This window comes from Rhea pennata, chromosome 28 (assembly GCF_028389875.1).
Source record: "Rhea pennata isolate bPtePen1 chromosome 28, bPtePen1.pri, whole genome shotgun sequence".
Classification (NCBI taxonomy): domain Eukaryota; kingdom Metazoa; phylum Chordata; class Aves; order Rheiformes; family Rheidae; genus Rhea; species Rhea pennata.
The window spans coordinates 3,122,552-3,194,640 of record NC_084690.1 but is presented as its reverse complement, the minus strand read 5'-3'; the positions used below and the strand labels follow the sequence as shown (position 1 = coordinate 3,194,640).

Sequence of the window (72,089 nt, the reverse complement as noted above, 5' to 3'; positions counted from 1 at the left end):
CCCAGCTCTGTTTCTGCATGTGCCCTGTGTATCCAGATACACAACTGCAAGGGAGATCTCAGCACAACAGCTGTAAGTCTGGTTATATTCAGACCATTCATATTATGCTTTTTCAGTAATTCCAGATCTACTTGGTTTAGTTTGCAAATCAGATAGCAAATTTCATCACATCCTCCCTGTCAGAGCAAACATTGCCCAAGCAGAACAATCTTCTTTCCATCTCTATTATTATTAAACGAGAGCGTTTGATGATCAAACTTTGCTGGTGCTGTTTCTTGGAGAGGCACGAACTGGCACAGCCTTGAGGGAGTTCTCGCTCACATGAAGCTGGCTTTGCAGAGCTGGTGGGAGTGAAAGCTGCTGCTGAGAAGCAAGGCCTTGACCTTGCAAACACAAAAGCATGCAAGTAGCTCCTCTCTGAGGGCCAGCCAGCAAGCTGTTGGGCCGCCACCACTGTCCAGGAGACCTAACACAGGTACACAATCGTTTCTTTGTGTTTCTCTGTCTGCATGTAGCTTTCTGCCACCCACAGCCCTTGTGGCTAAACCCTCTGGCATGGAGGCCATCACCCTGATTTATGCTTGTACAGCGTATAGCACAGTGAAATTTTGCTCTGTGACAAGGCTTTAATAGTAGCCACTGTAAGAAGTAAATAGTGATGCAGTGGACACCCTATTGAATCCCACAGCTCTGCTCACCTAAGCTCCTAATGTGCTCTGAGTATCTGAGAGGGAGCACAGAAAACATAACAGTGCAGTGTAAAGTAACCAACATACAGCAGGGGAGGTGTCATGACAGAACGATATTTTTGTGTCATTCCTGCTCAAAACACTTTATGGAAGGCCTTTTCTGTTAGAGAGTCCTGCCTACTGTTCATTACCTTTGCAAAGTCAATGGTCCAGCTCATTTTGTTTCTTTTCAGAGCTAGAAAGTAGGCTTTTAGCTGCTCAAATGCCACTGAGAAGTAAATACTTGTCTATTCAGAGGAGATAACATAACATTTGGGGAAGATGTAGACATCAACAACCAAAGACTTGCAAAGTTTTGCCAACCCTCAAGTCTACAGACAGCTCCAAACTCAAAGAAGAAATGCTTTCACTGATTGTCTCTGTTATTCTGGAATAGCTCTTTCTGCAGCTTCAGAAAAGGTGCAGGAACACCTAAAGCTGGGCTGCCAGTCTTCTGATTGAACTGTCTAGAAACAGTATCCACGTTTGCTCCATCTTTTGGTAAGGTAGTAACCAACAGCTTTGGGAGTTCTGCTGATGAGTAGTGTCATGATGAGTTCTGATGCATTCTAAATGTTTTAGTTCAGGTAAAAATCAGTAGAACAGTATAAATTCCATACACTGAACTCTGGTGAAACAAAGGTGCTGCTAGCTCATCAGGAAACAATATTATTCTAGAAGTGGAGGGAAAAAAAGAGATTTCTTTTTTAACAAAGTCAATACATCTATCTCATACTCAGTTCTGATACTGCAAGAGCTACACTGCTTTGAATTAATCCTAGTAAATAGAATGCACAATTCACTTAGCAAAGTCAAGCACATGCATAAACATCCCCAGTTCTGCAGGATGCCAAGTCTTCCCTCCATAAGCAACTAAAAGATGCAAGAACGTGCTGAAGTGCATGAATGAAGCTTATGCAGCCACTTAAAATCTGATCCCCAAGCGCATTACTCTATGCTTACAACCCTTTGCAGACAGAGCCCAAGGTACCGTGGCAAGGATGGAGGATCTCAGAATGGCAGAAAGGTATTTGCCACGAAAGGAGCTTTCAGACCTATAATGTTATCAAAGTGCTGTGTTAGGAGTCAATCAGCTGCTTGGGATAATGCCTCCTGGAATTGCAAGAGGCATGTTCTCTTTTGGTTATCATTATTTTTAGCCTCTGGGGCTTTTTTTACACTTGAATTAAATATCATTAGATAATTACCTAACAGATAAAGTTGGTGATTGGGGTCTATAAATGGGAAAAACAAATGTTGAATCTTGAATGGATGGAAACCTTTTTCCTTGGCAAATACTTTTGGGGGGCTTTTTTTTAAGCCTAGGGTTATTTTTTTACTTTTACTATGGCACTAGAGCTTTGAAAATATTAATTTTATGATATATCTGCTCTGCTCCTCATTCCATACTCAGAAGGAAGAAAAGCACATTTGCAAGTGTATGTAAAAGTGATCACGATAGCTCTACACTAAAACTTTTTTTTAACCTTAAGTAAATGTTTAAAAAGTTCCAGAGCTGAACAACTTGAAAATCAAATTTACAACTTCCCTTCCTCAAAGCCAAAGGAAGTGGGGAATTCTTTAAAAGCTCTGTTTGACAGAGTAGAATATTTCAGTTTGTCTGAGGGCATATTCCAGGAGGCCATTTCGACTGCAGATGATTTAAACTCACATTTCATGTCACAGTTCCATGTTTAAATGGTTTGAAAAAGGTTCATAAAAGAAGGTGAGCCCATTAAAGATAGCTATACACATCACATGTTAAGAACACATCCCTACTCGTTGTTATTAATGGTCATAAACACATTGCCGTAAGTATTACCAGTGGGTAAAAGTAATTAATGTTCTACACGATTAAGTCTTTAAAAGTCACTGACCAATTGTTAACATTCCTTTACCTCTTTATAAACCTTGCGTAAGTGGAACGTTAATACTCGGTGTTACCAAGCTCTGGATAAAGAACATCCACTTGTGAACTGAGCCTGCAGAGGCTTACTAAGTCAGAACATGAATTGTTGCATTTTCGTAACTCACAACAGTGTAGCTGTGATAGCAATGTTAAAGACTGGGTTTGGATGAGAAGGCGATGTGGCATGGAGCACCTGTTAACAGGGAATGCATTCAAGTTGTCACGAGCTACCTTGAAGTAACACATGTGAATCAGGGTTTGTAGACATATAATCCATCAAAAACATGAAGTATGAAAGCCAGGATTTAAACTTAGTTCCCCCCTGGAACCAGTACATTATTTTCCTTTTTTTTTCTTTTCAGTAGCAAACAGAATCAATTCCTAGCAGGCAAAACATAAAGCGCTCACGCACACACACACACACACACACACACACACACACACACACACACACACACAAAAGCAGAAATAACTTTTGAAACAAAACAATCTCCTAAGCCTGCTGGAAAACGTGGGATCGGATGTTTGGCTGGCTCTGGCAAGGATTTCTTCTCCTATGGTCATAGCTTTGGTAAAACTTGTACCATCCCTCGATTGCTTTCAGACCTCTCCTAGGTTCTCAGCCTTCTTCTCAGGCCTCAGGCTTTTTAAACTATGGCTTTAGCGAAGTCTTCAATGGTCTTTCATTTGATCTGAGATGATGGAGTAGAGCAGGAACAGCTGCAATGGATCATCGAACTCTTGCAAAGCCGAACAAACTCTGTCTTTAAAAATATCGTCTCTCCCTGCAAAGCCTTCCTGGAAAAGCTTAATATCTTCCTTTGAAAATCTAGGACTTGGGAACCTGGCACTGAGTGGTCAGACACTAGCTGGGTTTCACGACCTGCATGCAAGAGGCTCTGTCCCTAACCATACGGCTTTCTGCGCTTGTTCAAAGGACACAGTATAAGCTCCCAGTGTAAAGCTGGACTCTGACAGCTCCCTGGTAACTGCACAACAGGATTCCTCAAAAGTTGGCATCTTCAATAAGAAACATGTACATTTAAGAATAGCACTGAAAGCTGGAGATCAGCTGTGTGACTGAGGTCTTACTGTGACCATAAATCATTGTCAAAGCTTTACAAGTGTCACTGATCAGTCAAACCAGATGGAGGATGCAAAACTAGCAGACCCCGGGATCAATTAAGAAGGAAGGACAACCCCTTGGTCTCCAAAGGAGGTCAGTCAGTGCTGGAGAGGAGTTCAGTATGGGGATTTTTTAGTCTGCAGTGCATTAGTTATTAAGAAATTGATTCACAAATTTACACATGGTCCCATTACAGTGGAAAAAATTTAAATACTCAGATCTTTTTGCAAGTGTGTGTAAAAATATTTTACCGCCTACAGTGAAGAAAGCTAAGACTGGAGTAGATTTAAAACAAACAAGACACAGCAAGAGAACATCTCACAGACCTTGTTCCAAATAAATGTCTGTATCTGAAATACCCAGTGTTATTAGCCAAAGCTTTTGCATGCAAATAAAACGGAAGCTTTACAGCCACACTAATAAACAAACAAATTCTACTGTCTTTTGGTTTTGTGATAAATTATTGTGGCTAAAGCCCAGGTCTAGGGATGGCAACTGTCAGGTTTCTCAGATATATAATAACTTACCCAGCGGTAAGAACAGTTCAGAAAGATTTGCACTGTCAGCAATTTTGCACACATTGGGTCTGAAGACACCTAATATGTCTAAATCATTCACAACTATTAAAAACTGTTGCATTCATTAATGCACTCCAGAGGTTTAGTCAAACTCAAGTAGAAGGAGATAAGAGGGACTGATCCTCAGCTAGTAAATCAGCTACAGCAAAAGCCGTAGAAGCAGCTATAGCTAAACATGGTGCTTGCTGCAGGATGCATATGGCTCCAATTAATGAACAGGGAGAGCTACAGCTACTTCTACCCAAGAGGCAGGTTAGCAGATGTTCTTCCAGCACAGCTCAGCTGCTCACATAGTTTATAAGCATGCAGAGAAAGGTGGGAGAACTAGCACTGCTCTAGTGCATCCTATGCCAAGCAGTAAACTGTGGTTGTTCAGTAGCAGCTCCAGGGGGAGCTGACTCATCCACGAAGTGAAGCACTAATCTAACAGACACGGAGATGGAGGGAAGGACCCACACCACTGTCCCAAGATATGTCATTGTTGCTCGTAAGTTAATGTACCTAATCTTCACTTGGAGCAAGCAGAACTCCTCCTGGATCTCAAGCCATGTGAAGTTCTTTTAATATAAGATATTTAAGTCAAGAACACAGTACACATCAACCAAGCTTTAGTCTGTTCAACCCTAAGGAGTCAGCATTTGTTGAGAGATTGGTTTTCTCCCCTGAATATACTGCTGCTCCCAGGGAAATTAATACTATGAATGTCTGGAGAGCAGAACATGCACAGCGTCAAGGGAATATTGTTTAATTTAAGCTAATGTGTTGGCCTGGTGTTTTTTGTTTTGCTTTGTTTTTTTTTTTTTTTTTTTTTTTTTTTCTAATGTAGCATTAAATGGTTAGGTAATGCAAACTGGCTGCCTACAATACATGTCATAGAGTATTGAGATCCCATATGGATCCTTCTTCACTTTATGTTTTATATCATCCTTGGGTTCAAAAATAACCTTAATATTTCCAATATTAGGACCCTTTGAAAGGGTAAACCGATCACTATCCATAGACTTTGGCCTACTGGGCTAAAAGGCCTTTGGAGGGGAATCTAATTTCATAACTGAAACCTGCTCTAATAATGATATAGGACAACACATTGTATCACTTTCCTTTAAATCTCTGTATCTTGCAAGGAGAGTAAGTGCTTCCCAACACAGTCTGCCATCTCTCCTGTGTCCAGCCCCGTGAACACACCAGCTTAACTTCCAGAACACTAAATTTGTGCTTTCACTAAAAAAAAAAAAAAAAAAAAAAAAAAAAAAAGAGGAAACAAAGGCATACTTCTTAAACTGCATTAGCTGACTCAAGTCCACAAGCAGAGATAAAATCCTTCAAATGCAGGGCAGTTTTAGAAGCATTAGCTAACTGATTTCAAAGCTATAGGAGATTCAGGGGTATGCTGCTCTTTTCTCTAGAATACCTCCAACCATGATGGTACAAATTTCAAAACATCCTTGGCTATGGGAGAAAGGAAACAATTTCCACATATCTTCATTACTCGTGAAAGAAGGTGGATTCATACAGATATTAATAGCAGCTACCACTTGGCAATCAGAAACAACTTCAGATTATGTTAAAAAATATATTAATCTAATTCTTCAAATGTCTGACTGTAGCAATTTCCTGGCAGCATATGCAGCAATCATTACATACACATTTACAGTAAATCTGTGCCTGCTCTAGTCCTAATCTAAAACTGATGGGCAGAATTATTTTTAGTTTAACCTTGGTATTTTGCTAAAAGGAATGCAAATGTCATTGCTAAAGGAGAAAAAAAAGAGAGAGAGACAGAAATAACAGCTTGGTGGAAAATTAAAGCACAGTGTTGAATATGACCCCAGCAATTAGACATACACAGGTAATTGATCTTTAGTTGCCTGAGTTCTAATGTCAGAAAAGTGACGTTTTTGACTCTTATATAATGAAGCCTGAATGCGGGTAATGTTCCAGCAGCTCAGATAGGAATCACCAGGACAGACATCTAAAGCAAACTGCATTTCGTTTATCTAGACTTCTAATCTACTACTAGAGTACTATTATTTTATTTATTTCCTGCCTCTCTTCCACTCAGACACTTTACTTGCTATATGGCAAGTATTTGTTTCCAGCTCCAAAACAGCAGTGACTGAGTTCATTCTGCTTCCACTAGAGAAGCTTGCGGCATCAAATCTGTATCAGAGATCTTTACGCAAACCAGGGCTGCCTGCAATATCAGGCCGGGATGTACACATATTCGTAATCTCATGGGTTCTTTAGTCTTTTTTCCTAATGACTTGGGGGGGGCGGCTGTCTTGCTCTTTATGGGGCTGAGGGACTAGATCACCCCATTCCTTCTGGCCTTCTGAGCTCATTTATACTAGCATACTTACATTCAAATGAACTTTCCTCATATTTGTTTTGGGATGATGCGTGGGTTAACAATAAGGTGAAAGGCAATAAAGAGTCAATCCTGTTTACAAGTGTACCACAAAGCACAGACAACAGCCTCATATCTCTAGTTTATATAATCAGGCTTGAAAATTCCCTTCTGCTTTTGCTTTCTTACATATCTATAAATAGTCACTGGAGCATCCTGCTATTTAATATGGATTTACACAGATAAATCAGGACATTAACTTGACTCTAGTGGCTTCAACATCAGTTAAAGCAGTATCACAAGTCAAACCAACCACAACTGAAAACACAGCAAATTCAAAGTCTGAACCTTTACCATGATCTAACTTCTGAGCTAGTCATTCTTTATGCAGGATGGTGGACTAAAGACTATCTCCTCAGGTCCCTTCCAAGCTGAATTATTCCTATGACTCTCAGACGAGGATGTTCTAGGGTACTTGAAAATCCTAGAATTTGAAAACAAAGGTTTCGCCTTTCATTAACATTCCTTCCCTCAACCCCCAATTTCACCAAAAAAAAAAAAAAACTAAAACAAACATATTTTCCCTTAATTTATAATGTCTCCTTTTTCCAAGGGAAATTTAATAAAAAACATGCTTCACGGACTAAACAGAGAACTCTGGTGTGTAAACAATAGATTCTTGTGTGAAAGTCAATTTTGTATGGCTTCTAGGAATTCCACAGTGATAAAATTAGAAAGACCTATATGCAGCCTAGAACTTGTACTTGCTAGGATGAATGCTCAAGTCAAGTCAGCTTCAGTAACAAGAGTCACACACTAGGAACCTCAGCAATTCCTGGCCCAATTCTTCCTCTAGAGCTCAGAGGCCTGACCACTCAAAAACTCACTCGTAAATGACACTACGGACCATCTGCTCTGGAAGATCAAGTTGGAACAATTTACATGAGTATAAATCCTCACCTGAATCCTAACCGTAGCCACGATCCACTAACTGACCATCCATGTCTGGGTGCGTAATTCACTTCTAGTACAAGAATACTTATGAATGCGCAGATGTATCCCAGATGAAAATAAAATGAATCTTCCTCTTCTTCACTGTTCCTAATTTTGATTTACACACTCACTGTGTAAATGGAAGGTGGGCTCACCTGTTTTCTGAGGAGTTCTTCTGCACTACAGTGCTTTGGGTTTTTTTACGGCACTAACTCCACTGAACTATGCGGCAATGCTTGCTTAGGGTGTCGCAGCTGAGCAGAGCCTCAACACTTTGCAGCAATGGTTCTGCTCTAAGCATCCCTCACTTTTCATTTCACCCTTCTATTTCAGTTTCTGTCCATTTGTTCCCGTTTCACTTACTATCCTCTGCTCTCCTCCCTTCCCATTTTCCCCTCTGCCATTTCCTAACTAGTCTCCAGCATTTTTTAAGACTGTTAGCTCAGATGAGACTATATGGTCTGTTTTTCAGCTGGCTTAAATCCGGATGGCTTTGCTGGCTTCACTGAAGCAATGCTGATTTTCATAGGCTGATGATCTGGCTGTATATATTAAGGGTACATCAATCCAGCAAATTTGTCCATGACGCTTTCAACTGTCCATTCCTTATTAATTCAAACCCAGCTGACTCTTTCAAGCGGGGAGTGTGCCAGTCTGCCTTCTGTACTGCCTCTCTCGTAAGAGAGCCAGTTGGAAAGCACACCATTCCCTGTGCATGAGATTACATCCCAAGGTTATATATTACTGCATGATGGGCGAGCTACTGAAGGCTTCAGAGCGCAGGATCAGACAAGCCAAAAAACAAATATCTCAGAAGCCTGGTTGCTTAAGCTCAGCAAGAATATCAGCACTGTAAGAGAAATGCTGGACAGAGACATAGAAATAAGCTTTCACAGTGCTTTGAGCCCTACATATATGGGAAGGGATGAGATAGCCCTATGCAGAGGTTTCTAATTAATGTTTCTGATCTCCAGACTACAGCTGTAGTCTTTAGTGAAGAATTTTTCCTAAATTTAGGTATAATGCTTTTGACAATTTCTTCCACAAGTAGGAAAAGGCCCCTGGCCGAGACAAGGGACCTATGCTTCCTTAAGCCATAAACTCTTTTTTATCCTATTAGTCCACCTCCTCTATCCACATGCAGGAAGTCAGCTGAAAACAGGAGGTCAAATGAAAAACCACAAAGGGACCCAAGAAAACGGCCATGATCATTGCAGCCTCACCCGTTTTGATGGTGTAAAGGTGCCCACTCCCATTCTTAGTGAGACATCTTCTCAGCCAGTGGAAACTGGAGAAGCCTCTTAACTTCTGTTTGAGCTATGCAGATTTATGTCAGCTGAGAAATTGCCCCTCTGAGTCCTGACGCTGAGTCTTTTTCTATTCCCACTCCATTCCAGCTCCTTCATATTTAATTGAGGTGGATACCACACTGTCCACTGCAGTTCCACAGGTACTCCTTCTCACGTACTGTGCCTGGCAATTAGCTAAGTAAGCTACATTGGATCTACATCTAAACTTTGTTTTCCTAATGAAGAAGTCTAGATCGCTTCCCCAGCTCATTTCATAATTTTGAATCCTAATTTATCCCCATCCTCTGGGAGGAATGCATTTTTTTGCAATACCTATGTTGTAACTTTCTAGCACACATGCTTCTAATTTGAGCATTATTTTCCAAAGCTCCTAGCACTTAACCACAAAAGTTCTTCATTTATTTTCCTTCTTATTCTCCATTTAATCCATCCTCTCTTATTTTGTGCTTTGGATCATCTTTATATCTTACATTATGGACTCTAACATTAAAGTTTTTTGTTTTAACTAATTATTTACAAGCCTCAGGGAAGTACAAAAATTATGTGCGGGGAATTAGAACTACTCTTCCTTTTCCTCATGCATTTCCCAGTTTTCACCCCCCTAATCCCAAATCCTAAAGCAGAAGAAAAACTTCTAAATTGCCTTACCAGATTTAAATCAGTATTTGAATGGACAAAAATGTACCAGAATCTAGTCTCTGCCACTAATTTCCTGTGTGACTTTGGCCAAGTCATCTTCCCTGCACTTCAAAGCCCTTTAGAAATGGAAATACTTTGTCCTTGTCAGTCTAAATATTCCAGGCTGAGTGGTAAAGATCATTACCCTAAAGATTTTTTTATTCCTCGAAGTTATGAGGCCCTACTATTAGCAAGTGTAGATTACGAGCTGCTAGAGTGGGTAATGAGGCATGACTTAGGGGGCACTTCTTGCCTGATCAGGGTAAACTATAGCAAATCTTGAGACACGAGGCTCCAGATACCTTGCATCATGAACACCACACTAGCTACGTCATCTCTTCAGCACAGGAAGCAGAGCAGGGTCCCGATGCAGATGCACAGGGGGAAGGGGAAAGGCCAGGGGATCTTAAGCCTCCAGTAGGGTTTCCCTCTCTCTTCTGCCTTTGCTCACATCATTGCAAATGCCTAAGCTTGCCAAGACCTGGCCTGACCTCTTCAACACACAAATGGATACCCCATGGCTGCAAGCACGGAGATGAACAGCAGCTCTAAGATCCAGCTAAGAACTTTCCCTGTGTAACTAGGAACTGTATCTCTTCTTCAGCTCTGACTAGTTTCTGTGGCCAGTTCTGGAGCTATTGAAGACTACAGGTTTATTGCCATCAACCAAAATTTGGCTTCAATATTCTTTACCATCCACACTACTTACACCAGAGACACAAAGAAAATAATTAGCAGTTCACTTGAAAGCTGGACCAGGTGCTCACTCGACAGGTACATTTGTTTAAAGGGGGTGGGACACCTTCAGGAACTGCAAGTAGAGACTTTTACCCCAGAAGTCAATTAAGATTGACTTCTACCTGTGCTAAGTTACGGAATAATTTATACTCCCTTCAGCCAAGGGTTTGCGATTAGAGACAAAGCAGGGAAGAACTCCTGGTTTGTAGATACTGTTTCAAGTGGCTGTATGTAGCACCCAAGAAACAGAGAACAACTATATTAGAGTGCATGATAGCCACTTTTTTTTTTTTTTTCATTTACTCTGCTGTCCTAGACCAGGCCTACAGTCATTACACTGGGAAAGTATCTAGAAAATCCCAAAGCACTGAGAGATGCCTCAGTTTACCTGATAGGATTGAGCCCTTTTTCTTGCTCTAGCAGATGAAAGACTGAATGGCTTCAGCACTGTAGTGAACTAAGTAGAGTTATTTTAGGCTGGCTTGGAGACATCTTGTTAATCCACAAGCTATGAGAAAAACCTAGGTCAAGCCTTTGTGGAAGCAGTGAGGCTACCCCACTGCACAGGTCCGGTGGGACAGCAGCACTACAGAGCTAGGACACACTCCGTCTTGCTCGCATTTGTGCCTGCAAGGGACAGGGCGTTCACATTTCCATATGGAACAGTGCAAGTGTTTGCTTTTGTTTTTTCTTTTTAAAAAAAGCAAACAAAAAAATGTAACAATACAGCAAATGAATTACAGTGTACTTTAATCGACTTCAAATAACAAACATGACCCCATTTGTATGAATACATTTCCATCTCCAAGTCTATGAGTATTTCCCTGGTATGTAAATCATAACAAGATGGAGACTCCTGGATCTCCAGGTTTATGACGAGCTCTGCATTCAGCTACTCTGCAGTTTAAGAAGTGATTTCAGCAGGGGCAATTGTATTGGCTCTAGCTTTCAGCTAGAGTATGCCTAACTAGCCTTTTAAGAAACCTGGGCCAGAAGGTAACATTTCCCTGAAACTTTCCAATACAAAACAATTGTTTGGAAAAATCAATCAACAGCCTGGCCAAAAGGCTCACAAATTCCTCCTCCTCTTACACAAGCTCTTTCAAGACTTGTCATTTTATCTGTTGTCATAGTAAAGACCTAAAGTTATAAGCTCTGAGTCAGACTGCTTACTAATAACAAGCAAAGGACTGTACAGCACAGATTTCATCGGCAAACGTCACTTAGCAAACAGAGTAAGACCCCAGGGTCCGAGAGGGCTTATTCAGACCATGCTGAAGAATACAGTGTCGATACCTCCACTGTCACCCCAGAGCAGCTCAGATCAAACCAGTGTAATGTCCCAGCTGGAGCACAGGGACACAGGTAAAAACATTACACTGGTGTAGATATACCTTGACCAAACCTGAGCTTAAGCTGGAAATTATCTGACAGCCAACCCTAAGTGGAACTATTGTGGTATCAACCACAGCATGGAAGATCTTAGAATAGGAAGATGCTGCCTGAAACAAAAACCCTGTGCATACTAAAGCTAAAAAAAAGTATTTTCCAATTAAAGCATGTACAAGTCTGAAAATATCTTCTCCTTCACAGACAGGGAAGAGGATAAAAACTAATTTTTTTAATTGAATTTTTGATTACCAGTGGACACCTGAAAAAAAATCAGTAATCAGTATTCAGTATAAACAGGCCTGCAAAGGTGCCAACCTGTTGGGATAGAGCTAAGCAAGGGTCAGACCTAGACCTATTCACTTGCTCTTCAGCTATTTCAATGCTGGTGAATGTTTCATCATGATCCATCATATCCAATCCAGCCAAGGCTTTCAAAAAGACAAATTCATCTCTGTGGCAATTGACTTCTAGGACTCAAGACAGGACAATTTACTTTTTGGAGTTTACTCAGGGCCAAGGTTGCAAAAAGAATTCAGGATAGTGGGTACACAGCAGTAACTAAGCACTTTGGAAAGCCTAGCCTTCATTTCAATGCTCAAAAGGATCTACATTTTCCTGAAAATCATTGCCTTAACCCCTGTCAGCTCTGCTAAGAAGTCAATGGAATGATACTGGTGCTAGCCTTGAAAATAAAGAGCGAAGAATCACCTCCAAGTCAGACCAGCATTATCCAAGTCTACCAGTGTTATCTTGACAAGCAAGATTTATGACTGTCCCTAGGACTGTGGCTCTTAGAAAAGGCTGGAGCCTTGGAGACTGAAGTCATTTTCAGTCACAGCAAAGGTACATCATCTATAGCATGCTGGCAAGTTGGAAAGAAATTCTACATTTCTACAGTAGTTATACTTGTTTCCTTTGAGAGAGTTGGTATGACCTATTTAGTTCATGGCCTTTTCCCTGAAGCCATCTACTGCTATTAGTTATAACTGTGTTTTAGTTAAGCCCAGAGAAAGCAAAAGCAATTAAACAAAAGCCATCAAAAGCCATCAAACTATTGACTTGGCTCCAAAGAAACCTGGTGGAGTTTGTGTTTTGTAGGTCCACTTTGGTGCTCAGTTCACAAGGAAGAGGAAGATGTCTCCAGCATCTGCAACTATCAAGTCTTGCTCATTAGCTCTACCTTTCAGCTTTAGCTTCCAATTTCCATATCTACTATTTTGGCAAAGACAGCGCCTATCACAGCAGTACAAAGCTAAGCAATTGTTTCTGTTCCTTGCAAGTCTCAGGATCAATTACTGTGAATAATAACATTTATTTCATGAAATCTCTGCCCTCTTATTGCCAGAATCCATCCTGTCACTCACACAAGACCTGGAGGGTAGTGGAAGAGGATTCATTTGGCACTATCTGTTGCGGGATTTAATCTTTGGATACAATGCATTAGAAGGATTACAGTAAAGATGCAAACTATCCATATTTTTAAAGCCTGATGACCTTTAACAATGAGGAATAATAAGAGGAAAAAACACAAACCCTGACAAATTCATAACTACAGCACAGTGGAAAGGAATGTATTCTTCTAACATATGAAAAAACACTGTGCATGACATGTCTATTTTCCTTTCATTCCTGTAGCTGTTACGAATTATATACAGTGTATTTAGTTGTTGTTTGTTCTCGTGCCTTTTTTTGTGCGGGGGTACTTTGGCTGTTCTACATTTTTTCTTTATCATTGATCAAGTAATTGCCTGAAATGCCATTTGTTTCGTCTTTCCAGAATCCTGTTGTAACTTTTTGTTCCCATACTACTGATACGCTCCCATTGCTGTCAGTGAGCGCTGAGAGAGAGGGTTTTACTGTTAATCAGCCTCATCCAAACGAGATACACAAAGCCATTCACAGTCTGACTTAAAGAAAACAGAGTTAAAAATTATGTAACTTATCTACAGTCAGAAAACGGACCTAATCACCCTCTTTATATATTTATCAAACTGAAGTATTTAAATGAGAAAGCCTCTTTGAGTTGATGGAGGGGATAACTCAGCACACCCCAATCACCTCGATTAGCAACAGCTCTTAATCACAAGCACTAAACAGACAGCCTGGGGAGAAGAGATGGTAGGAATATTTCTCATGGAAATGTTACCTTCTGGCCTAGGTTTATTAGTCTGGATGACTAAGGAAGAAGCGAATCAGGTTTGCCAACTTCTAGTTCCCAGCTCCAACCACCTCTGTCACAGTGAGAAAAAAAAGCAGCAGGTCATTACTTGTATGATAATGCTTAGCCTGGCCTGTTGATCAGCAAGATGTGTTTTCTATTGATATTATCATTTTGGGATGCAGATAAAAGGATCTAGGCTGCAGCCCTTGGTGAGCTGAGAGAGGTCACTCTCAAAGCAAAAGCAAATGTGTGCCCTATCTGAACTCCAAGTGTAGTCCTAAAACAATGTCAGATGTCAGCAAACAGCTCAAAAAACCCCACAGAATCTAAAAAATACCAAAAAATAACAATGAACTCCTTTTAATATGGAAAAGTTACCCCCAGCGTCTCACACGAGGCTAAAGATGAAGAAATACCACCCTTCTGTGAAGTTTACCAGCATATTAATAAAAACACTGTTTATTTTTCCTCAGTTGAAAGCTCTCTTTTCTTACGTTTTGCATTCAGCAATGGGCCACATACCAAAGCTTAAGTTCTGTTTAGAGGGGAAAAGAAAACAGGACACAGGAAGAGGTTTACTGCTTTCAGGCTACTTTCTCTGGAAGGGCACTGCCTCCAAACCAGCCGCCCATGGCAGCTGCTCTGCAAAGGGCCTCGCCTTGGAGAGGCTTTTCTACAATTTGGCTTATAGACATCACTGTCACCTCCCCACTCCCCAGGCTCGACCAGGGCAGATGGCTGTGCGACAAGGAAACAGGCCCATGCTGGCCTTGTCTCCCTCTCATACTAGCCCTGGGCTCATCTGGATAAGAAGCCACATGGTCTATAGGGGTCCATCAATACGTTTAGAGGTTGCCACTGGCTCCTACTCCTTTTCATATAGGAATATCTGATGAAGACACCTAAGCCAAAGGTGTTTTTTTCCTTTTTCTAGAGCAAAGTATTTAGCTCCCTCCTGTGGGCAGCAATGTTGCTAATCTCCCAAAACATCTGATTTAAACACAACAATAATACCAGCTAATGCTACAGCTAAATCCACTCTTCCCTTGGCAGATTCCTATACTTGCTTGGCCAAAAAGATTTTCCTAAGCTTCCAGCAATGCCATAGAAATGCACAAATGGCATACAGCAGTCTTAAAACAAGAGAGCTGTGCTGCTCTCAGCAGTGAAGGAGGGCTGGAGAGCAGCATGTAACATCTGTTCAAAATGTATAAGAAGTGGCTAAATGTTATGTTGCCTTAATAAACACAGCTACACAGTTTGCCGGCTTCAAATTTTACTGCATAGTTTTCTATTAGCTCTCAAGGTGAGTTCAACTTGGCAACCTTCAGGCTTATTTCCTGTTCAGGATCCAACTCCTAAATAGTGTAAAATCAGAGAGTCTTAACTTGTTAGCTATCCTCCCTAATTAGGTACCAAAATGGAACTACCTGCATGAGTTCTTCAGAATTCAGTCTAGATAGTCTTGCTATGTGTCCAGACTAGAAACATCAGCCCTGCTACTGGAAATTGAAGATTTTGGAATATTCTGCTGTTTCCTTTCTATGAAAACATCCCACAGAGCAAAACTCCAGGCAGTGCAAGGCAGATGTATCATGCAAACCTAGAAAAAAATATTCTTCTGTGAGACTTGACTGATGCAGAACTTAATACTCTCTCTGCATTGCTTAATCCTTAAAATGTTACTCTTTTCCAGAGTTAGTTGCCAGATGTTTTTGCAAGGACAAAAATAATGAGGACGCAAGTAATGGCCTTTGCCACCTGATTTAAATCTCTCTCGCTAGCTTCTTCAGAGAGTTACTGCTTTTCCATTAAAATTTCCCTTCAAAATCCTGAGGTTTCACATGTTAGCTGTTCCCTCTCACTTGTTTCCCTGGTTGAGCCTCCCCTCTTTTCTTGTATGTCACTAGTTTGTTATAGGACACTAACTTATCTGCGCTCACTTGCCAATTCATGGTTTCTATAGTCACATAGGGAATGGGGGTGGGACACATTGAGTGCACAAGGTGTTATCAGTATTGTTTTACAGAAGCTCTGGCTCATGAGAAGCATGGCTGAACTGCCTCTGTCATGGTCACTTCACAGAGAGAAACAAAAGCAGGACCTTCAGATCTCCACTATCACCCAGCAGCAAAGTAAGGCTTTGTATCTTCTATGGATGTCTCACCACACTGAAGAGCTCTGCACAGCTGTGGATCCCACTCTGAATAGACTCAAGGACAGTTCAGGGAATAAATCTTGAGTGAACCTGGATCTCTCAGACCAGATGAGCAAACAAGTTTCTTGTGAACTGCAGACAGTTCCTCCTGTTGCGTCCACTTCTGTTGCAAAATGGTGATGAAATGATCATCACTAATCACTGCAAGGCCAGGTGGAGTAGAAAGCCAGAGCATCTTGCCATGTGGGAACAGAATTCTACCAATTAATTAGTTACCTGAGTTAGGAATTTTTCACTAGTTCTACTCCAAAGACACCTACTGCTCAGCTATACTACAGCAGACTTCTCCAGCGACTGTCCTATCTCTGTTAGGAGCCAGTTTTGCCCTCCCCAGGTTAAGTGAAGCCACAGGTTTTCAATGCATTTCTCTTGCATATAAGCGGAACAAGATTGGCAGTTCTTGCTGGCTCTAACTTTGCTGGCTCAGCCCTGAAGGCTGAACTAGAGAGGCCCTCACACCAGGGCCAGCCACTTCAGACAACAGGGCATGACCTGGCCAAACACAGGACAAAGGAGCAACTCACTAGTCCATGCAGGCAGTGATTTGGAGTCTGGAGGCAAACAGGAACATTGCTAGGGGGTGAGTGGTGAGCTTTCAAGTGTAGAAGCAGATGAGTCAGATGAGTTTCCTGGTATCTGCTTCTCTGCGTTGCCCCTGCTCCCCATTCTCCATGCACGCTCTCACAACTCTTGTCTCGCTTGCCACTAAAACAGCTGAACCCTCTCTTACACCGAAGCAGTAGTTTTAAAATCAGCCAGCAAACCTCAGCAACACCCTGAGTCACAAGTGCCTCTCTCTGCAGGTATAATCAGGGAATGCCATGGTAAACATCCCAGGCCAGGTCCTTGGGTCATCTGCAGTGATTTTGACAAAGCTGTGCTTACTGGCACCAGCCAAGGATCTGTCCCTCCAAGTAAGCCAAATCTTTCATATGGATGAGGATGAGGAGAAACAGCAGAACAGAATATGAATTTAAGAGGGCTAGGTATACACAAATTAGCAAGAGCACAATCTCCACCTCCTCAGTTTAAACACATCACTGGAAAAATAAGCAAGAAAGAAGCCACATTAATAGACCTCCTGAAAACCTAGAGATGACTAGCAGAAGTTGGTTCCTAGTGCTGATTTTGGACATTACAAGAGCTCCTAAAGATGCCCTGAAGCACAAGTAGTTCACTTGCTCTGCCACAAATTTCCCTAGGATGATTTTCCTCTGCCTCTCTCCTCCCACTACCCCATAGCAGTAGAATCTCGACACCACCACCTTGCTTCAGACAGCCGTTGGTGCTTGAAATGAAGGTCATCCTCACTCCCTAGGCATTTGCTTCTGACCCCAAGCATTTTCCCAGGGATACAGTTCTCAGGTTAGAGAACTGTTCTCTTTGAAGCAAAAAGGAAGTCATAAGGTCTCATGTAATTATGCAAACAGTTGATCTGTGCTTCTATTCACTTTTGATGTGACGCATCATAATAAGCAGAAGCAGAAAATACATCTATTTTCTATACAGAACTACCAACAATCATTTAAATAACTGAGTAAGGTCACAGAAATGTGAATCTATCAACATCTGTCTCCTGTAGGTTCTTTTGAAGAAACCAGTTTCTCCTCATTGAAGCCTGTGTCTATGGGAAGGGAGAACAAACTGAATATGAAATGAAAACAGACTTGCTCCAAATGTTGCAGGTAGAGCTTCTAGTTCTCGCTGGAAACTGAAGCCATTTTGGAACATCATTCTTTATTTATAGCATTTATTATTTATGGCCTTTATCTTGCAGATGTAGAACAAGCAGAATGTCATCTCCAAATGCACCACACACTAGTGAACTCTGGATGGCAGCAACACACAACACAGAAGTATTGGCCCCATCACTTAGGGGTGTAAATCAGCATCCTCTGAGCAAGAGGGCTGATACGCCAATTTGAAGACAACTGAATCGAAAGGGGCAACTGAGAGCCTCTTCTTCCCCTGCTCTGTGCAAAGCCAGAGTAAGAACAACAAAATGTAGAAACATCATAGCATTATCAGAGCCTCTAAGCAAAGACTACAAGTCTCACCTGCCATAAAAAGATGATTTCTTGTATCGAATAAACATAGACACATGCAAGAGTTATTTGCTAGTCACCAATCACCTTAATCCTCAGTTGATCAAACTTGTCACAGCTATGTCAGCTTAAACACTAAACATCTTTATTGCCTGTCTAAGCACCAGGAGGAAACACCGAGCACCTCAGCCTGCTTCTCCAGGAGTCTATGAAGAACAGTCTGTTCTGTCAGGTAGCATAGTTCAGCCTTTTAAACCCTCATCTGGGAACACTTATGAGAAAGTCATATCCCTTAATACACTCTCCTCTAATCAATTCTTTTTCTTGCCCATCTCTGAAGAGTTGTGCGGCTATCCCACAGGAATGGAGAGCAGAAGGAATCCACGTAACCATTGCAATGAAACGTAGTGGAAGGGAAAAGCGCAGACAACCTTCCACCGCAGCAGAAGGGGCAGATGAGCATCGACAGTCAGCTGCCAGGGATTGTTTACGTACGGCTGAGCATATTTTGGACAGAAAGATGACTTTGGTAGCACTGTAACAGCTCTTCTAATATTCTCTTCTATTGTAAGATCAACAGTTCAAACACCTTACTATGCCAGGTATCATATAAAATTTAACATTAACACACAATGCTCTTGTACTATAATCACAGAGCTAAACGCACATAGTGAGTATTCTCTACTTTTTAACACCCTCCTTTCCCCAAAGCAGTTGAATCAAATGTGACTAATAAGTAATTTGTCTTTAAGTGTACCTCCACTCATGTTTTTCAAATGTGGTTTCACAACTGTTTGATTCCCAAATCATCCTAAATGCTAACAAACAGAATAACACTTCAGTCTGAGTGGCAGCACATTTGTGACGTGTTGTCACATTTGGGAATGACAAACACAAATTTAGCTTTACTGTATGTATTTTATTTCATGCTCTGTAATGCTCACCTGCAGTGAGGGCAGGATGTTGTGTGTGTTCTACAGAAGCAGCTACTGACTCTAAGGGATTATGGATTAATTCCTAATATTATCTCTTGGGCCAAAGAGTCTGAGCAAATCTGAAGGTAAAAGAAATGTAAGCTTCTTTTAAAGAAAAAGACAGAGAGACAAGAGGCAGAGAAAGAAAAGTGCTGATTGCTTTTGCCAAGACCTGAGGAAGGCAGGTATAGCTTGTACAGTCCAAGTGAGTTGAAGCTTCAGTGGCTGCATGACAAAAACTTCAGCAGGGTGGATTTTGAAGGGATATTATTTTACAAATACAGGCCCAGGTGGATAAGAGGTTTTTAAAATTCTTTCTGTGAGTCAGCTTATGTAACACTGGATTATACATAATCAGCAGCTTTCTGCGCAGCTCTGGTCACAGACATGGGGTAATACAAACCAAGTAAGAAATGAAATAATATCTCTGATGAGGATAAACTCCTCTTACACTGTTACAGTTTCTGTCAAAGCACTCTGATATGCTTAGGTTGCCTTACGGTAAAACCTATCCTCCACAATACTACTTAAGTTTGGCTCTTATGTAATCCTCAATATTTTCCCCTTAGCATATGAATCCATTGCTCTTTGTCTGAAATATCTTTATGAGAAGTGATGTTTTGGGGCGTGCTTTAAATCTTTCACAACAGCATGAAACCCTGAAGCACATCAGGAAGTTGAGAAGAAACTTATCCAACAGCTTCATTTCCAAAATGCCACTGTTCCAAGTATTCCCAGAAAGTGGGAATGGAAGGGACCAAGATGCTCAGGATGTGTGCAGGGGGGTGGCGTGGGTATGTGTCTTTAAGCAAAACTGATTCACTTGTCTTTAAACCTGAGGGCACAAATATCACTTTCAGAGTGACTCATCTTTGAGTAAACGGAGATGTAGCTACAGACCTCAGCAAGGTGTTATTATCTTTTGTTTGGCAGGAATTTTACAGATAATTCTCAGAAGTCTTAGGAAAAGCTTTGAGAGTCTCGCATCTTCCTTCTCCTCCCACATCCTTCCTGTCTCCTCCACATTCTATTTTTAGTAGTCAAAGTGCATTTCCGGGTGCTCCTGTTTTATTTTTTCAGCCTTGCAATGAGTAACACTTGTAGAGATTAGTGACAAAAATATTAAGATGGGTAAGAATGAGGTATGAATGGAAACGTACTTTTGGGAAAGCACCAGAAGAAACAACAGAGTAAGGGTTAAAGGAGTGGCATTCTTTGAAAACTAAGGATACAATTGGGAGCAATTAGGCTGGCAAACACTGAAGACTGTTCTCTGCATCAAGAACTCAGCACAGACCTGCACTTCAGTAACAGGGGGATAGCAAAAGCGGTCCAGAGAATTGCCTGTACCATACCTCTTCCTGTTATCCGCACAGGAAAACAGCCTGTAGCTGCAAGATACCCAAAACAAGGAAACAAAAGACAATTGCCTAAGATGTAGGGAGGGTGAAGTAAACAAGAATCTTCACACCGTAACAACACTTGACTTCAAAAGTGTATAAAAGACCTATTCAAAAACCAGTTCATTGTCACCATTCCAGAGGAGCAGCAGAGGATGTAGTGGTGCCATAGCAGCTGCCATCCCTTGTTCTCTGCGCCACCACAAGCAATCCTGCCCCGAGTACTTGGCCAGGCACAGATTGCTGGTTTCGAGTATGCAGGTTAAGTATCTGCATTCTCACGCCCACGTATGAGAATGTGGATAGAGACATCTTAAAAAAGTTAAGTAAGTAAAATAAAATCACCTTCCGCTTCCGTAAGGTCTTCCACTGATTTTTTTTTTATATTAATTCCTATACACTTATGTGGTTGAGTGCTTCGGTGACGCAAATGTAGAGTCACTGGCTTGTAACAACTGAACTGCATTAGTCAGTGATGTGAAACCTGGCAAAATATAGACCAGCAGACTGTTTAGTAATAAACTCTTATCTTAAGTACTTTTAAAAACATTTAGAGATAAAGAGAGCAGGGAAGTGACTTTGTTCACAGTCTTTCATCACTTCTGCATCTTCTTCCCCCTTCCTCTTTTCCTTTGTGGTAGTACATATTGAACAAAATCACATATGAAAGTTGCAATCCTGAGTGCCTTTTAAAAGTCTCAAAATAACTTAAAGAGTAAATTGCAGTTTTGTGCAAGTGTTCCTCCCTGAAGTGCTTGAGTGTCACTGAAATTCCCAAATGACAATAGTTTCTAAGGATAACATTTCCAAAAGTGCTGTGTGAATGAAAAGCCTAAAATTCTACCGTCACTCTGAGAGGAGGAACAGATGATGGGTTCTCTAAATCACAGAGGAAAAAAACTCCCCTATTAAAACCTGATTTGCATTTCATTGAGATTTAGACATTGCATTCCCATGGCCCCTTTGGAGAACCTTAGGCTAAAAGCTCTGGTAAGCGGCTTGAGTTCACACAACAAACTGAGTCCACACAACAGTTACAGAGCTCTATGCTACTTTTGACAGAATTAACTTGGGTACAGAAACCTAAACACTGCAGAGAGCCAGGTGAATAACCTGTGCTGATCTTCACTCCCAAATCACACCTGGTACTTGCCAGCTTGTTCACTCACATACGGATCAGGTCCCTCGGGATTTCACTGCCAGCCCTGCGTGTAGGCACGCCCGGAAGATCAAAAGCCCTACAGCCAAGCCAGCCCTGACAGCAAGCTCTGCACAACCTCAGGCAAGTCACTTCACTCTTCCTCTGTTTTCAACCTCATGAAATAGATCTAATAATACTTACACAGCTCTTCAAAGTGCTTGGCCAGGCTTATTTGATTAATCACAAAGGTACATTTACTAAACTACCGATTCAAGATGCTCAGCATGAGCATTTTGGTATTACAGCAGAAGGAAGCATGTCTTTAAAAGTGTAACGTGATAATAGGGGCTCAGATTTAGAGTCACATGTGTAAAACGACAAGTTGGGTCCTCGACTGCTCTTGGCTTAAAAACCTGGTCCCATGAGTAGGAAGTTCAGAGCACTCACAGAAAATTATCCTGGACAAGGGATTAAAAATACATTCCTGAATAAAAGGAGAAGAAAGTCTCTATTTATTCCTTTTGTACTAGAAATCATAGCTTCCTTTATCAAGGAAAGGGAACACCTTTCCTGCGTACACATGCATAGACATCTACTTGTCTCTGTGCACCTATAAGTGTATGTGTTTCTCTGTAAGTCCCCAAAGCTCACTTACATTATGTTTCCTATAACCCACTATGGCAGTGGCTGCTAGCAATGGAGAGCTAAGGAAGAAATTATTGTAATTTATGGCCACTTTATTTCCTCTTACAAACAGAGTGGTGCAAAGAGCCTTAGTCTGTATGAAAAGCAGAGCACTATGAATGAGAAGTGAGTGAATATGTGTTCGTGTATATGTGTCGTGTGTGAGCAAGAATCTGGAAGGAAATGTTCAGGAAATGCACCCTAGCCAAAAACAGATTTCAAAGTGCAGAGCTCTTTTACTCCGGTAGGAATCGATGTTACCATATAGTAATGTGTACGATCTGTGAGTGGTATTATGTGGGCAAGTTAACGGGCACAGGCTACTTAACTTTAACAAGAAGGTCTTTTATGGCTTCATCCTCTACACTCATCCTACCCGCTACATTAAACTTCTAAAACTACATTATGTTCTGGAGATTAAACTAAGTTCGGGATTTTAATAGAGACGTTGATGGACTGACAGATTTATTGTATTGATTCCTATGCAAGATTCTAGTTTCCTGCCAGGATCTCATGAAGGAAATATGAATGTAATGAGAATCCAGTGAGTGAAAATAACAATGACATGGCAGAGATCCTCTAGCCTAAATTTTCGGTAAATGCTCTTACCGTAGAAATTTGTTTTTTAAGCACTCATCAGCTGGACAGATTTTCTGAAATGTGCTAAGCAGCTTTCAGTTTTTAGAACAGTATCTTTTAAAGATAAAATTTGCTCTAATTTGGAGAGAGGCACACTGCATCTGTGGACACATTGTTTCATTCAGACAGGACAATTTACTGAATAAACTGCAGAATAAACAGACCTGTTGGAATAAGCTGTTATCTTGGCAGTTACTGACCCGACTCTTTACTTCTCTCTCATCAGAAGCCAGCTGCCAGCCTTGACAAAAGGGGCTCTTGTAAAGTCTACAGGGGATAGTAAAGTCTACACCGCAATGGAAGAGCAGTCTCTAGAACAGCTGCAAGTATGGTGAGCTCCATGTCCTGCTGTCTTCTGCCTACATGGCTGCCTTGAGACAGATAGTGAGGGACCCGGCAGCAGCCGCTTGCCGGTGTTTCATGTGTTCATGGACAGCTAAGGCCTGTCACATTGGGAGATCCAGCTTCATAAGACAAAGATGAGGGAAAATGATCTTAAAGGAAGTCTGAAGGCTGTCCCTCCTCAGCAATGCAAAACGAGCCATGGCCTGCAGGTGATTTTCTATCCTAAAGCAGGCTAACAAGGACAAGGAGGGGAGGATCTCACTTTGGGAATGTTCCTGCTTTGATTTGTTTAGGGGTAGACTGCCATGTATTTATTATCCAAATGTCATTATAAGTGGATTATTCTTCAGCACATTTCATGGGAAAGATTTTGTTTAAATTTTACGGCTATTAATTGCAGATACAGAACACAGCATTTGATACAGTGCATTATAGTACCTGTTCTTCTAAGAAGGTGGCTATCCTTTCCTCAGGATAAAGAAGGTTTCCAAAATAGGGGATTATATAAAATTAGGCAGCAAGATCAACAAAAAGCATATTATGTGAGATTAAATTAGATGATTATGATTAGCCTTGAGCTTTGCTCTTTTTTTTTTTTTTTTTTTTTTTTTTGGAATAATGTATGTTCTTGCATGGTCGGAAGAGGAATAATGACAGAGAAAAGTCAGTTCTCAATTCAACTTGGAACTGCTCCCTAGGAGTAGCAATATACCATGAGGTTCTGGTTTAAACCAGACAGACACTACTGTGGTAAACAGCTCCTGCAGCAAATTCCTTCTCCTCTCAGTAACTCAAAAACCTCCAAAAAGTAGAAACTGGATACTTTAAAGAGGGCTGTAGGAATTATATATCTGGCTTTCAAAGAAAGAAGCATGAAGCTGGGTACCTAAAAATCCTAGGATCTTCTCAAAATATGGATATAAATGGAAGATCTCATTTTCTCCCTGAGTTTCCATAGGTCCTCAGCTAGGACGCCTCTTCAGGTGACGAGCTCAATTCAGGGATAGTTGCTCGAAGCCACCTCTGAACTTTGCACCCTTAATGTCCCAGAGCTTGCGATGGCCAGTTCCATGCTCTTGATTGCAAACACTCATGGATGTGGCCAACCACATGACTAAACCCTTGAAGTAAAGTAGCTTTCACTGACACCATTTCATCATACAAAGTAAATTAAAAAAAAAAGGCTATGGGAAACAAGTGTTTTCTCATATTTAAGCAAAAAATAAATGAAAAGGTATGCTGACCAAATAAGGTCATACAAGTTATTTATATAATAGAGAGTAAATAAAAATCCATTGCAATTCATAAAAACATAATTCAATTTAAGATGTTTTCCAGTTTTATTCATGTCATTATTGGATTCACCCAAGAATCGTATGTATAATTGGGTGCCTTTAATGTGAATAAATATTGTCTTTGTTCTTTAGTCCATTTCTTAGTGTGATCTATAGTTGACAGAAGTCCTTAAAAATTAGGATGTTCACTTAATAGAATACTTGGGCAACCACATCCCCAAATTTCTTATTTTGGAAATCTTGTAAGTTTCTCTCTCTCTCTCTCTCTCTTTTTTTTTTTTTTTTTTTTTTTTTTTACAATTTTATGGCAGTAGTGAGCTTGGAAATACTGCAAAATCAGCATTTCCTGGAGCATTTTGGCACTTTTTTCACAGAATTGACTACGGCTAGGGTGCTCAGAAGAAAACAACACGTTTTTAAAAATGTTTCCCCAAAGTTTTATGAAACTAAATTTGGCTCCAGATTAGTATCTTAGCAAGGTTCCAAGGTTACCATGCCCTTCCCAAATTTTTATGATTGAAAACAAAAAACGAGAAAAAAAATCCATTTTCCTAGGCAGCAGATCAGAGCTCAAAAATATCTTACCAGACTTATTTTATGAAAGGAACTTGGAAATGTTTAACTAAACCCACTAGAGAAATTGCCCCCCACACAAAAGCAGTGATTACATAGGATATTTACCTAAAGATTTTGTAATCTCCTTCTCTGTTCCTCTGCACGTTCTTTTTCTCTCTTACATACACCCACAAATCAAGACTCTAAATGTTCAGATAATGAAGATTCAGGTGAGGGCCACACGTTCAAATACTCAGCAGAAGTTAGTTTTGTTTTAAGATTTCTTCCTTTGGCTGTGAGCAGGAGCCAAAGCCCATAACTCTGCACCTGAAGGCTACAGTACTGACTGCAGTAGTCCACGGGCCACGTGTGAAAGGCCAATGCTGGTTGTTCATCCTCGGCAGCACAAACCCAGGGCACAGCGCAGGTTAAGCATACTTGGTGCCTGGAGCTAGGGGCATGTAGGGATCTGGTATGGCTGCCGTACTGAGCCATGTTCCTGTGCTCAGGCGCTCCTATGACACAAATGCTGACATCCTTGAACTGACCTCTTTAGCAAAATGCATCAATCAGTCTCCCATTATTTCTTTGCAGCATTACAAACTGAAAACAATTCCCTCATTTCAATAGAGTTGAGGCAGTGGAAAATGCCTTTATGTCAACATTTCAACAGCATTAGTAAATACGCGAACTTCTCTGCCATACTATTCGCCAATCTAAGTCACTGCTAACACCATATTGATATACTGTAGGCATTTGGGGAATCTTTACTGATATCAGTGCTGTCAGACCCTCAGATCAATTAAATGAGAAACAGTGGTAGTTTTAAAGAAAGTTGACTAAAGCTAAGAGCTGTTATAGTATAAGGAAAGACCATGACAAGAGCCACTCAGTAGTAACTATGTGCCAGCATTAACCTTGTAGCTCTTCCAACTATGAATATAAAATATTTCAATAGTACTAGTGAGCTGTGCTAATCTAGTGTGTGCATTGCTATTGTTTGCTTTTCCCATGAATTATTTTACCAAGTCTGTTTTTTAAAAATAGTTTTCATTGTTTTCTGAGCATTAAAACAGCAATAACAACAGGACAGTATGGATTAGCAGCTCAAAAATGCTCAGCTAATAAATGTAAATGTATATGATATTCCGTAGAAAGGACTAACTTTCAATTAAATGTTGCCACTAGGTGCATTTGGAAGTTTATTCTACATGGTTTAACTTTCAGAGTTTTACCTTTTGCAGATAATAATTTGAAAGGACCCTTTCTATTTAATGTACCTGCGTACGTTTGGGTTGGCACTCAGCAAATATAGTCTTTAAACAGAATAGTTAAAAACTTCTCTCATACAAATGTAATTTTAAAGCAGTCTTTACTTTGCTTCCAATTAAAATACTCTAAGAGGCCAAAAGTCACACGGAAACCAGGAAAAGGTGGTAAATAAGTTTTGGCTGAATGACACCAATTAAAGGCTGGCCAAGTTCCAGCTTAGAAAGAAAAATAAATGCAACTTGGTAAATTTTGAATTAGCTAACATTTATACACTGAGTACAGACAAGTTAGGACAACGGACTAACCTGGTGTCTCTGTTCTGAGCTGTGGTTATGGACAGTGAAGGTGAAAGTCTGCCTACCTGCCAGGCCTCATACACCAAAAGTTTCATTCACGTATTTGGCTCCTGCCTCTTGGTCAGCTCAGTTCAGCTTTTATCTCACGTGTTTGCAGGGTTAAGGCCACAATCTACCTCCTATACAGCAGGTGCAGTTTTACGTCTTGATACTTGGCTCTTTCAACATCCCTCACCACCACCACCACCATCAGGCTGCCCTGCCTAGTGGATGAGATCCTAATGCAGGTAGGAAGCACACATTTGACCTGAGAGCAACTAGAAGGCATCCCTCCTTGGGAATCAGAGCCAGTCCCCTATCATATGACCTGACCGGACAGGTACATACCTGAGACAGAAGAAACCTGAGAGGTTTGGGGCTTGTCTCCCAGTCTGTGATCTCACTTTTTTCTGGCTGGTTTGGATCTGGAAGGGTTCCACCATAGGGCTCCAGGCTTATCTGATCAAAGACAATAGTGCACGGAGCTGGTAAACAATCACACTGCGGTTTACCTTTGTTAGCCCCCGGCTAGGCCCGGAGCCCCTCCTTTGCACAGGGTGTGCAGAGGGTGGCAGGAGAAACATGTCCACACGAAATGAGTTCCTCATTACAAGAGGGTAGCTAGCGGTGAGGGATAACTTCTTACTGAATTGCATATTGGGCCCTTGAACTCTGCTCATTACAACTGGCCCCCTTGTAATAAAATCACCGGAGCTCTGCTCATTCATTCAAGGGCTATTTTCAATATTTTTTACTTTTAATATTTTTACTTCAGCTTATTCTGAATCTCTGGCAAGAAACCACACAGCATCATTAGCCCAGTGCTGAACCCAAGCTACTCTTCTGTAGAGTAGATTGGGATTTAAGAGATCTGGAATCAGTTCTTTATGCCACTACAGACTTCCTGCAAGACTATGAGTTCTTAGTCTCAATCCCTCCAAAGTACTGTATCTGCAAAACAGGATTAAATACATGTGTTTGTTCACCATTTGTCTTGTTATGGCTCACAGGCTCTTTGGAGAAGGGAATGGCTCAGATCAGGGCTGCCAACTCCAAGCATTCAAAACCATCAGTTAGGCCTAAAAAAACAGCAGGAAAAAATCCATGAAATTAAAATAAAATATTAATGCATTTGACATTCTTCTTGCATTGCTTTCTTGATTTTACATTGCTCAGGTTCATGTTTTCAAATGTTTTCTGGACTGCTGAGGCCTAGAAATTTGATTTTTTAAAATTAAAATAATAACAACAGCCACCACTGCAAGCCAAGACTGTGAACTATTCACATGAATCCAGGGATCAAGACTAGGAAAAGCAATAAACGTGCAGAGATTCTTGATAAAATCATGTAAGTTGGTAGGACTGTGTGTAACTCAAGTGTACCAGGATGAGGTCCTGGTAAACACAGACATTTATAATTTCTATCTTGCTATTATTAGAAACGATCATCCCTTCTCAGAAGCAAGCAGTATCTTCATATATTATAGAGGGCTTCCAGAACTGCCTTCACTGCTCATATTCCGAGGAGCAATGGCTTTGCTTTCCCCATCCATCTAGTCACCTTAGTTTGCTATGGCTCCCGTGGAATCATCCCACGAAAAATATCATTCTGAGAAGAACATTCAACCCCTCAGTATTACGATTGCAAGCAACACCTCACACATCCTTCTGTCCACTAGAAATGCAAAGAGACTGAGTTTCCAACATGTTACAGCATTTCAAATACATCCTTAACACGCTCCTACCTAAGAAATGGCTCGAAGAACCACTTTAGCACCTAAGGTATGCACAACAGTTTAGATAAGCATAATAAGATGACTTGAATAAGTGCAAAGGCAAAACAGATATCCATCCTCAAGGAAACTGCAGTTCAAGCTGTTGTTCTATCTTATTACACCAACAAGAGGCTGTCAATTGTCAGCAATACCAAATAAATACTTTCAAGGCCAATTTAATGGAGGACAAACGTAACGGAGAACAAAACTGAGGTGAAGGCTATCAGGCAAGCAGTGTGAGTAAAACAGACAGAAAGCTAATTATCTGCTTCACTACTGTCCTTTTATAATCCCTGTCTAATTAAGACCTAAGTATGTCAAAGACATCAAACATGATACTTCTTCTGGTTCAGGCTTTGTTCTCCTAGATCTCAAAGCACTGCACTATTATTCTTTATATAAGATACTGCATGATATTTCAAAGACTCTGTTACTACAATGGGGCATGCTCTCTTTGGCATGTTGAGAATCCAGTCTATTTTTAATGTGCTTTCTAGCCAGTTGTGTTCAGAAAGAATGCAAATCCTGCTGTCTCAGCACTCTGCCCTGCAATGTAAAAGGTGAAGTTTTCTGAAAATGAGTATTCAGAAAAGATATCCTTCCTGACCATCAGGTTATGACATCTTTCTTTATAGATGACTCATATGGACAACAATTTCCTGCCATAAAACCAGAATAACCAGATAACCAGAATCTCGTTATTTTAATAGAATATACAACAAGAGGGCAGTGTAAGGAGGTCTTAACTGAGCACCTGCTCCATTTACACCTGCTCAGAGGCTCTTTTATCTTGTAAGAAATGTTGAAGAATGTCTGGGGTCACTCACCGCCCTGTCTGTTGCTTCACAGACAGACTGAAAAAAAAGATTAGAAAGGCCATAGGTAATTATAAAAGGGTGCAGTTGAGAGGGATAGAGGGCACTGTCTCATGACTCACATGGGAAAGAGGTCATTTTTGTAGTAGACAGCCTTTCCAAAATCTCCAGAGATAGGTGAGGGTATAGCATAAAAAGAACTTGTGGTTCTCACAGCTTGTGACTCACAAGTAGCTGCAAGCAAAAGGAAGAAGCTGTACACACAGAAAGCAAAATGCAAACACCACTTTGAGATATACTCATCACAGTAAGAATTTCCATGAGGAAGTCAGTAGAAGATGCCATGCAACCCACTGTGTGGCAGCTACTCCTCACCAACCTTCCTTTTCAATAGTCTCACAGCACTAAAGTAAGAGTAAGCTACTGCAAGTAAATTACAGCATAAACTTACAATCCACCCTCTCCTCAGCTACCCTGAAAAACAGCCTCTGTGTACATGCTTTCTTCTCAATATGAAAGCTTGTGTAGGTCAAAGCATTTCCCACTGTGTCACAAGGTGACCCCCTACATGACTGTGGGGGTTACAGCAGAGGACTTGTCACAGACTTAATTCCACGTCTCTTCTATTTGTTTGCATTGGTTTGGAAGTGGATTAAGCTACCTTGCACTAGTGTGGATTTGTTAGATACTGAATTGCTCTCTTAGTTACATAGCCGAGATCACAGAGCATAAAGGGAATCCAAAGAGGTCATTAATAGGTTTGTTTTTTTTCCTGCTTTGAATCTTTTGATTACATTTCTTACAGCTATGAGGAGAAAGCAATATAGGCACCTTAGATGTTAGAATAATCAAAAGGACTGGATTAAGGTCTTAAAAGGCAAAAAGCAGCTACTAAAAAATGAACAGCAGAACTCACTGCTCTTTCACAGTTGCAGACTGGGCCAAGAGGAAGTCTTAGGTTAGAGACAGAGGAGCTGCACTTACTATCAAAGCATAAACTATTTGTTATATATAGTCTGTACCACATAATAATGGTAATTGGGGTAATGAAGATACGGCTGTGCTCGACAGAGCATACTGATGTAGAGACAAATGTACCTGTACTGGCATGGCTTGTTTCACTCAAGTGGAGGGCACCTTTGCTCTGCTGGTACAAAGCGCAGCTTGGCTGGTGGATAGCCATGTCCACACTGGGAACCCTTTGTCAGTAACTACATCAAGTCTCCTGTGCCAGGAAAAATCTCCTGCGGCAGAGGTAGCTTAGATTGGACAGTTGCTTCTTTGTTCATGTTCTTGCCTCAAGCGCAGAGGTGAGATGGCTCAATAAAATGTTCACTATGTACTCTATGTGTGTGGGAAGCAATTGGAGCCCATCAAACTGCAGACATTGTGACAGGTCATCCAGGTAAAATAATTCTGCTTCCCCCTTCTTGTTTGCCAGAAAAAAGCTGACTTTCTCGCCAGCTCTCTCCAAATTGCCCATGAGGGAAAGGAGTTGAGCTGAAAGGCTCAATTGTGATCCACCCAGCAGGGCAGCAGGCAGGGCTGGCAGGTGCAAGGCCTTCCATGGGCAACACAGTGGCAACAGTCAGAGATCAGGTTTGGTTTATGGGGACACAAGGTGCACACCCATCCCTGGCCATGCACTCGCGCTGCCTCGTACTGCTCTCTTACAGAGGCTAGTAGGCTTGCCCCAGAGCCTTGGGTGGTGTCTTCTCCCTTCCAAAGCTCAGCTCTAAGAAGTGACCAATTCTTTGTCCTTCATGTGCCAGCCAGCAGGGTATTGTGCTGGATACCTGTCAGAGCGTGCACAATTCTCCTGTCCTTTGGCAAAATTCAGCCAGACTTGACATACTGAGAATATAAATAATATAAAAAACAACAACCTAAAAATAGCAGACAATGGCATTTAATTCACAATGACCTGCATTGTCACTCATGATGGAGAGATGACAAACATTAAACATCCTGTACATGTGCAAGCAACTGTACAGCATGCAACACAACCAGAAATTGGGTTGTATATGTTTTTGAAGCAGCATTAACTTTCAGAAACAATCACTTTAAATCACTTAAAGAAATTATGAAATGTTAATGGTTCTTGAGAGATATATCAAAAGTTGCTGAACCTTGAGTTAACTATTGACAGTCTGCATTAGATTACGCTGGTGAAGGAGAATCAAGCAAAATGCAACTAACAAGTGGAAGAGAGATGCAAAGATGATGAAGTAACTTTTTTTTTTTAATGAAAGGGGAAGGAAAGAAGGAAGGAAGGAACATGTACATAATTCTTGTCACATACCATATATGTCTATGATCTTCTCCAAGGCAACAAAGATGACAAGATGTAAAAAGTTTGTAATGAGTAAGGGTTTGTAATGTAATCATGATCAGATGAAAGTCTGTGATCTAATTAGAGCCACTGAGAAATAAACTGGCTGGTGCTCACTGAGTTAGTTTCAGTTACAGTTTTGGTGTAAGTATTTTACCTTATGTTAAAGATTAGCAATACAAACCTAGCCACATGCTGCACATAAGCTGAGAGCGGGCAGTTAACAGCTGAAGGGATGCAAATTCCCAGCTACTCTGAGTAGGTCTAAAGCAGCCACCTGATTTTATCTTTCAACTGAAAGCCAGCATGGTAGAAAGACAAAGCATTGAAGACTGGCAGCTAAGGAAAAGAAGGGTAATTCACTTTGGGAATGTGTGAGACAACAGAGGCCAGCACAACAAAAAGCTTTATGTGTAAAGAGCTGGTTTTAAAGAAGAACTGTAAATTTGATCCAAAGGCCCTGGAAAGCAATAGAAGGTCTTTGTTGACTTCAGTGGGTTTTGGATCAGCTCTGAAAATGGAGGGGAAAGGCCTGGGCTGGCAAGTAGCAGGCAGGTTGTGGGGAGACTGGAATGCAGCTGAGAATAGACAGAGGAAGCAAACAGGAGAGTAGGGCTGAAACCAGATGGAAAAGCCATATGGTTTTGTTTGAACATCAGAGAAAAATAATATGCAAGCTGGCTTGGGTTGAAGCTCTGGGAAAAGAAAATGGAGGAAGGCGGAAGGGAGGTTACTATTAGAGCTGAACCAATGGAGCCATGGTTGGTCTCGTGACAGCTGAGTGTGAAATGCCACATCCTTTCCCTGAAAGTCCTCCTAGGAGGAACAGGACGTGGACACTCTTCTCTTTGCTAAGAGGCAGAACTGCTGAACTATTTGCTGAGACTGTTGCAGGTTTGGATGAAGGAAAAGAAGAAGGGAATGAATGGAGCTACATGGAGGAACAGAACATCACCCTTCACCTGCTTATCTCTGTCTGTAATAATTGTATGGGTCTTCCTTACTGTTGTGTCTCAACATATTCCAGTCTTTCATGTACCTAATTCCTACAACAGCCCCTAAACATCAAGGTAATGTTATCCTCATGATCTACCTGCACAAGTGTGGAATGGAAGCATAAAGAGATTTAGAGTCAAATTTTCAACAGTATCTAGGTGAATAAAATAAAGATGAAAGTCCAGGAAGATTTTCAAAATACCTGTGCAGGTTAGGGTTTTTATGTCCATTGAAGTACAGGGAAAACAGATATATAAATTGGTCAGCCTTGAAAATCTCCATTAAGTGCATTAGTACCTTTCGAAATCTTGTTCAAAGTGACCTAACTTTAGGACAAGGCAGTAACAAAAGTGATCCAAACCCTCATTTCTTCCTGAGCCCAGCCTACTGCCCTAGCATAAAACTATCATTTTATTTTTAATACTGATTTTAATCTCACACAGGCAGGTTTTGTGCATACCCTTAGTATAGGGACAAATTTCACCTTTTCCCTTCCCTCTTTTAATCAAGCAGATAGGTTCTGATTAAAAAAATACCATTATTCTAGATACGGAAATTAGTGGTGGAACAAACTTGTCATTCAATTTCACCCACACAGGAATGGAAATTACTTACTTAGCCATTGCAGAATTGTTAAGAGGTTTCAGAAAGTCAGAGGTAGCTCTCCTGTCACCTGAATAGATCCTCTCTGGATGGATACTTCTCAGATCACCTATGGAAGATGCAGCTACAATTAGACTATTCAAGAGTCACTGAAGCAAGGGCATAATCGTTAAATGTTTCTCAACTCACAAACAGAGGTTACGTCCAAATCCCTTTTGACTTTACCAAAGGCATTCACCATATCACCTCCTAATGCTGGCATTTTGCTAGGATGTTGTGCTCATTCATAAACATAACTCTTCTTTACACAGTGTTCCAAAGTACAGCTTATTAAGAACATCAGGTTAGGAGACCAATGGCATCAGTACATGGTTTTCAAGTACGTGATACAGAGAGAATGACCTGAGATAAATGCTGGGATGGCAGCCATTCACTTTAAAAACAGTTGTTCATAATTTTAATTATTTTTGTAAGGCAAAGAGGTGATCCAAGAACACATTGCTTTTTTTCATTTATAAAATTTAAAATACTAAAATGCCTACCTTCTGCATTAAGCTTTTTCTTCACAGAGCTAGAAAGAAACAGACATAAATTACGTTATTCAGCCCCTCTCTGCTGCTCCCCGTGATTGAGAAGAATGCCTGGACAGGAGTATGTTCAACCCATTCACAATGATGCTTTGTGAACTCTTTGCTCGAAGCACTTTTCACAACTTGGGGCAGCGAAACTGTTCAGTTTGGCGCACAAGTTTTCTTATAGAAAGTAAGCTCACTCAGACACTGAGCTATATAGTATCCCAAAGACATTGCTACCAAAGAGTGTGCCTTTGCCGGGAGTGCCAGAGAGGGTTTGGCTCCCAGCGCAAGCAAGAGAAGTTAAAGGACCACCTCTAACGACGCTCTTTGGTGAAGCACAGCACTAGCTAAAATTTGTCTCATCATAGAAGCAGGAATAGAAAAAGAAAACAGAAGAACGTTGATTTGGGTTTTGGTGACGTTATCACACATCACCAGAAGCCCTGGGTTCCAGCCCGTCTGTGGAGTATGGCTTTGAGGCTAGTCATGAGGGCTGTGGCAAACAGATGCCCTTTTCCTCTTTCAGACCTTTTTCCTGCCACTAAATTGGGCTCCAAGGAGCCATAAGCACTTGCAGAGCCCATTCACAGCCAACATTATGCTGGAAGAACACAGTGTTTGTGCTAGCACATCTCGGAGCCAGCTCAGAGCCCAGATAGTGTGTCTGGGCTACACTTACTCTGTGAATGAGTATTTTACACTTCCATATGCCCCGTAAAAATGCCCTGCTACTGCCAAAGTGGAGGCCATAGCCTCCAAAGAAGCCGACTAAATGAATCCAAAGGCTCTAATATTAAAGAAAAGAAGCTAGAGAGCACGGAAAGCAAAGCATAGGGTTTATCTGAGCTCAGGGCCTCTTCTGAGCACAGGCATTCAGCCCGGCATCCCGAAGAGCAACCGAACCCAAAGCAATGCACTTTGGGTGCCCTACGCCCACCGCAGATGAGAGGACAGCTATCCTGTACTCAGCCTGGGCCACTCGCAGCAGTGCAAAGCAAACACAAAAAGAGGTAAAGTTCCTCTGCTTCTATCCAGAAGCATTTTACATCCATTTTATAATCACTTAGCCTCAGCGTAACACTTAAACAAAGCAAAGAGAAACAGAGAATTAGGCCTTTGTTTTAGAATTAAGTTTTAGTATTAAATTGCCAGCTTTGCACACAAATTTATTATTGAAGCTGGCTTTGGATACAAACTGTTATTAATTGGTATCATTTCGTACTTAGTAAAAGGTCGAAGCCTGCTAACTGATTGCACCTAACCTCTCCCAGAATGTCTGAAGAATTAGCAAATGGTCTTATTACTAAGTTCTCATCTTTGCAAAGAAGAGCTAAACCTAAGGGGAACTGCTTGTTCTTACAGTTTCAGATTTCAATGTTCAAAAATCAGAACTTCTCAACATGTACCTGAGATACATTTATAAGATTTACTGGATAACTATTTCTAATAGATGCAGGAATTTTTGTGACTCAGCTATGTCAGTAAACATCCTCCTGCAGATTTATATTTACATATATATATATATTTCTAAATGAATGCAATGAATGACATGTTACTGTGTAATGTGTAAAGCTAATACAAATTTATACTCATATACTGCAGACAGAGGATAAAGTATGAGCCAATCTAGTTGCTCTTTGCTCTGTAATAGCTATTCTAACACATGAAAATAGTTGTGCTTATATGAAGCAGCTCTATTTGACATAGCTATGGCCGCAACAACTGCATAGTACTATTTTATTACAACTGGCAAAGTTAATATGGTAAGTTTCTACCTAGACATTTAGACAGATATTTTGATTACTCACTTGTCCACATTACATTTTAGTTAGATGTCTGCCACATGAACTCAAAGCAAACATTACTAATAGAGATGGAAGGGGCAGCAAAGGACATACATGGTGTTTATACTACAGATATGATTCACAGACTCGGCATTACTTGTACCTTTACTAGTGCTCTAAACCCCACCCTTCTGCACAGATCGAATGGTAATCAGCAGGAACTGAACCACATGGGTAATGCCAGCCCTGACTGCCTGTGTGATACCCAAGCCCTCTGGTTCCTGTTCCTTGTGCCACCAGTAGTGCCTGCTGCTTGCCAGGATCCAGCTACTTTCATCCGGTTTTTACACATCCAAATGGACAAACGGCCATCATTCAAATGCTGACATACCATAGGAAGGGTGTCATGCACTGTGAGTGCTTGTTACTATTTTATCTTTTTCAATGGCCAGACTAAATAAAGAGAACGTTTGGACAACACCAGTCTCTTATTTTTTCTCTGATGAGCAGTTCTGGAGAACTTATTTCAAAAAAGTAATCAATATATTACAATTCTTGTGACACTAACTAACCAGCAGGAACTTCCGCTTGCTGTAACACTTTGTGACTTGAAAATTGTGCAACACCTTCAGTAAACACTTCCTCATATAGGAACAAGAATAAAGCTGAACAACCCACTCACTCCTGTTCATTGCGCAGGAGAGCTTAAAACACAGATAGGCTGCAAACCAGACTTCCCGAGACCGAAAAGACCACTGCTAGACCAAAGCAACTGAGATGACTAATAAACTTCTTGTTTCTGTTGTTTGGCTATGTTTTCTGCGACAAGGTAAGTCCTTGTATTTTTTTTTCCTCTTTTATAAATGTTTGCTAAGATTATTTTCCATAGCTTTTATAAATTTTTAATTATTAACCTGCAGATATTGAAGAATAGCAAATAACTGAAGAAAATGTTATTGCTAAAATCAGAGAGTTTTTTTTTCTCTTACTATTCAAAGCAATTACTTTAAATTCTCTAGCCAGAGAAATATTTACTTGCTTAAAACTGGTCACAGAACAAGTTCATTTTGCAAGCCAATTAAGAAAGTACTTCCTCTGCAAGTGATCTGAGAATTTATCCAACTGGGACAACTTACTACACTGACAAAGCTTTGGCAATTAAAGGAAAGAGTTTTATTTGAATTCTCTTAATGATGTTACCTGAACTTAAATAGTTAGCACCCTTATTATCTTAGGCTGTGAGCAGAGAAATTCAAACAACTTAGCCTTAAGAGACCTCTCATTTTCTTTCCACGCGCACTGTTTCTTTGAAGTCATATAAACAGGGAACAGATTTTTTCAGAAGGTGGCATGCATAAGCATGCACAGGTTTTGTATACATAATTACACGTGTAATTTGTATTCAGGCAGGTATTTTTGTGATTTCACTATCTGCATAGAATACCTGGAAGCACACATTTCAAATGCTTAAGGTGTTATGTATTCCACCTCTTGATAAAAACAAATTTTCATTATTAATGAAATCCTCACTGTAATGGTATTTCTTCCTCGTTTAGGTTGTTTGGAAAATTACATGATTATTTGTTCCTCATTAGAACTTTTTGTAGCTGTTGAATGAAGCCCAAGGAACCTCCTTCCTCCCAAAAGTTACTGACTCGAGATAATGCCTAAAGCAAGATGAAGCTAGTATACCGAGTTGATTGAAAAGTTGCCTCTAAGGAACAATTAGTTCCAGAACAAAACTAACCTGTTTTCCTCGAAATACTGCTTGTATTCTACTGCAGGAAAAAGTCAAGTTTAGTTCTGAGTCCCTGTTCAAATCCAGCCTAAATTTGCACTATCTGGGCTACAGTCTGCCTCCTAAACAGAGCCTGCATCAAGGAATGGATAGATAAAATTGGGGCACAGAATTGTTTCCAGAGGCCTAAAATATTACTTTGATCACTACATGAGAACATACTTTAAAGGGAAGGGAAATCCTGCAAAGTAGAAGATTTTTTTAAAGTTAAAAAAAGATCATTTGCTTAAAACTTAAAACATCATTGTTATTTACAACAGCAAACTTGTATTTTTGTTTGCTAACAGGGTGCGCATGGATAGTTACTGTGTACTATGCAATTGCTCAGCTGATGCAAGGTAACTTGTAGGGTTTATTACTACTGTATCATCACGTCCTTCTCTACAGCACTCAGCCTTGTCCAGATAAGGCCAAGCTGAATTCATTCTACAATTAATTTTGGAAAGGGCTTAACCAAGTAAACTATTTATGAAGAATTAACCTATCGATTTGATTGGAACAATTTGCATGAGCATGTGTTCTGTTGTTGCAGATATAGAAAATTCCAGCAATTGGATGGCACATTCTTGTAAAAATCTCATCTGGAGGCAGACAATTAAAATAGGAGTTGCACTCTCTTTCTTTTTTTCTTTTTTTTTCCTTTTAAATACAGTTTCTAGTGTTTAGTGCTGAGCCTTCAAGAATTTGTCCATTCTGGCAAAATGACCTTTTGTATGAGATTAAAGAGCTTATGAGGCATATAGACCTAGAGTTGCATTGCTAAAAATGAACACATCACTTGTAGGATCCCCAGCTGAGAGCTGCTCTCATTAACTTCAAGTGATGCAACGTGTACTGACCACCTCTGCAAGACAAATAAAATTTTGTCAAGAATCACTCATGCTTGGAAACAGAAAACAAAATCAAAGCACTCTTCATTAGCAGTATATTCCTCCAAAACATCCTCTATAGCCCACTGCAGACAGACAGCATTTCTCACAAACAAACCAAGTAAAAAAGGGTTATCTGAGTCATTTAATTTGGATTCCTTACCACCTTCAAGATTTTCCTACTTAGTCTACCTACAGTATCATATTTCATACAGTATGGTATTTCCTACAGTAGTTTATCTCCTATTCTTTTACCTAGTTTCATTCAAATGCCTTCACCAGTCCTGCTGTCACAAGTATGCAATCACCCTTGATCTGATTCAATAGGTAAGAGTATGTCTATTGGAGGACTGCCAGGAAGTATTTGTGTGAGACAAGTTGAAACCTTCTTCTAAAGGAGAAATCTAAGTTTGTTCCAGACTCATGGTGAATTCTATGAACTTACTTGCCTATCTGGAGGCAATCTTACCTTGTACATCGTCATGTGATAGAGTTTGGAAATCATTAATTTCACAGAACCATTAACTTAATTCAGGTTGTCTGCAGAATGCAAAGGCCAAGGTTGCACCTTGCACAGCTGGCTTAGCATGTTGGTACAAGAAACCACTACCACTGGGAAAAGAAATCCTAAGGGAATTGCACAAAAGATTTTGACACCTAGAAATAGCCAGGTGTGTCACCTTGTGTGAATATCAGATGACAACGAACCTTATGTTGGATCACATCATGCAGGGTGACTGCTTAGCACACCAGATGAGCACTTCCCAGAACCACCACTAGGAAAACACAAGAAATGAGTGGTGCAATAGACGGATGAATACACAGGACCTAAGAACAAGTCCTGACAGATGCAAAATATGCTATTTTAAAAAATGAATATTGTGTTTGCATAAATATACATTTGTTTCTCCCTAGGGAGCACAAGCAAGAAATTACCTGGAGTTGAGCAGTATGAAGTAGTTTATCCACAGAAACTGCACACAATACATAAAAGAGATGCAGGAAGAAACAATGAGGAGGTATTAAGAGAGATAATTCTTATTTTGGGGGGTGGAGAGGGAGATGGGGAAGCTTTTCTGGAGTCAGAGCAGCCTCGGCTTTCAAGGGGAAGGAACTCTGGAGCCCTGAAGAGGATGTCTGCAATATCGATCCCTTGTCTGGTAAAGACAGGCTGTGACAAGTGTTGGGAAGTCAGGGAAGTGCCCGTATGCGATTAGTGGATCTTCTGTGCTTTTACCTCTGCACAGACATACTTTTTGATACTACTCAGATTTTGAGTAAACTATGGATATTTTAATCTGAAGCAAGTTAAATCAAATGCTTAAAACTAACCATGTTTTTACATATTTCAAGGTAAAATTATTAAACTTTTTGAAGTTAAGCATCCACTTCAGCACTTTCCTGAATATGCTGGATGTGTGTTTATGATTGCAGGAATGCATTTTCAAAGTTCAGTTTATTCCTCTATTTAACAGCTGTGAAACAAAGTGAGCTCCTGCTTATTCTAGAACTGCCAGACTGCTTATTCTTGGTGGGAATAGGAGGAAAAGAATGCAGCTGGCAACTCAACAACAGCAAGCTCTTCGCGAGGCCAGAAATTATAACAGTCTGTATTCTAACACTTAAATTTGTTTACAGACAAAATACGATGACACAATGGAGTATGGAATCAAAGCCAACGGAGAGGAAGTTATACTTCACCTACAAAAAAATAAGTAGGTTCAGTTCCTTTTTTTGCTTGAATTATTATCCCTCACTGTAAGTGGTTCTGCAGAGCATTCAGTACACCAGGAAATAGGACTTGGGTTCCTACAAAACAGGTAGTTTGATAAATGTAACCTTCCAAGTCCAAGGGGAGGGGAGGGGAGGAGAGGAGAGGAGGAATGATGTCGCTACTTCAGTAAATTGAAAGAACTATGCAGCCATATACTGTTATTACGAAGGAATGACTAGCCTAACCTGGTAACTCTATTCTCCAGTTTATTTCTTAAATGGCTAAATCTACTGGATGTTCAATGTTTGCATATTAGTTTACAAGCTTTCTATGTCTGTATATTGTCTATGAGTTATATTTATTTGTTCTCTGTTGGTAGAAAGTACAGAGAACAAAAACAAGAAAAATATCCATGAAACAGGGATGTCTGTGTTGGCTCTGTAACCTCTTCGAAAATGGAAAATAGGAATAAAAAATACAATTATCTTCAATAATAAGGCTTCTAACACTCCCTAACTTAACACTACAGCTGTTGGACTTTTTTTATATATATTTTAATATATACTGGCACTTACATAAAATGTTTTATGGGAACTGAAAGTGAAGAAAGCTCGCCTCCTTGGCTGAAGAGATTAACAGCACTTAAACAGGCCATGCAGAGGGCATAGAGAAGCAGTGGGCATTGTTACAGAACATACAAAAAAGTCCAATACTATACAGAGCAAACACAAAACAAAGCACAGCTGTGATTTTCTGCTTTCTGGCTTTACTATATTTGACATGGTATCAAAGAAGTCTGTTTTAATAGGTGTATTTCTAATGGCTGTGTAAATACAGTGATGCTATAATCAGTTCATGTTAAATATATACTATAATAAAATGTTTGCCCCAGTTTAAATCTAATCTAAATATCTGAAGGGAAGGAATTATATTGTGCTAGATCCCACTCTTTAAAAAGAAATGGAACTGTGGCAGTTTGGAATAGCTGTCCAAACAGAAATGAATGGAGACTTGGTTCGGTGCTGGCTTCAGAAGGACTATAGCTCTCACTTAACTTTAAGCCAGGGCTGTAGTCTTACTTAAGTGCTCTGCTGGATAGGAGCTGCCGTGCATAGAGCCCTGAGGATCAGCTCTTCAAAAGCAATCACAAATGTGTATGTTAACAAGAAACCCAAAGGCATCATCTCTAGTGGTGGCAGAATTATAGTAATCTATCTCATAGATATGATGTCATCTTTTTAGGGTGCAGAACACATATGTGCCCAAGAATAGAGTTTTTATAGATAAAAAAGAAAAGTCATCTTCAGACAGAATGACTATAAAGGTGAAAGTTTGTGTTAGTAAAGTTATAAAAAATCTGTGAGAAAAAGGATTGGACAATCTTAAAAGCATATGCTAGTGTGATCTCAATACATATCTGTGAGCGTGTGCACATATACAGATATATGCATGCACAGGCACACATGAAGTAAGTGAGTCAGCTTATCCGTTGACCTGTATCTTAGCTATTTATCATCAGTGGGGGTGAACTGGGCAGAGAGAACAGAATGGTACCACATTTCACACCCACTGTGGAGTGGTGGAAACAACTACACAAATTGGAGGCCAAAAAAAAAGGATCAGTATTGCATATGCAGTCATACATTTACTTTCATATCTACCAGGAGATTACTTTATAGCAATAAAATAAGTAGACTTTAATTTTGTTCTTATTTTAGAGATGTCCTTTTGTTTAAGTAAGTATTATGAACAGGCACAATTATCCACCCAGCAGCCTTGCTTCCCTAGTCTTTTGATACTAAAAATAACTTGAATTCCCTAAGTGCTTTGTGTGCTATATAATTGCCTCTTTTCTAGATTACTCCAATTTAAGTGTTTTGAATAATAACTGCACTTTATTCTTTGCAGGCATCTATTAGCTAGAGACTATACTGAAACAATTTACTCAGATGATGGTCGACAGATAACAACAAGCCCTCAGATCAAGGTAGCAAACAAAGGTTTCTTTCCCCATACTTGCAGTTTTCAGGAGGTCTGTATGAGATTCACGGGTCCATGAAAGAACAGCACAAACTGGGTTAGGAAAAAAAAAAAAAAAAAAAGGTTTTAAGTCCAAAGGTTTTAAGTCCAGGGACTAAGTAGTATAATTTAGGATGCCTGTGAAGGGACAAGGGAGAATGATTCTTGACTTTGGTGGAGCTACACTGATTTACACCAGTTAAGAATCAGACATATATTTTGCTTTCAAAAAGAAAAGCACTTTTCAGCTCATGGGCTGATGAACACATCTTCTGCTCTTTCATGAGGAAAGGGAGCGGAGCCAGGTCAAAATAAGCATTCCACTGCTTTGGACCTCCTGACTTTGCTCATGTTGTGCAGCTCCGGGACTGCTTTTACACACTAATCTCGGTGAGATCACGGATTCAGATAAACACACATTCCCTCATTGGCTTCCCCCACCACCCACACTCACAGCAAATCCATTACAGGTTACCCAGGTGGTTTCTCTGAACCATGACAAATCAGATACTCAGATACAGGCATAAAGGAAATCACCATCTAAGTTTTTTTTTAATTAACAATGTGCTGATGGGTCTTATCCCATTGCTCTTCAACAAAGCCTTCATTTGAAGCATTTTGTCAATTGTCATGCCATGTGTTTTAATGTATGCAATTTGGAATACAAAATCTAATAATCTTTGCCACAGGGTGATTAGCAGGAACAGGAGAATCTCAGGTGAAATAAGCATGTGTAAAGAATTCTGGGTTGCTTTTTGTAAAACAGAGACAAACTCTGATTGCTTCAATTACTTTCACTCCCTGAAAGGATCCTGTGAAAAGTAAATAGCACCTATATCTGGTTGAAGATAATCTCAGACAGGCCTGGCTATGCAGCTTGCTGAATAAGGAATTCCTACATTGTGACCACTTCATTAGGATCTCATTAGTTGTTTCTCTTGCATCCTTAAGAGAAGGATAGTAATTCAACATTTTTTGTTTCTAGTAATTTTCACTTTGTGAACGATTCTTTCACTGTGAGAAAGTTGGCACATTGAGGTGGAAGGAAGATTAAAGAAATGGTAAAGTGAAATCAAAAATCCATGTGAAAAGACATTACATGCAGATTTGAATACTGGTTTACAGGCCTCTATTAAGAAATCTAAGGAAAACATTAAGGATAAAATTTTCGACAATACTGCAGTGACTTAGAACTCTCTTTGAATACAGAAATGCTCATTAGAACTCAGATCCCTAAATCAATAGCATCATGAAAACTTTTCCCATAAGCATACGTTTTAATATAATGTATATATTTCAATCTCATCAAAGTTAATGCATTTAATTGTTGGATTAATGTTAAAGGATGTTTCCCACAATAAAATAATTCAGTATGGATCTTAATTCAGCACAGCACATCAGTACATGCTTACTTTTGAGCAGAGAATCTGCATATTCTTATTTTCACAAGTTTTTAGCAGATACTTAAGTTTGAGATCACCTTAAATGTGCTTAAAACACAGAATATGAGAAAGATGTTGCTAAGCTAGAGAAAGAGAAGGCAAATCAATCCAGGATGCATAAAAGCCAAGTTTTTAAAAGCATTAGGCCAGTTTACTGCAGTCAATAAGATATGGCCCAATTTGACAATGTATTTTTTCTTTCCAAATAGGATCATTGTTACTATGAAGGTTATATTCAAAATGATGCTGATTCAATAGCAAGTATCAATGCTTGCAAAGGTTTAAGGTAAGATGGAGGTTTGGTTCTCAAAGGGTAACAGTAGCAGACTACACATACTCTGTAAGGCTAAATTTTCCAAATTACATCTTAAGCTACATCCAGCACTGTGAAACAGTATGATATAAAAAGTTGAGCTGTCTTGGGGAGAGTAAGGCTGTATAAATGGGTATTATCATTTATTTATGATTACAAGGAAACTAGTTTATAAAGGAAACAAAGGAAAAGTTGCCTTTTTATTTCAGTTCCAGAGCATATAAATTAGAAGCTAAAGGAACATCTATATAACTAAATATATATGAATGATTTCATAGTAGATCAGGTCATATAGCCTAGTGTTTGGAATTGCTTTTAGTGGATATTTGGAAATGATGCTTCTAAGCTGCAGGAAACAGCATTGACACTTCAGCTGTCAATTAGCTGTCAATATGACAATTCAGGTCATATTATTTTCCATGCTAAAGCAGTTACAGGCTCAGGAAGTTTAACTGTTTGCTCAAAAAGATCAGCTAAAAAAATCTGTTCGTTTCTAATCATGGAAGCCACAGTGACATAGTGTGAAAGAGCAAGAGGACAGCACTAAGTCTGAGAAGCTGGAGCACAACATTTTCCCAATGGATAATGGGGTTTTGCCAAAATCCAGACTTTGGGAATAGATCTAGCATTGCATGTCAAGTTTACATGTTAACCCAGAATGCTTATTTTGACATTTGTGGATCAAAAATGATTCAAAACTCTCAGTTGCTTTCAATATTTCAGCTTGTCATCTCTATTAAATATGATATAATATCTTTGGTTCCTCACTGAACTGAAATTCACTTTTCAGTCATTTCTGTCTAGCACAAAAATTCCAAATTTAAATTTAATTAATTCCTAATCCAGTTTCTTGTTGACTGACAGTCTCCTGCTTGGAGACCTCACTTGATCAACCAGAGCTTCCAACTGACTCAGCAATTTTGATTTCTATCCTTAAGTTATTGTGTATTCTGCCTGCATGCTGCCATATCATATTGCATGATATGCAATGATCCTTAGGCTTATTCTAAATGCTGTTAGATATAATGTTGCTATCTTGACTCTGGCCTATGGATTTGAAAGATCACAGTCTAACCTACAGAAAATTTTCATAGCGGGTATTTTGAGACCCATGGTCAGAAATACCTTATTGAACCCTTGGGAACCTCAGACAGAGAAGAACATGCAGTCTATGAATACGAGAAACTTGAAGACAAGTCCATAAAAACCTGTGGCGTAACCAATAGTACCTGGGAACTGGAATCAAAGGACCCCACTGAGATCTTCAAAACAAGCAGTGATCCAGAAGTGAGTATAAATCAGAAAAGAAGCTGAAACCATAGGAGAGCTGCATGACTGGCGTAAATCCCACTTTGTCTGGTGGTGCCTAGAGAAGAGAAGCATGGTGAACAGTGAGGCATACTCAGGTATTAAACAACCAGATCAAAATGCGCCAGTGATCAGAGATCTGAAGTTAACAGAGCTTCCACCTGAGTTAAGCTCGCCTGCACATACTAACAGGTGCCCATGTGCATCTTAAAATATTTAAATACTTTTTAATAAACAGCCTACCATTCATCATTTTTTAAAATGAGACATTCCCATTCTAAATGACTTAGCTAAAGAAATACCCTGATAACTAACACATGGTTTTGAAATTGAAACGATTGAGACTGAAACAAGCTCTGAAGTCATTTAAAATGCATCTTTTCTTTAGATGAAAGCCTATCTGAAAGCAAAAAAGTATCTGGAAGTTTACATAGTTGCAGACAACGCTGTGGTGAGTACTGAAACACATTCTGAGCGTTGAGAAATCTCTTTTGACCGTTTAGAGGCGATCTTTCCAAATACTCATATCCCTGGACTCCTATTACAATTACAGTGCCAAGTATGCTTTACCACAGGCTTTGATTAGGAATATGATTTCCTAACATCAAGTGATTTAGAAAATCCCACCTGGAGATGACAAGAATTCAGAATAGATGGCAAGGTACTCATCACAATCAGGGACTTAATAGCTGTTTTTCTGGGGTGGTGTGGGGGGATGTGTCTTAATGTCTTTTTGGATGAAAACATACCCCACTTATCAGTTGTTTTATAGTAAGGGGAGGTTTCCGATTTGATTTCTAGGCCTTTAGGCCCCATAGCAATGGTCAGTTGATGGGGGGAGGGGGGGGGAACCACTTGTTAAGAGAACACCTCAGCATCCTTCTCTCTCACACCAGCAATATTTCAGACCTTGGCACTTCCTGACCCCGCCAGGAAACTAGTTTAGTTTGTAGGGTCTGTGGAAGATCCATGTGTCATGTCAGCATCTGAAAGACTGGGCCCACACAGCCAGGGTCAGGGAGGAACTCACAGTGCAGTGATTGTCCTGTTCTGCATGTTAAACACAGATGTACATTCAAAAATGGCCTAATCCTGCACACACACAGGCTTACCTTTAAGCTTGAGAGTGATCCTAGCTGCAGCAAAATTTGAGTCTTATAGCTACTGCATGCTCACAGTTGAGCTATCCATGCTTGCTATGAGCCTAAGCTTCCTCAGCACTACAAGAGGAATTGATTTCAGTTATAAATAGGTGATGTGCCCCCATCCTAGGCAGGTCCAGATACACTTAAGTCTGACCTAGAATCTCCATAAAATCGAGTATAAATAAAATAGTATCAATGCTTACACTTTGTCCTGTCTCTTTGTTCCAGGCTTTGAAATACACTGTCTGATAAAATAATAAATATGAAGATAACAATAAATAGATCAGATATGGTGTGGCTAGAAATGTAGTCTTCAGTGAAGTATTCCTTTTCTTTTCTATAAATCACCTTTTTTTCCCTCTCCTTTCCTGACACCCTATATTTACTTTTTCAGTATAAGAAGTATAAGGAAGATGTTAAAGCTGTAAGAGAAAGGATATTCGGAATAGTCAACTACATCAACACGGTAAGAGCAAATACAGCTAAGTGAAATTGGAGTAAAGTATACTTTTTTCTGTTGCAAGCTTCATGAATTAATAAATTTAGGAAAGGATAACAACTTGTCATTTATGAAACAAATCTATCTGCTGGGAAAAATATTTAAGAATATGTCCCACTTCCTATCTAAAAGCAACAGAAACACAATTTCAGACTAACAACTTACAGTCCACAATGTTTCCCACTACAAACAGTCATAGAGAGTATGCATTTCTCCATTACACTGCCCTTGTGTATTCTTTTGTATTAGGCAAATTGAGTGGAAAGTAGATATAAATGCTGCCATATTCTCCGATGTTATTTCACCTTGCAATCATTTCTTTGAAAAGAATGAACTGATTCTTGATTTCTTTCACAATTCAAATTTATTCAAAAATAATGTTGGAATTTTCAAAGTTTTTAAGCCATTTTTATAGTTGGTTTAATATTGGAGGAAAAGAGGATTTCTTGTTCTGGCTGACTTTTTTGTTGTTGTTTTGTTTTGTTTTGCAAATTCAAAGTGGGGAAAAACTTAAACATGGCTTGGAGTGGACCACATTGCTAGTGACAAACATGGAATAATTACCAGGATAAAGATGTGTCTTTACAAGTCTGTACAATATACTTCTTTACTATAGCAATGCTATTTCTCTGCTGCAGGTTTTCAAGTCCATAAATATCTACGTGGCATTAATTGGCCTAGAAATCTGGACAGATAACAATAAATGCCTCTTGAGTCGTGTGGCGGGTTCCACTCTAGACAGCTTCTCAAAGTGGCGTCGGTCAGAGTTATTACAGAGGAAGAGAAATGACAATGCTCAGCTCATCACGTGTGTATCATTGTTTCCTACTTGCATTTCCAAAAACGTTAGAGGAATGAGTTCTTAAAAAATTGGCCACCAACCCATTGAGATAATAAACCGGATTTTGTGCTTTCCAGTACTGAGCTGTACTAATTATAGGACTAAAGGATGAAATGCTGGTTTGATGTCTTGCTTTTCCTTGCTTCATGGAGCATGGATTACCCATGAGGATGTAATACTAGGACATAGTGTCTAATGTTTGTATCTGAATCCCAGCAAAAACAGGCAACATAGACATTGGTTATACCTCAGTCTCTCCCTTTCCTCACTCTGGTCACAAAATAGTTGAGTGCCCTGAAGACTGCAGTGCTTTAGTCTTACCATCAAAGGAGCCATGGCATGAAGTTTAATGGCTGTGAAACACAGATTGCCAAGCTAAACCAGCGCTCAGTTCACTATTCTGGCTCAAGTGCAACGGCCCTGATTCATGAAAGCACTTTACTATGTCTAAAGCACTTCATCAAGCAGTTTACACTGAAACAGGTGGTTAAATCTTACTAACTGCAATAGAATTCAAGTACACATTTAAAATGAAATGTGCATTTAATTGTGTTCTGATTTGCAGTGATTTTAAGTACATCCTAAATATTATATTAAGTCAGGAGTTGAAAACCAGAGACAGAAATGAGCCTATCCTTAAAGCCTTCAGCTCTGTTAACATAGCTGACAACGATTTCATATGTACTTCCCGATAACAGATTAGTGCACTTCATTCCACCTTTCTTCTTTCTTACAGAGGGTTTGACTTTGAGGGCACAACGGTTGGACTAGCCTTTCTAAAATCCATATGCAGTGATGTATACTCTGCAGGTATTATTCAGGTCTGATTTGTTCTTGTTTACTGTATTTTTTTAAAGGCTTTTCCTTGTCTTTTACTCAACCAACAGAGAATGTTTAAGAAAATTATTAGGTGTGTGACATTTTCAGTTCCCTGTCTGGTTCGTATCATTACTTTATTAGGCTGTGGAAATTCATGGCCAGAGGTTTTATTTTAAACGAAACGCAGAGGGTAAGGAAAGCACACACAAAGCATAGTATTTGCACTGTTTAAATGTCAGTGTCCAGCTCAGACATCTATATTTGAAGCACCAGGTTCCTGTATAGTCACAGTAGAGATATAAGTGATTCTGTGCCTCCAACTTAAGCTTCCCTCTATTGAAGAGGGTTCCCCGTGCCTAAAGGAAGAGGGCAGGAATACCCTCCTCTCCAAAAGATTTAAGAGAGCAGTAAATGATGGTATCTGTCAAAATACAAATCACCAATTTAGTCACTTAATTACAAAAGACTAAGCCATTCCACTTAAAGTTTAGCCTAAATAGGGACATAGATCCAAAAGCTTACCACAACACTGAGAAAGTTGACTGTTGAGCCCACCTTCCTAGGCACGGGCTGTTGGTAAGTGGACTGACTCACAATGTGAACTTCCAGTTTTCTCAGAAATCCACAGCTGACTGTGAAACCAGAATGCGTCTCAAGGTGGGGGTATGCATTCTGCAGCAGCAGGATTTGCAATGCCATGATGGACGAGTACGATCAGTATGCAAGCTTATGCTTTAGGCCATTCCAGAATTGACTGTTATTTATACATTTGATTTCACTCTCAAAAGAGCACGATTTTTCCTTTCTTTACTCCTACCAAACAGCACAAAACATCAAGCTAAGAGTGAAGACGGAGCACAGCTTCCACCTTTCCATTTGCTGCACATACAACATCACGTACAAAAGTTACCTTGGCGTAACAAGCAATAAAAACATCACACCCATGTAATTATCCAAAGCACACAAACAACTATCCAAAGAGAGGATTAGGAGGTTTAGATATTCAGTTCCCCTTAATATTCAGTTGTTACTTGGCTGCCCAATTCCCTCATGTTTACTTAGAAAACAATTATACTATTTTACTTACGTTGGTTAGTGGTATGATCTCAGTCTTAAGCTATTATACATAATCCAGACTAACTGTGGAATAGATGCATGTATGAGCTTGGATTGACTGACAGATTAATGCCTTGTGTAGTGGCATGGATAATTTCACTTGAAGTAGAATTGTCCTATTTCTTAATCACATGGTTTTCCTGATGTTCCTTTGTTCTAAAATGCTCATGGAAATAATAGGCTGCTCTCATTTCCACAGGATCATAACAGAAATGAAATTGCAGTTGGAGCTACCATGGCACATGAGATGGGTCATAACCTAGGCATGAGTCATGACACCAAGGCCTGCACATGTAATGCCAAAGTTTGTATCATGACAGATACTGTCAGGTAGGCATTTGCAAAGAAGGGAAGTACTTTAATGCCTGGGGGCAGTTAGTGATGGGCTTTGGACAAGCTGCCAATTTCCTAAAAGGTGTAGTTATTTTTGTCCTCTGACATTCAAATACACAAAAGGAAAAGAAAAAAGAAAAAAATCCAGAAAGTGAGGGGCATCCCATTCCGAGTTCCAAGCTCTTGTAAGACATTTCTAGATGGACACCTAAAAAAAAAAAAAATCAGTCACTTTTGGGAAGCCCTTACTTTGCATGCATGGAAGGTTCTTCATATTATGCTATAAATAATCACAATATCTACTTCTTCCTTAAAATGATAACAGCATGACTTTTAGATTCATCTAAAGTATGTCTCTTCTCCAGCCTAAAGATATTTCCTGTGAAAATCACACTAAGTGCTTGCACTTTCAATAAATATCCATTTGAGCAGTTCAGGTGAACTTTAATCTGTTTTTAAACACCTTCAGCTTCTGCTAGGCAGCCCAATGGAAAACTCCTAACGCCTGAACCACCCAGATATGATCTGTATAGGCCTTACTTAAATCTTTGGGATGCGGACTTTTTTATATGCAGTGTTTACGTTTATTCTATTGTTTTTTCCATCTAATGTGTTTGTTTCCACTGTTTTTCTATTATAACTGCAAGACTGGATTGTATTTATTAATTTATGTATTTAGAAAAATGGCTGCATCTAACAATTTAGGGCAAAGTCACTTGTTCATTTCTCTTCTAAGTGGTACTGCTTCTCCTTGTCTATGCCAATTCTAACATAATTCCTTCTGCTTTCTCAATATAGTTCTATAATCCCCCAGAAATTCAGCTCATGCAGCCTCCAAGATTTTGAGAAATACATGTTGAATGACATGCCAAAATGCTTAACTAACACCCCAGATATAAGTAACATCGTAGCCCCTCCAATCTGCGGAAACAGCTTTGTGGAAGAAGGGGAAGAATGTGACTGTGGAACTCCTCAGGTATCTACATGTAACTTTGAATAAAATAATACTTGGAAGAGGCAAAAATTCAGGCTGTGTAATAGCTGGCTTTTATTAGTATCCAAGATAGCCAGTTCAAAGCTAGCTGAACTATTTCTGCAGCAACTGTGGTCACCAAACTGCTGATCTGCAATGTAGTCATCCCTATAGCGTGCAGGCAGAATCACGGCAGGGTAGACTGCACGATGTGGTGAAGCTTACTGTGCAGACAGAGGAACTCCGAATGGGGAAGAGCTCTCCACATCAAATCATCTGAGAGGAAATGAGCAAGTCCCCCGCATCACTTACATCTGCACTTCATAATCAAGCATACTTCATACTCTCGCATGAGCTGGCTGAGAATGACTGACACAATTTGTAGCAAAAACAGTTTTCAGAGAAGCAATGGGCAGGTGCAATCTATCCTTTTCTCTCTCAATAACCCGAGCAGGATGGTACATTAAGAATAAAGTAAAGATGGGACCCAAAATGTGAAGCAGTATACCAGAGCTCTGATTCCTCTCTGATTTTGTCACAGGAATGCACAAATGCCTGCTGCAACCCTGAGACATGCAAACTGACCACAGGTTCTCAGTGTGCTCATGGGGAGTGCTGTGAAAACTGCCAAGTAAGACTTCTTTTCCCCTCTAACTTCTCTTATGTTTTCTGGATTATATTTTTGGCCTTGAAAATGCAGTAGTACATCTTTCAAGAGAATTAACTGCCATTGTTTGTAATTACTGACACAGCACAGTAATGAGAAGCATGCTTTGCCCATCCCAGACTACCCTACAGCTATTGATTTACAATCTTTCAACATCCTGGTGAAATGATTTTTTCTCATTTTCTCCTGGAAAAACAACTGAGGCACAGCCAAGCCACAATACTGTAAACAGGCGTAACCAAATCAACATTAGATAAGGACATGGCCTTTAATATAATTTGTACAGAAAGAGTGGGACTCTTTCTAAATCCCCTCATTTTAGTCCTCTCATTTAGTGTGATATTTAAAAGGCATGGAGAAGCGGTGTGTTAAACACAGCATTCCTTTCAGCATAAAAAACCAGGAGCTGTTTGTCGAGAAGTTAAGCATGACTGTGACCTGGCTGAGATGTGCACTGGCTTTTCTGCAAAGTGCCCACCAGACCGGTTCCGTGTGAACGGATATCCTTGCAACTACGGCGAAGGTTACTGCTACATGGGAGGTTGTCCCACCCGGGAAAACCAGTGCAAAGCTTCTTTTGGACCACGTGAGTACAAGCTGGCATTGAAAAACATAAGGCTGTCTAGTCAAAGAAAGAGACAAAGGTAGACTTTGCCTAATGTCAAATCATCAAAGATCTTTCTGTTATCAGGAATAGTAGGTCTATATAACTGAGTTCTAGTTTGTAGCATATACTTAATTACTATTTTTATGTTTACATTATACGTGATTATAATTAAATGAGCTGAAGTCCACATCATACAATCTATTTCTAGAGGAAAAGGGAAGTGGCAAGCTAATTCCTCTTTTGCACAATGGTGATAACTTTGCAATCATGCTGAGTGAAGGTGGAATTCTTCGTTTTATAGATTGAGAATACACCTATATTTCAAATTAATGTTCAAATTTCCTATTAATAGGACTATCACTGCTATTCAATATTTTTCAGTTAAAATTTGCATTTGTTTCCAAAAGCATGGAGCCTGCAGAATATGACGGCACTCTTAAAATATCCTTCCCCTTTGCATACCTTCCTATTTTTTAAGGCATGAGATGGCTTACCTTCTTCTCCAGTTCTGACTGTGTCCCTTCTCCTTAGGCAGGTTTGTATGGGCTATAGAAAACCCACAGGATAGGTGTCGCTTTATGCACACAGAAACATGATGAAATCTAACCTAATTACAGCTTTTCTCCTAAGCTCTTGATATAATTGCATATCTCGCTTTCCTTTTCAATAGAGGCTACTGAAGGTGCAGCTTCCTGTTACCGGATGAATGAGAAAGGGGTATATTATGGATACTGCAGAAAAGAAAAAGGTAGTCACTCTCCATGTAAGAAAAAGTAAGTACCATGTTACAGGACTGTGGTGTTAAATTCGCTAGGATCTGGGAAAAGAGATCATTCCTATTCAAATTAAGAGACAGAAGCATAGAGCACTGTATTTTAGATGGCACATATATCCACGTATGCCTTTTCTTTCATCTTCAGCTTGAGTTGCAATAAAGACAATTTTGAAGAGGAATCTGATTTCTAAATAGTGTTCTTACACAAAGAAGGAAACAAAGGAAACTGTCCCAAGATCACCCTGAGTAAAAACGAATGCATGCACATACCTGTGCAAGTCTGCTTGTTAAGATGACTCTCTGCATGTGTGCACATGCATGTGTAGATAAGGAAATGGAAGGGAATTTTGGGGCAGGGAACTTGAACTTTGGATGAACCTCATTTCAGCAAAATAAGTCAGGCTCCTTAGTAACCTCAATAGAAGTAAAAAATCTGACATGATTTACTCATAAACTGGCCTCAAATCACTATAGGCCAAAATTCATACCTCTAGTTGCTTCTTTGGAGTTCCTGTATGGACACAGCGATTTCAAACTGGAGGAGCAAACAGCTCAAGATTTTTTTCTGTGCCATGTCATTGTTTAGCAACTCTTGCTCTCCTTGCAGAGATATAATGTGTGGGAAGTTGTTCTGTGCTGGGGGAAAGGATATGCCTCTTTACGGGAACCTGGTGACTTTTGAATCATGCAAAGCAAGCTTTCCAAGCCAGGGAGAAGTAGATCCAGGGATGATTCTCAATGGAACCAAGTGTGGGAATGGAATGGTTAGTGGAAGAAAGCTTTTATCCTATTTCTTCTTTCAGTCTTGCTTACATCATTAGCACTTTTGCCAGACAAGAAAGATTTTAAACAGGGAAGACTGAGGCGGACGTTATACTTGTGATCTGATTTGCTATACTTTCTGCCTTACATCTAGTACAGATCAGTTGAGACGCAAATGGAAACTGTTATCCTTCTCATTTCCTTATGCTTGACTGCTGTTTTGCTTATTTTTCATTGATAGGAATGTATGTGGCAGCAGAAATATACTTTTGCACTGGAAGATTAAAAGGTCACAAATACATTACTATTTTAATCAATTATTTCCCTAATGGATGTGCTAAGCATCACTGACTGCTATGTCCACATTTCTTTGCTATACATTTCTACTTAGAGGAGGTTTGAGGAAAAAATGGTGAAGGATGGAAGAAGGTCAGAAAGCAGTGTTATGAAATATCCAAAGGTTGAAATCGTATCAAACTTTTAATGTGGGTTTGGGTGATTTGCATACCTGTTTCTATGCCTCCTTTCGCTCTTCATCACTTCACATAATAATGAGAAAGCTCAGAATGTTCTGAAAGCCACTTGTCTTGGACGACATATGCCATGCGCCATGCATGTTTCAGGTGTGCAGCAATGGAGAATGTGTCTACATTGAAGATGCCTTCAGATCCACCAACTGTTCTGCCAAGTGTACCGGACATGCGGTAAGATAGGAGCTTTTGATGCTATCAATCTTAAGAAAACAAGTTGATGCAAATCAGCTATGGACCTCATTGATAGCATTATTATTATTTTTCAAGCCTGCTGCTATGTGCGTTATGCTGTAGCTTCCACTGCAAAAATATCTGCAAAAAAGGCACAAGATAGCAGACAAACAGGCCTGTCTTCCACTGTGTAAAAGAAGCTCTGTTATTACAACTGTTACATTTTAGTCCAAGGGAAAAGAGAGGGAGTTTCTAGACCTAACTTCAGTAAGCTTATCAGGAGGCTAATCCAGAGCCACTGAAATTTTATTACATCACCATCACTCAGGTTTCCACCCTGAGTATAATCCTGGCTTTATGCTTCCCTAGGTGTGTGACCATGAGTTGCAATGCCAGTGTGAAGAAGGATGGGCACCACCAAACTGTGACAGCTCGACAGCAGTTACCAGTGAGTACTGTACAGCCACAGATTCAGCAGGCTCTGCCAAAAACAGATTGAAATGAAAGTTTCTTTAACTCCAGTGAGACAGCACTACTTGTACTGTCAGTCTTTGCAAATATGGCACATGTAAGTCCCTGATTTCTGCACCTTTTTGAGTCACTGTAGATTGCATGAATGACTAGAGCAAGCTATTTTCTTTATAATCTGATGAAACTGATACATCTAAGATATAAATAGCATGGCAGGCTTTGTCTTTCTCCATCCTGAGATAACAAATACACCATATTAGCTTGCTGTCAAATTTCTGCAGAGGCAAGCTCCCCAGAGGTTTTGCTACGAGGGAGGCTGGCAAGGTGATTTCTTTATCACCTGCATAGAACTGACCTTTTCCTGATCTACCTTATGGGAAAAATACTTTGCGTAACTTCCACGTGGTTGGGAAAAGAATGCTTTCTGAGCCTTTGCTATTATATATCTTTCTCTTCTCTGCACACCCACTAGAGCACCAGTAACTCTCCAATATCATGCCTTAGCCTTAGAAAAGCTTTGTTGAAGGAGAATTGTGAAGCCTTATATAAATAAGGCATGTATTGTACTCATCCTTAAAGAAAGAGAGTAACTAGAACGAACAGAAATGAAAAAGCATGATCTGTGAGGACAGGTGGAAATGACTGGATATGTTTATTCTAAAGAGAGCTCAGGCAGTAACAAGTCTTCACATATGACAGAAATAGCAAGAAAAAATTCCTCTCTGTTACCATTTGTGACAACACAAGAAGCCATAAGCTTGAGCAACAGTGAGGATAAGTATAGTGTAGATGCCGCAGAAAAAAATACCTTGCCAATGGTAGGGAAGGGAAAACTGCTTAGCAATACTTGGTCTTTCAAGAAACAGCAACTTGTGTTTCTGACTCTTTCTGACAGGTTTCGCTATCATTGCTGGTGTGCTGGTTGTCCTTGCTGTCACAGCAGTAGCAGCAGTGTTACTTATCCATTTCCGAGTATTTAAGAGGTAAAACACTTTCCCCATTGAGAAAAAATAGCTAAAATCAGGCAACTTCTGGATGGGTTTTAGGGTGAAGCTTTCAAAGGGGGCGAAGGGCATCTGGAAGGACTCTGAATGAACTCTGGGATGTCAAGGACATTTACCGAGATGTTCTATAAATCCTATATAATCAGGAGAGGACTGAATACTTGAAATCGTAGCTCTCAAGATTAAACCCACAGTAATCAAAAAAAGGGAGGGGGATAGAAAAGACATGGCCATACAGCAGGCCAAGAGGAATAAGGCAAGCATTCACTGTAGCAATTTCATTTAGGGTAAGATGTGTGTTTGTAAGTTATATGCTAATATTTACATAGCTGCCAGATCAGAAGGAGACATGGAGCCAGAAACCAAGTCTTTGTGAATCAAGAACACCCTGCACCAGTGGTATCTACCCAGAAGGTAAGCGCAAGGAGGCGCCGGGACCCCTACAGCCTGCCTGGGGCAATGCAGATGTCTCCCTAGGAATACAACAGAGGGGCCAAAACACCAGAACTTGTCAGCCAAAGCACACTGCATTTCCAGGAGACTTTCTAAATGCTTATATAGTGCTGAGAGGAGAGCGCTGCAAGTCCCAGCACTGTGAGGGAGTGGGTAAAGCACATGGCACTAAGCCAGGTCCCTGGGTGACCTGCAGCAGGTGGGCTGCAGTGGAAGGCTGTAAGCAAAACTAACATAAAAGAGTTTGTCACAAGGCCTTTATCAGATCTAATTGTTCCCTATTTTCAGATGAATGACAAGAAACTTCTCCTTCCTGTACCTCCACCACAGGAAAACAAACCACAGCGTCAGAGTGTAAGTACTTCTAAAAAATTTCCTTGCTTTCATGTTTATTTGGGGATAGGCAGAGCACAGAGGTCTGACACTACACTGCTGACCCACAATGGTGTTCTGGTCCCAAAGGCTGTAGAAATCACTGCACTCCAGATACAGCCCTGTACGTTATCTTTAGCATAAACCATCCCAGACCTAACATGCAAAATTCACAGAGTCAAGGCACAACAAAAACCATGCAATCTGACTTCCCAACGGTCTCCTTATTGACCAGTAGCACATGTAATATGGAGGTATCATGGTCAGATGACTTCCCTCCTTCAGAACTGGCCCCATTATGAGCAGAGATGAATCCAAGCTATACATAAACAGCTTTAAAGCTGTGAAATGTGGTTCTGGAACCAAAAGTATGAACCTTCAACTCAAGGCACCATGAAACATGAATCAAGATAAATAAGACTATTCAAGGTGCAGGTTTGGATGTCTAAAGCTACATGAAGAGAATATATCATACAAATTACTGATTTTATTTATATGAATCCAGGTCAAATAGAATGCTCCCCTCTGGAAGTGTTTATATTAAAAACATAGGAATTAAAAGGACAAAGTTATAAAGACATGTTTTCAGGTGTGAGGTATTAATAAAAATGCTGTTGAAGATCATAAAAAAAAGCCTAACAAATCCTAATGTAGCAAAATTCTTCCTTTTCTCAGTGCAGCCAGGAATACACTAATGAGCTTTTTAAGTGTGGGTTTGTTCTGAAATGAATGCATGCGTGCTATTTTAACACACTTTCTACACAGAACACAAGCCTGCACATGTTCTCAGGGGAATGTGCTGATACACATATACATAATATGTATATACAGGCAGTATGTTTTTTATTCTCCTTTTTAACAGCCTGCCATAAGGCCAAAAGGTCCCCTGCCTCCCATCCCATCTACCAAACCAGCCACTTCTCAAACAGAAGAGAGCTTTGTAAGTATAATCCTCAAAACTTCATGTCTTTCACCTGAGTTGCGCATGAAAGCAGATGCCAATTAATATTTTGAGTTTCTGACTATACAACAAGAAATGGCAGACATTCAGACCACGTGTTATTTAGAGTAGGAGCCATCTTTTTTGCCATGTAATCCTAAACCAAACAAATATTTATAACCCGTGCCAAGGAGTCCTGTGTGCCATCACAAGTACACCTCATGAGCACAGAGTGCACACCTGCAGAGATTTCAGGCATAAACATCATGATGTAAATGATGAGCATCTTAGCTGCCATAGATGTTTGCAATAGATGTTTTGCTGAGATCTGGCACTCACTAAAGATGCCACTTGTGGGTGGATCTCCATCAATGTGCTGATTTTTTTTTTTTTTTAATCAGAAGAACATTTGCTGTTAACAAACCCCCAAAATCCTACTTAAAGAAACAAAAATCCATCACTTGGATGTTAAGCACTTCTGTGTCTGAGCCTCCTGCCTATCTGATATTAGGGTCAAAGACCAATCCTCACACTAGCAACCTAACTGCATGCTACTGCCTGCATGAAGACAGACTGATGAGGACTCAGAAAACACATGGGCTTAACTATAAGGACAGATTCAAATTCTATTGTCTTTATAGATACGCTCCTCAACATGTACTTTAAGCACCTCATCAGCTTTAGCTTCCTGAGCAGCCTACCTGAGCACGGTTGCTTGATACAGATGAATTTACACACTGATATAGTTAAGGGCTCTTCTGAAACAAGAGATCTGCAGCCCTGGTATATTTATACTATTGTGCCTTTTTGTATGCGGACAGATTAACATAATTCACCCCTAGCTTTTCCACTCGGAAAATGCTGTAGTAAATAGATGAGATCACAGTAGCAGCAGCTGAGGTCTGAGGAGGTTCCGCAGCTGCTTAGACATGAAAGCATAAAGACATCTAAACTATATTTTTATTATAGGCACCAGAAAGAAAACCTGCTCCTTTCCCAGTTCCCAAAGGCAAACCTCCACCTCCACCAAAGGTAACTTGAGTTCAGATGCAAATAGCAATTCTTCTAGGATGTCATTTGCTGAAATTGCACCAGCCACAGTGATTTGTCTAATTCTTTCTTTTTTATTTAGGCTTTAAAACCTCCTGCTAATCCTAGAGTGTGAAGTGTCTGAAGTAGGGCTGATCAAGAATCCTGGAATTTTCAGGGGCAGTTTGTTTGTCCTGCAATTCCTCCATTTTTGGCAAAGGCAACTGAGATAGTCTTCCTGTTTTCTATTAAAAAAGGAACAAGTGACTGACAGCTGCTTTGAGAGAAAAAGTTTGTTTTTCAAACAGCGAGGAACTCTCTGTGACATCAAGCTGCTGTCCGAAAGCACACCAAGCCAAATAGCTACCTGCACTGAGACGTAGACTGGGAGTGAATTATGCAAGCTGCTTACTACCCTAAGTCCTAGGCCACCACCGCAAGTTGTGGCTGTACAAGGATGCCTCGCATCTGCACTGCATTGGTTTAGCCCGGAGAGATCAGGGAAAGCCTGGTGTACCAGCCCTGTTAGCAAACTGCAAACTCTGTGCTATGTTTCTGGATCTTTGCCAGCCTCATCTTCAGCAACACACCAGACCTGCTTCACGCACAAGCTGCAAGCTCTGGAAAAATTCTTCCTGCCTTTCGAAAAAAAAGTCTGTGTCCTTGAGGCTGGTGCCTGAATTAGCCTTCATGTAATTAGATTACAGAGAGGGAACACTTTGATTCTGGAAAGATCCTTTTGGATCCCATTCATTAATCCTTAGATTGCCTGTTAAACAAGACTCCTCTTTTAAGTAGGCAGCACTGGAGATATGCTCACAAGCAAAGTACGCAGGAGTCAAACAGCCTGCTGCTTGCAAGTACTCCCAGATCTCCAGCTGTGCTAGTTTAAAAGAACTCCAGCTGCCATCATTTCACTTGGAGAGCAAAATTTTAAAAAGGACAGTCAACAAAGTCCTTAATCATTTATTTTATTTGCCCCTCAGCTCTAGAAACATCTTAATAGTTCTCCCTTCCAGGATATACACACCTTGGTGTTTTCGTTTAATTGCTCTTGCACCAGGGTGTGTTATTGTAAAGTTGCTAATGAGAACTAGGCTGGGCACAGGGAGTTATTATTGTAGGACTGCATCTCAGCGTGAGGCTGTGCACACTGGTGGATTACTGTGGGGTTCTTCATTAGCTTGGGCCTGCTGGCATCAACATTGTTGACACTGTTGGCCTGCTGGCATAGATCTTAATGATACTGTTGGCATTGACATTAATAATACTGTGAGGGTGCTGGCACTGATGCTATTGTTACCATTGGCACTGATACTATTAATGTGATTGGCATCGATATTTTTAAGTAAAAGCACACGGAAGTATTTTTCAAGGAATAAAAACTTTACCAGGAAAAAAAAAAAAAGAGAAATAAAATTGCCCTGGACCCGAAGTACTCAAGATTTTATGGAGGTTCCAGTTTGAACTGGATTTGGGTTTGGATCTGGATCAAAATCAGAACAATCTTTTGGTTTTCTAAATCAATTACAGTGGCTCAGGAAGGCAGGTTTCCAGCCTTTGGGCACAGTGGCTTTGCTGAGGAAGATCATGTGGCTGCTGAACCATCAAAATAAAATCTGACGCCTCAGGTCAGCATTCGGAATAGTAACTTTAACCTGGGCTTGGTTCTGACTGGTGCCAATTAGGCCTTTAAAATGGGTCTGATCCTTGGAGGGCAGAAATCCCTCTGTTCATGTCCACAAACCAGCTTGCGCACACCGAAACACTGACTCACCTGATGCTATCCCAATGTTCAACACATAACAGGGTGTTAAAGGGTACAGTCAGTTTTTGAATGCAGAACCTTGTTATGTACAGTGGCTGTTACTAGAGTGGCATGCTGCAAAACTATTTAGTACAGAAATGCACATAAAAACCACTTCTTTTTGCTTTGAAGTTGCTAATCAAGTACTGTCTGTCATTTAAAACACAGAGTTCATGAAATCAAAAACACCAGTTTGAGGAGCAAGGTGGGGATTTTTTTAGGATAGATTTGACAGGAAGAGCATTGCTTTCTTCCACTTTGGATAACTGCTTCTTTACTTTTATTCAGAAATGGATTTTAATCTATCCATATCTGAACAGGATGTAAAGATTTACAACTTATTTTTATGAACTACAATTAACGTATTTACAAAGACGTACGTATTAAAAGTGTTCTAACTTAAGTGAAAATGGCTGTTTTTTTTTTTTTTTTTGTTTTGTTTTTTAAGATTATCATTAGTACACAGAATGAATGAAAATGGAACATACTGGGATCATTTGTAACATTAACCAATCCCCTAAACTCTCAGTTTCTATCAAAAAAGTCAGTCAATAGCATCACATAACCCTGACAAAGTTATCTTAACCTAAACAGAGGAAAATCTAATCTATTAAAGGAAAAATACCATATCATAATTTCTCTCCCTGCTTGGAGTTACTTTCTTCATGATTTCAACCTTTTCCAGGGTGTGAGCATTTACGAGTTCTCCAAGTACACACAGAACTGAAGCAAGTCGACATCTACTGACTACAGCCTTGCTTTTTCTTAGTCAGCTTTCCAAGGCCCTCACAAACCCCAAACTATGCAGCAGGGACTTGCTTTCTCCTGCAGACACCAATACTCTATCTGACCTGTGTGGGCTAATATCATCTTTGCATCTGTGTACTTAAAGTAACCAAAGACTGCATCCAACAAGGGCATGTGTGCTATACTGAGACTATACATCTCTCTCCAGCAGTGGCTAGCAGTAAGCAGATGCCACCAGAAAGCATGAACTAGCACACACAGGAGTTCATGATTTACAGGTGTTTTGCAGGCCTTAGCATCCAAATGACAGTGATAGTGTCTGGTATGGCTGAGCACGTGCTCTATGGATTCCAGCCAGGCCTTGCATACAGCGGCTCATCTGCGCATACAGCCTACTGTTTGGTTATGCAAACGTGACATCTACTGTCAAAAAGCCTTTACTGCAAGAAGAAAGCAAACCCAAGAAAACTTCTGACATGACTCCAAGCATCAGGAGTCTGCAGCACCTAGTCTCAAGGACTGCTTCACCATACAGACATTTTCCCTCTGTGGTCTCAAACCTTTCGCTGAATAGCAAGTTTGATCTGGGCCCAGCTGTGCCCTTGTTTCTGGTTTAACGGCTCTTTGCTCAGCACAGTTTGTCCTACACATGTTGTACAGGGGAGTAGCGAGTCCATCTGCTGGCGTCATACAGTGAGATACAGAAAGAATTTTGGCACAATGCAATTACCATCAGGGAATTAACACTGATAGGACAGTCATGTGTTATGCAGGGGTGGCATGCAGGTCCCTTCTCCCCCTGGCCCAAAAGCAAAGCTGTTTCCCACTGTGTTTTCTGGTAAGAGTAAACCATCCATTCCTTCAGCTCCCCTTACTCCTAGAGAAGACAAAATGTTTCTCTTCTGTGTCTTTCTAACCTCTGAATTGACCACTCTTTCAGCCAAGAGAGCGCAAACCTCTTACTCTTTATACTCACAAATCTATCTTCCCTGTGAACAGTGCTTGTGGTTCACTGGAAATAAGGCACTCTCTGGAGGATCATCATGGTAATTCCTATCTGGCTTTCTTAATTGTGCACTTTCCTGTGCAAATGCAACACTGTCCATTAGAGGGCAATGGGGCACGGAACGGAAATTTCTCTTGTTGGCTATCAGATGACTACTATAACCTCAAATGAGACAGCTCTGAATTGACTGCATCCTCTGACCTTGAATTATAGATTCAGAGACATTAACAAGGACATCAGCAGCCTGGGAGGTTGGAGATGCTAGAGCAGATTCAGATTTTCAGACACAGAGGCACCAGACAACTAATAAATAGGTTAAACCCAACCCTTCGAATGTGACACCCCAGACACTACTCTAGACGGCAACAGGAAGCCCTAATTGTGTAAGGTTTTATTGACCAGAAACAAAAACACAGTCCTACCCCATATTCAGCCCCTATCAAAGGGAGGAACTAAATGTCACTTGTAACTCGAGATTAAGGACTTTCTTCCCCCTTTCCCCTGATTTCTCATCTCAGTAGATCTTTCATAGCCACATAGTACTGCATAAATCATTACCATCTTAAATAAGTAAATAAAAGACTGCTGATTGAATCCAGTAATGTGTGAATTGGTGTAAATTCATGACAACATTTAAGATTTTCTAGCTGACAAACCTCAAACATATCCAACTGGGCCTAATGGTTTTCCATGGAACAAAAATGGCTATTGCTATAGTGTCATTTGCCACAGACTGATGATATTAGCCTATATGAAGCTCAGCAATCAGCTACTTAGTGTTATTTACTAGCGGAAAAGAAGTGCTAGTCTTTAATCATCAGTTTATTGATAGCTTCCCGAGTATGGCATTGCTGGATGCTTCTACCCTTCCCCTGATGCCAAGGAAATGGAAGGCCTTGGGGAATGAGGAAGGATGTCTGAAGGGCTGCCAGCAATTGCCACAGCTACTGGATCATTTTAGAGCAATATTCAGAACATGGTACTGATAAGAACAGGCTGTTACTGACATTAGATCCATAAATAATTCTGCATAATGCACGGCCCCAGCCTTTAGAACGTCTAGCGGTAAAAAAGTGGGGGCTGAAATGGTGATAAATGTGTTTGATGCAGTCAAGAATAAAGGGGAAGTAGTTTCCATGGGACCGGTCTAAGCTACTATTCCCAGGACCAGAGGGAAGCTTGGTCACATGCCTCATACAGCACAGTCCCAGCCCTGAGCAGCAGGACAAACAAAGGGAACAAGACAACTTCCACAAGCCTTCAGAAAGGGCCTGCTTCAGCCCTCAAAAACTGCTGGGAAAGACCAATACACTTTTCTAGCAAGGCTTGGTACAAGTGAGGATAGAGCTTGACTAGATTTACTCTGTGCTGCAGATACAAAAGAGGTTTTTCTCTTGCATCATTTAATGAATGGAGAGAGAAATAAGCTCTTCTGTCATACATCAAACTTATTTTTGTGTCCTTATGTGCACTAAAATAATGTATTTTCCATGTCACACACTGCAGCTGTCACAGACAGACATGTCCCTGAAACCCATTACCGGGTACTTCCCATTAAAGTGCTGCAATGAATTGCTAACCATGTTTTATAGATTAGTTGATCCAAAAATCTGTGCTACCCAGGCTCATTTTAAGATCAGGCTTCATAACAGCAGAAAACTCATGAGATGACTGAACAGAGAAGAAAACAAAAAGAAAGAGTATCCCTGTCAAGGCACTGAAATGGAAAAAACACGATTCACTCCCTTCAGAGATGTTGCCTGAGCACCTACATGCTTTTCTTTCGGCATCTACATTACAAGTCTACCCCTGTCCAACCTCTGCACAGGACACCTTCGCTCCTGCTGCAGACACCTGAGGAGGACAGCAAGGAAATTCCCGCTGCCTGTGTGACTCTGTTCATGGAGTCACATTTCTGAGCCACATTTCAAGGCACCACTCTCATACTCTAAGACCTCTGTCTTAGAGTATGTCTCTATGGGACCGACTTGCACACCAGTGGCCCGATTTCTTGGCACTTAGCAGCTGCCATCAAGGACTGGCTTTTCAGAAGAGTTTAGCATCTTCTGTGCACCCATCAAGCTCACAGTCCTGGAAACTGCATTCCAGGCTCCAGCCTCACATTCCCTGCATTTCAGCTCTGCTCATGTAAAATGAGGACACCAGCTTCTCTTCCCTCTTTCTGTTTGCCTTATCTCCTGAAATTCAGGGGCACGCACTTCTCCCCATTGGCTGCAGAGGGGATGAGCCCACTCGGACCAGGTACCTAACATTTCATGCTATGTGGCAGTGCCTTTCTCGATCCACTTTTCTTCCTTATTGTGCCTTTATAGTAGCCCACACAGAGTGGCCTGGTGTTGGCCAGTTCTTCTGGACCACAACGACAACAATGACTTGCAGCAGCAATGTTAGTGCCTATTAAAAAACCCTGATGCAACCCCCTCTCTAGCATGCAATCTCCCAATATGCTGCTCCACTGCAACTGACCTCTTAACTACTGGAGAATCCCTCTAGTAAAGCCCTGAGCAGCAAAACTGGCAATTTTGTACAACTCCAAGTACATTCTGCAACAGCCTAGCATCAAAAAAAGAGTGAGGGAGAAGAAGAAGCTGTAACAGGACCATGCGCCTGAATCATCCGACAATCACCAGTCCTCCACATAACTGTAATTTGCTGTGAATTTTTCATGCTAGAATCAGCTGTGTGCTGCAGGCACCTAGCTGAATGGAAAATAAACCTGAAATATTAATGATACATATCAGAGCACAGGCAGGAAAAGAGCTACAAATGAGGACAGGGAACCTTAGATAGCCCGATAGAATTGCTCTCTTTTTGTCCAAAACACAGCTGAGTTACCACAAACACTCGCTGCTTTATAGGCACTGAGAATGTAACAGGAGGCTAAGCACTCCCAACAATAAGGCCATCTTCTCACCCTAAATGTGGAACATATTTAATCATTAGGTACTATTACAAGCCCCAGTCATGTGTTATATAATGCAGGAAAACCCTTATCCCTTGATCTACAGCACAGCTGAGGCTTTAATCAATCTTCCTTCAACTGAAGACAGACAGATGCCAGGTTTTGGGGCATTCACCAGTTGGTCTCTCTATGCCCCACTGAGAACTCGCATTAGCAAAACCTTCCAGTTTATCGCTAGAGCTTTTCAGCCATGGCTTGGCCTAGAATTAGCCCATTGTGCCAGAAGTACCCGCTCCTTCCTGACCATGCGTCCCAGTAGCACGAGGCGAACAAAGGATACAGAAAAGAAGGGGGGGGATTAATTCTGCACATATCAATACATCCAGGCAGCTGTCTAGACATTATAAACCATCAGCCAGACATTTCACTCACTGATGTGACCTGACCCAAAACTCTTTAAATTTATCCAGAGTGGAAGCCCAAGACCTTACTGCCAGAAATGAGTGAGAGCTCTAATTCATACCAGTACTAATGTTTTCTGCTTCCCTGAATGATTATATTATCAATTTCACACCTATTCCTTATTCATGTAGCTTTCCTTGCCTTAAAAGCTATCCTGACTTGGGGTTAGAGTCATTTACTTAATCACTGCCGTCATTAGGAATGCTGCAATCAGGAGGGTAGTGCCTTCTCGTTACTTATTTAAAATATGCCAAGCAGCATGGATGTTTGAGAGATACATGCCAAATTACACTCAACTGAAAGGTTAAAAAAAAAAAAAAAAAAAGCAGTGACATAAATATACACCTTCTGAGCATCTGCAGAGTATCCATTGTGCACAGAAGTAACATGGAAGCTTCAACATTAATTTAGGAAATTCATGGCTCAGTAGTTACCTGTTTCTAAAAGGTTTATATCTAGTGTAAAAATGCTACTCAGAATGAGATAAGGTGGTAATTTTTGGCTTGCTGAGTTTATGCATCCTGTCTTGTCAGGAAAGTGATAATGATATGATTCTGGTCAAGGAATCCAGCCCACATTTACATCGTATCTTTCAATTAAATTGATTCTGACACATTTAACATAATTGATTCATTCAAATTGTATCTCAGGAGTTACAGTAGAAGGCAGATAGTGGGAGTTTTTGCAAAAGCCAGGATTTGGGCCACTGTTTCTTTGTAAAGTGAGAGTCGCTGGTGCTTGACCCTGCTGCAAAGTGTGGGTGGTGCAGTGGCTCCTGTCACTGCAGTCACGGAGAAAACAAAACCTGGGTGTAACTGGTAACATTGATTGTTTTCCAGCAAGCCAGGGCTGTTGCTAATGCCACATCCCATCCCCTTCACTCCTGCCAGGGTTTGCTCTGTGCATCCAGCCAAGTTTGGAGCTGGTCTGATCTGAGACTTCGACTTGATCTGCCTCTCTATCCAAACTTGCTAGTCTCAGAAGGAACACTCTTCTCTCCACTGGCAAGTTCTCCTCTCCCTTTGCATGATTCAACCTTCGACCGCTCTCTGGAGGAGGTCTCTAGGGTTAGGCTGTCAACTCTGCACGCAAGCTGGTGCTAAACCAGCATGCTGCTGGTGCAGGAGCAGGATGAGATGAGCTGGCATAGCACAGGCTCCCTGCAGGCTGCCTTGTCCCCCTTGAATAACACGGGGTGGCAGGAGGGCAGTCCCAGCTGTGACAGCGGCCTGTGTGGGGCTTAGATCTGGGCCTGTAGCCCAGCTCGCCACAGCAGCCAGGAAGGGGCTTCCTTCCCTTTCAGCCACCACTGGATGGAGCCACTCAACTGCACCAGGGCTGTCCCTCCCTGCAGCTGGCAGCAACCCAGCCTGCAGAGACAACACACACCACATCTCACCACTAACTAAAATACACCACAGACTTGCTGGTCTCTGCTAAGAGAATAAAAAGCAGGAATTACTGCTCTTGCTATCGTTTACTATTATCACTCCGTTACAGACAGAGGCATGTACTCCCAAGGAGTACACTTCACTTCACTTCAAAGATTCAGAACAAGCCAGGTTATAGAGTGTTGCATATTCAAAACCACCAAAGCAGGTGGTTTGTCAGCTCTTTCTGTATGTCTGCATGTGCAGAATATAGACTTGTGAAAGAATACTGTATTCATTCGTATACCACTTTATACATGAAGTGCTGCATGTGTAGACTGCTAAATACATGGGCATAATTGCCTATATACTACATGCCTACATAAACCATATAAGCTGTATGTGAAAGTACAGAACACTGGATAATTATGTTATCTGTACATGTATAAAAGATTCATAGAGAAAACATTCAACATAACATGGGCATCTTCATTTCAAAATGCTTTTATATTGTTAAGGTTTTTGTCAACCCTATTTTTCTATCACATGTATTTATTCAATTTAATTCCTCTTTTATAGCTATCCAGTATTTTTTCCAGCCAATCCTTTGAAATTTTGCCAGGTGTCCTGCTGCATTTCCTACATGGCATTAATTAAAAACAACATTAAAATAATTTACATTATTTTGTATTTGATTTCTCTAAAAAATGGAATCTACAATCAGCTCTGAGCCTGCTGAGCAGCTGAAGTAATTGTTACACATGAAAAAGAAAATGGAAGGGTTTTTTTTTCTTCCTGTCAATATACGCTGGCTAACTACATTTGGCTGGAGAAAGTCTACTTTATCTTCTGGTACTTCTGAAATCAATACAGTGAAAAATGGCCCTTTTTTACAACATGACTATTGAAGGTTTTTTCAACCTTTTCAGAATTTCTGTATTTTGAAGGGAGAATAAAAGTGGTTTTATTCCCAGTTTTCTAATCTTCCATAATTTCTTTTTGTCAATGTCTACACTTCTGCCTTAATATTTTTTATACAAAGAAAAACAGAGAGGAGAAGGGGAGAAAAAAGAAAAAAGGAACAAAACAGACCTTTTCTTCTTCCCTTCCCTGCCCCCCCCCAAATAATTCAATTACATCGAAACAGTTGGAAAACTAAGCATTTTTACAATGAAGTTTTTAAAAACTACATTTCCTAAACCTTTTATGCTTTTAGTCAGCTCCAAAAACTCTTAACATGCGTCTGGTTTCACATTATGGAAGAGGAAGCAGAGGTCAGAGAGGAAAGATGATCCGTCACGAAGCCACCAAAGCACTAGTCCAAAAACCTGTGCACAGGGTCGGCCTTCGCCAGACTCCCCAGGCTGGCACTAGGGACAGGGCCCCAGTTCAGGAAAACACTTCGCCCAAGGTATGTGCGCTCCAACGAAACCAATGCCTTTAAACCTCTGGCCCTCGAATCTTAAGCGTATGCTTCTTTTTAAGCACTTAAATTTTTAAGAAATTCTCTTTTCATTGTCCATAGCATCATTGCTTTTGCTTGTCTTACATTTTTTTCGTTATGTGCTATGTTACCCAGCACCTTCGGCTATGATTGTATCCTGCCCTGCCCACAGTCTTCGTCATGGCCAAGCAAGCTACTGGGGAAGCAGAACATGCCACGTTCAGATACTCGTACATTCTGTAACATGCTGGAGATATTAAAGGATCTTCATATATATAATAAACGTAACATATAATCAGTAATATTTGAAATGCTTTTCTTGTATATTCCATGGCAACATTTGCAGCCTGCTGAGGTCAGTAGCAATGTTTCCATACGTTTAACATGCCTTTTGTCATGCCATGTTAATGAACTCTATTTGTTCCCCTATCAAAATATTCATCGTATTTTCTATTTTTACTGTAACACTAGAATTTCATTTTCTGACTGAACTTGCACTGAGCTGCCTGATGGACAATAAATATAATCACACTTAAGTTAATGGGCAAGATACCAAAACCAAAAGCTTTTATTTTCATTAAACATGATTAGATGTGGCATGTCTTCTATCAAACTCATCTCCAAGAGTCCATCACTCCAGACCACAAAACGTGGACAGACAATAAATTTATAATAAGCATATTAGCAGGTGGGGACACAGACTTAAGAAATAAACACATATTCAAAATTCCTCTTCAGAAAGAGTCTGTAAAGGACATGCAAAATAGAGGAAGATTAATTCAAAATGAGAGGGACTGTTTTGCAAACAGTAGAAAAGACGCATTTTAGCTAAAAAAAATTTTTGCTATAAAATGAGTCTTATAAAATGCAAACCATCAAAGGTATTTAGATGAACGTGGAAGTTAAGCATCTAGATATCTCTGAATAGCTGGCCTTAGTACAGAAGTTAAAATGAACAAGCTAACGCACATGAGGATGCTGACACACATCCCCCAGGGTCCCAAGGATTTCTTGCGTGGAGTGGGCAAGCTGCACTGAGGCCTAGCCAAAAGTCACTTACCGTCCCCATGCCATACGAGCATTAGCACTATATCTGAAGCATATAGAAAAGGGAATTTTTTCAGGTTCTTTTGTTGTTGTTTTAAGCTTATATTCGTGTTTTGAGTATTTAATTAAGGACATATAAGGGTCCAATTCTCAAGGCCACACAGGAGCTACTGATCTGAAATGTTCAGCATTGTTTCAAGGTGTTCAGGCAAGAAAAAAAACTCCCCTTAAATCGCGTAGCTTTGTTTTTCAGCATGTCTTTATGCTCCCAAAAGCTAAATAAAGATGTCAACACCTGCCGCGTAGGAGCTTTTACCCACCAGGCACTGCAAGGGACATTGCAGAGCTCTGCAAGGGGTGAAAGATGCTTCTCTTTCAGCAAGCAGAAACATGCAAACTGTAATCTCTCTCCAGATTCGCAGCCTTGGCTGCTCCCACTACTTGGAAGGGAAATCAAAAAGTCAGGCTTATTTCAGCTACAAATTACTGCCTAGGCCTGCATGACTGAGAGCTTGTCTGCAAACAGAGAAAGGAGAGAGATGAGGAGCAATCTGATCTTCCATTTCTTAGCTCCCATAGGCACTGGAAGACTCTTGCCTGTGAGATGTTAAGACTAGGCCAAAGCTTTATATTTTTTTTCCCTTTACAGCTTTAAGCTCAATACTTTTATGCTGAATTTAAAAGCATCAACCTTGGGTGCATGTAAGGTAACATCTCTGTGCAAGCACCCGGTCTAACCCCAGCCTGTAGGAGAACACCAGGAGCTGCAGTCTCTCTGGAGGACAGCTCTTTCGGCACAAGCCAGCTTGTCATGTCTCATTCGCACTGATGACATCACTTGTCAGTAGGCAGTGCTGCCTCACACACAAAGCTTGCAAGACCTAAGTCCCTCATGCTAGTACCGTGAATCAGTGGAGCACATCATTTCCAAAGCTGGGGCAATGAGACATGCAATGCCACAGGGAGTATTTACACAAAGAGTCCCTGAGGCTCTAGAAAGAAGGATGCACCCAGCATGGAAAGTCACCTACATGATCTCACATCTGACTTGCAATCAAGCTGGATGTGCCACACTCCAAATTTTGAGCACTTGTCTTGGAGCAGTCTCAGGAACTCACTAGCTGATAACTGCTCCAGTGAGGAATATGATATGAGATCTTGCTCTACTATGAGCTCCACACTGGCTAGATTCTATCCTGAAATTATATACTTGTGCTGATACAATGCAAGTCTAAGAAACAGAATATATTCTCTGTCATTTTAACTCAGAGATACAACTTCCAGAACAGAAGCACTTAGCCAAGCTGGCGCCTGATCAAAGGACCTTGCATTTATCTGAACTCGTCCATGTCTGAGATGCACAAAGATTAGCCTGTCTATAAACCCCCGTATACCAGAGCACAGCATTTGCTGTATAAGCTGAATGCCACTTTCCTATGCCTGGGCAGGTAGAATGATTATGGACTGATCTTCAAGAAATTATTTCCATTTAGAAAAAATGCAATGAAATAGTGTTGACTCTTTCCACTGATGCTTTACTTTGCAATTTTTCAGAGGTTTATTACTAAAAAGAAAAATAATATGTTCTGCTACAAAGCAACATTGTATTTTTCTTTTGCAAAAAAAACCAAAAAACAAAAAAAAAACCACACACACACACACACACACACACATTTTCTTGTCATTTTGCCAAAAAAAGATCCAATCCAGCAACTCCAAAATCACTTCACACTCATGTCACATTTTTTAGTCTCTGAAAGTCAGTTTTGTGAATAAGAATAATTTTCTGTGCCAGGTTCCATTTACTCAATAATCTGTTTGCTGCTTAAGAAACAGAAACGTTTTTACAAAAATTTGTCAGTTCTCTTCGTGGAGGCCTTGTCAATACAGCAGCAACAACCATACAAGGACACTTAGTTCCTGCTGCAAGATGCAAGAGGGCTTCCACAGCATGCAGAAATCTTGCTTGGCCCTGCACAGGAAGAGATGCACGCTTTAAGGATTATCCCCGCAGTCTGCCATGTCTGGCTTCTTAGAAAGGACACTATTGTCTATGGGATGTTCTGTTTCAGTCTCACCTCAGAAATTCAATTAAAACAGTACCAGGAGGACTTTAATGCACAACTACCAGATCTCCAACTTATTCCAGTCTTTTTAAAGATAGAAAATGTCCCAGATATGCCCTTCACAATCACACGGAAGCATGGGGTTCACAGCATATAACCTATCCCATGTAACATGGGCTTCCTAGCATATAAGCTGGAACCCAGTCTAGACTGCGGGCTCTAAAAATCACAGAATCAAACAATATTTAGTAACAGAAAGGCACCAATACAGATTTTCAGTCCTGCTCTGTTTTTTATGTCTATGAACATTAGTGGAACCATACATATGAAGAGAGAACAAATAAAAACCACTGTACATTCTGACAGACAAAAATATTACAAAACTACTCAACGCTGGAGTAGCATATACTGGAGAAATCAGAGACTGTTACTCACTTTTATTTTATCCTGACCAGTGAATGAGATTTATAAAATACTTTGAAAATATTAATCCTCCAAATG

The 72,089-nt window shown here is 40.4% G+C and overlaps 1 protein-coding gene across 1 annotated transcript; it reads left to right on the top strand.

Annotated features, from left to right (window-relative positions):
* Nucleotides 1-36,487: 36,487 nt before the first annotated feature.
* LOC134151933 (zinc metalloproteinase-disintegrin-like NaMP) lies at nucleotides 36,488-58,852 on the top strand. Its single transcript, XM_062596888.1, has 24 exons — nucleotides 36,488-36,572; nucleotides 39,326-39,429; nucleotides 40,049-40,125; nucleotides 42,033-42,111; nucleotides 43,795-43,871; nucleotides 44,993-45,185; nucleotides 45,595-45,657; nucleotides 46,746-46,817; nucleotides 47,489-47,658; nucleotides 48,428-48,512; nucleotides 49,826-49,956; nucleotides 50,758-50,935; nucleotides 51,474-51,563; nucleotides 51,990-52,185; nucleotides 52,877-52,979; nucleotides 53,589-53,745; nucleotides 54,367-54,447; nucleotides 54,817-54,895; nucleotides 55,814-55,901; nucleotides 56,252-56,336; nucleotides 56,664-56,729; nucleotides 57,610-57,687; nucleotides 58,657-58,719; nucleotides 58,820-58,852. The coding sequence occupies exons 1-24, from the start codon at nucleotides 36,521-36,523 to the stop codon at nucleotides 58,850-58,852; spliced, it is 2,400 nt and encodes a 799-aa protein (XP_062452872.1). The 5' UTR covers nucleotides 36,488-36,520.
* Nucleotides 58,853-72,089: the final 13,237 nt, after the last annotated feature.

Excerpts from the sequence above, each read along its gene's own strand:
- LOC134151933 (XM_062596888.1), top strand. The coding sequence starts at position 36,521 with ATGACTAATAAACTTCTTGTTTCTGTTGTTTGGCTATGTTTTCTGCGA. Across the intron at positions 47,659-48,427 it reads GACAATGCTCAGCTCATCAC|AGGGTTTGACTTTGAGGGCA; the intron begins GTGTGTATCATT and ends TCTTTCTTACAG. Across the intron at positions 57,688-58,656 it reads CTCAAACAGAAGAGAGCTTT|GCACCAGAAAGAAAACCTGC; the intron begins GTAAGTATAATC and ends TTTTTATTATAG.